The sequence below is a fragment of the Salmo salar genome, chromosome 23, assembly GCF_965601325.2.
Source record: "Salmo salar chromosome 23, fSalSal1, whole genome shotgun sequence".
In the NCBI taxonomy this organism is placed as follows: Eukaryota; Metazoa; Chordata; class Actinopteri; order Salmoniformes; family Salmonidae; genus Salmo; species Salmo salar.
The window spans coordinates 6,403,326-6,475,414 of record NC_138313.1 but is presented as its reverse complement, the minus strand read 5'-3'; the positions used below and the strand labels follow the sequence as shown (position 1 = coordinate 6,475,414).

The 72,089-nt window shown below is 42.9% G+C and overlaps 1 protein-coding gene across 2 annotated transcripts; it reads right to left on the bottom strand.

The window, feature by feature from the left end:
• Nucleotides 1–16,904: 16,904 nt before the first annotated feature.
• Nucleotides 16,905–50,236, bottom strand: LOC106583974 (beta-1,3-galactosyltransferase 2). Of its 2 annotated transcripts, none has more exons than XM_014168700.3 (2): nucleotides 49,449–50,236; nucleotides 16,905–19,215 (listed from the first exon to the last, which is right to left on the bottom strand). In XM_014168700.3, exon 2 carries the CDS (start codon nucleotides 18,799–18,801, stop codon nucleotides 17,500–17,502), a length of 1,302 nt encoding a protein of 433 aa, XP_014024175.3. In that variant the 5' UTR covers nucleotides 18,802–19,215; nucleotides 49,449–50,236; the 3' UTR covers nucleotides 16,905–17,499. The 2 variants fall into 2 exon arrangements, with proteins under 2 accessions (XP_014024175.3, XP_014024176.3); XM_014168701.3 differs by having other exon boundaries at nucleotides 50,037–50,236.
• Between the last annotated feature and the right edge of the window lie 21,853 nt (nucleotides 50,237–72,089).

Here is a 72,089-nt window from a genome sequence, read left to right as displayed (position 1 = left end):
TTCTTCTGAAACTCGTCAATCTACTCTTGTTGTAATAATTGCGTGGCCCTAGTTTAGCCACATCCTCTCAGTGACCTCCACACACCTCTTGGATTGGTTTTGTTTTCGACAAAACGGCTGACATCACATCACCCTTGACGGCTCTTGTGATTTAACAGCCCTCAGTTTGCCCCTACATGGCTGAAGAGGAGCTCAGGGTTGGTGTTGATATGATGGTAAGATTTGTTATCTGAGAGCTGGCAGATGGATGTCCAACCTCTCCTCCTGTATGGGCCATTCAGGATTGTTGTCACCCTCAAATTATGTTTATGAATAGATTTTGGATCGGTGCTATCTGCTCCCCATCATTGAGTCCTTGAGGCTTGGTTGGAATCTACCATCTGTTAGAAGACGTTAATGAGATCTGTGTCTGATGATAAACCACAGCTCACGAAATTGATAACAAAAAAGGATATTGAGGGGGCTCGACAATGACGCTTTATTAATATACCACTGCTGTCTAAATCATTAAAAACAACAAGCATGCTGCTGTTTAAAGCCGTGATTCAGATCTTTTAAATGAAATCAATACAACATAGGCCTATTTGACTGAGATTTAGTTATTGGCGTGCATGATGTAGCACTCACTTCTGTCATGATGAAATGCTTTGAGAGACTAGTCAAGGATCATATCACCTCCACCCAACCTGTCACCCTAGACCCACTTAAATGTTCTTACCGCCCCAATAGGTTAGTACAGGTGCATCAAAGCTGTGACCGAGAGGTAGAAGCTGTTTTTCAATCTCAAGGCCATCAGATTGTTAAACAGCCATCACTAGCACAGAGAGGCGACTGCCTACCTACAGACTCGATATCATTGGCCACTTTAAGAATGTTTACATATCTTGCATTACTTATCTCATATGTATATACTGTATCCTACACTATCTATTGCATCTTAGCCACTCTGTCACTGCCCATCCATATATTTTATATATTCTTATCCCATTCCTTTACTAGATTGTATGTATTAGGATTTGTTGTGGAATTGTTAGATATTAGCTGTTAGATACTGCTGCACTGTCAGATCTAGAAGCATAAGCATTTCACTACACTCGCAATAACAACTGCTAACCTTGTGTATGTGACCAATAAAATTTGATTTGAGTAAAGTCCCCTGTTATATTTTCATGATGTTCTAGAAAATAATGAAACTAGTGTTACATTTTTTTTATCAGAACCTTTTCATTTAAACCTTTTTCTTGTAATGAATGCCATTTACAGTGTTTTCATTATGAACAGAACATACCATGCCAAAGCTTTAAGTTAGAATTCATCTTAGAACATTTAAGCCCATCAGGGAGAGACATTACTCAGGTCTACTACAGCTCTGCCAGGGAAAGGTCAGGATATTTGACTGCAACTCAAGTGTATTTTACTTTTCTGGTTTCTGCGGTAGTGCTGAGCTGCGGTGGTAGAGTCCAGGTTGAGTCATCATTGCCGACATTTCAATCCGTTTCCCCGGTTCACTTATACCACATTTACAGCATCACAGATTTTCAATACTGATCAGTCACAGCCTCTTTCCTTTTCATTCATCACCAGCTCCTTTCTTCTACTTTTATCCTTTCTCCTTCCTCTCTCCAAACCCTTCTGCCCTCCTTCCTCTCGCTTGTTCTGCCTTCCTTTTCTACCCCCTTTTTTCTCATCTCATTCCTCCATCTACCTTCTTGTCTTCCCTCCCCTCTTCTGCCTCCCCCTCTCAACCAGCTTAATGAGGTAGTCACCTGGAATGCGTTTAAATTAACAGGTGTGCCTTGTTAAAAGTTCATTTGTGGAATTTCTTTCCATCTTAATGCGATTGAGACAATCAGTTGTGTTTTGACAAGGTAAGGGTGGTATACAGAAGATAGCCCTATTTGGTAAAAGACCAAGTCCATATTATGGCAAGAACAGCTCAAACAAGCCAAGAGAAACGACAGTACATCATTACTTTAAGACATGAAGGTCAGTCAATATGGAAAAATGTCTAAAAGTGCAGTTGCAAAAACCATCAAGCGCTATGATGAAACTGGGTCTCATGAGGACCGCCACAGGAAAGGAAAACCCAGAGTTACCACTGCTGCAGAGGTTAAGTTCATTAGAGTTACCAGCCTCAGAAATTGCAGCCCAAATAAATGCTTCACAGAGTTCAAGTTAGACACATCAACATCAACTGTTCAGAGGAGACTGCGTGAATCAGGCCTTCATGGTTGAATTGCTGCAAAGAAACCACTACTAAAGGACACCAATAACAAGAAGAGACTGGCTTGGGCCAAGAAACACGAGCAATGGCCATTAGACCGGTGGAAATCTGTCCTTTAGTCTGATGAGTACAAATTTGAGATTTTTGGTTCCAACCGCCGTGTCTTTGTGAGTTGCAGAGAAGCATCCAATAATGCTGCCTAATCATTCCATGCTGATTTGCTTTAAATGCATAATTGTGCCTTAAGTCATTATCTCAGAGAAGTTGCATGATGATCTCTACATGTGTGGTACCCACCGTGAAGCATGGAGGAGGTGGTGTGATAGTGTGGGGGTGCTTTGCTAGTGACTCTGTCTGTGATTTATTTAGAATTCAAGGCACACTTAACCATCATGGCTACTACAGCATTCTGCAGCGAGACGCCATCCCATCTGGTTTGGCTTATTGGGTCTATCATTCATTTTTCAACAGGACAATGACCGAACACACCTCCAAGCTGAGATGGTTTGGGATGAGTTGGACCGCAGAGTGAAGAAGAAACAGCCAACAAGTGCTCAGCATATGTTGGAACTCCTTCAAGATGCTTGGAAAAGCATTCCAGGTGAAGCTGGTTGAGAGAATGCCAAGAGTGTGCAAAGTGATTTGATTTGAGATGTCATCAAGGCAAAGGGTGGCTACTTTGAAGAATCTAAAATATATTTGGATTTGTTTAACAAATGATTCCATAGTTTTGATGTCTTCACTATTATTCTACAATGTAGAAAATAGTCAAAATAAAGAAAAACCCTTGAATGAGTAGGTGTGTCCAAACCTTTGACTGGTACTGCACATACCAGGTGATCAGATGTCTGGTATTAGTATACAGCTAATTAATTCTGGATGCTGAGCCTGCCAAATATGCACAAATATGTTTTTATTATGATCAATGGTGACATTACTTAACTTGAAATAAAATGCATTATTACACACAGTTGGGCCTGAAATTATAATAATCATTCAATATATTAGATACGTTGTATACACAGTGGCTTGCGAAAGTATTCAGCCCGTTGGCATTTTTCCTATTTTATTGTCTTACAACCTGTATCATTTGATTTACACAAACATGCCTACCACTTTGAAGATGCTAAATATTTTTTTTTGTGAAACAAACAAGACAAAAAAAACACAAAACTTTAGCGTGCATAACTACTCACCCGCCCAAAGTCAATACTTTGCAGAGCCATGTTTTGCAGCAATTGCAGCTGCAAGTCTCTTGGGGTATGTCTCTATAAGCTTGGGCACATCTAGCCACTGGGATTTTTGCCCATTCTACAAGGCAAAACTGCTCAAGCTCCTTCAAGTTGGATGGATTCTGCTGGTGTAAAGCAATCTTTAAGTCATACCACAGATTCTCAATTGGTTTGAGGTCTGGGCTTTGACTAGGCCATTCCAATACATATACATTTTTCACCTTAAACCACTCGAGTGTTGCTTTAGTAGTATGCTTAGGGTAATTGTCCTGCTGGAAGGTGAACCTCCGTCCCAGTCTCAAATCTCTGGAAGACTGAAACAGGTTTCCCTCAAGAATTTCTGTGTGTAGCGCCATCCATTTTCCTTAAATTCTGACCAGTTTCCCAGTCCCTGCCGATAAAAAACATCCCACAATGCTTCACTGTGGGGATGGTGTTCTTGGGGTGATGGGAGTTGTTGGGTTTGTGCCAGACATAGCGTTTTCTTTGATGGACAAAAAGCTCAATTGTGGTCTCATCTGACCAGAATACCTTCTTCCACATGTTTTGAGAGTCACCCACATGCCTTTTGACGAACACCAAACGTGTTTGCTTATTTATTTCTTTAAGCAAATACTTTTTCTGGACACTCTTCCATAAAGCCCAGCTATGTGGAGTGTACGGCTTAAAGTTGTCCTATGGACAGATACTCCAGATACTCCAATGTGGAGCTTTGCATCTCTTTCAGGGTTAACTTTGGTCTCTATTTTGCCTCTGATTAATTCCCTCCTTGCCTGGTTCGTGACTTTGGGTGGGTGGTCCCCTCTTGGCAGGTTTGTTGTGGTGCCATATTATTTCCATTTTTTAAATAATGGATTTAACCTGTTAGGGCTAGGGGGCAGTATTGACACGGCCGGATAAAAAACGTACCCGATTTAATCTGGTTACTACTCCTGCCCAGTAACTAGAATATGCATATAATTATTGGCTTTGGATAGAAAACACCCTAAAGTTTCTAAAACTGTTTGAATGGTGTCTGTGAGTATAAAATAACTCATATGGCAGGCAAAAACCTGAGAAGATTCCATGCAGGAAGTGGCCTGTCTGACAAGTTGTTGTTCATCTTGGCTCTTTTTATTGAAGACTGAGGATCTTTGCTATAACGTGACACTTCCTACGGCTCCCATAGGCTCTCAGAGCCCGGGAAAAAGCTGAACGATATCGAGGCAGCCTCTGGCTGAAACACATTATCGCATTTGGCAAGTGGCCGGAATATTATCGCTTTTTTATGAGAAAAATGGCATAAACATTTATTTTAAACAGTGGTTGACATGCTTCGAAGTACGGTAATGGAACATTTAGACTTTTTTTGTCACGAATTGCGCCATGCTCGTCACCCTTATTTACCCTTTCGGATAGTGTCTTGAACGCACGAACAAAACGCCGCTATTTGGATATAACAATGAATTATTTGGGACCAAACCAACATTTGTTATTGAAGTAGAAGTCCTGGGAGTGCATTCTGACGAAGAACAGCAAAGGTAATAACATTTTTCTTATAGTAAATGTGACTTTGGTGAGTGCTAAACTTGCTGGGTGTCTAAATAGCTAGCCCTGTGATGCAGGGCTATCTACTGAGAATATTGCAAAATGTGCTTTCACCGAAAAGCTATTTTAAAATCGGACAAATCGAGTGCATAGAGGAGTTCTGTATCTATAATTCTTAAAAAATTGTTATGCTTTTTGTGAACGTTTATCGTGAATAATTTAGTAAATTCACCGGCAGTGTTCGGTGGGAATGCTAGTCACATGCTAATGTAAAAAGCTGTTTTTTTATATAAATATGAACTTGATTGAACAAAACATGCATGTATTGTATAACATAATGTCCTAGGGTTGTCATCTGATGAAGATCATCAAAGGTTAGTGCTGCATTTAGCTGTGGTTTGGGTTTATGTGACATTATATGCTAGCTTGAAAAATGGGTGTCTGATTATTTCTGGCTGGGTACTCAATCTAATGTTTTGCTTTCGTTGTAAAGCCTTTTTGAAATCGGACAGTGTGGTTAGATTAACGAGAGTCTTGTCTTTAAAATGGTGTAAAATAGTCATATGTTTGAAAAATTGAAGTTTTTGCATTTTTTAGGTATTTGAATAACTCGCCACGGGATTACACTGGCTGTTGAGTAGGTGGGCAAGCGTCCCACCTAGCCCATAGAGGTTAATGGTGCTCCATGGGATGTTCAAAGTTTTGGGTATTTTTTTTTTTAACCTAACCCTTATCTGTACCTCTCCACAACTTTGTCCCTTACCTGTTTGGAGAGCTCCTTGGTCTTCATGGTGCCCCTTGCTTAGTGGTGTTGCAGACTCTGGGGCCTTTCAGAGTGTACAGGTGTATATATACTGAGATCATGTGACACTTAGATTGCACACAGGTGGACTTTATTTAAGAAGTTATTTGACTTCTGAAGGTAATTGGTTGCACCAGATCTTTAGGGGCTTCATAGCAAAGGGGGTGAATACATACTGAATGCACGCACTATTTTTCCGTTTTAAATTATTTTTGTATTTTTCATTTCATTTCACCAACTACATCAAGCTTGTGACTCTACAAAATTGTTGGATGGATTTGCAGATCATACCCAAGACATGCTAACCTCCCCTGTTATTGGTAATGGTGAGAGGTTAGGTTGGGGGTATGATCATTGACCCTCTGTAACTTTTTCCCACATCATTATTCATGATTCATTCATGATTATCCCTAATTATGACAGCATCCACATTAATGTAGAAGTGTTTAGAAATAGATTATATTCCTTTTTTTGTATTATTCACCCCTTTTTTTCTCTCCAATTTCATGGTATCCAATTGGTAGTAGTTACAGTCTTGTCTCATCGCTGCAACTCCCGTACGGACTCAGGAGAGGCGAAGGTCGAGAGCTATGCATCCTCCGAAACACAACCCAACCAAGCTGCACTGCTTCTTGACACAATGCCCATCCAACCAGGGAGCCAGCCACACCAATGTGTCAGAGGAAACTCCTTACACCTGGCTACCGTGTCAGCGTGCACTGCTCCCGGCCCGCCACAGGAGTTGCACTAATTGCACTGTTTGTCTACATAACCTGGTTCAAGTATTCATGACATTATCCTGAAGAAGGCACAGTGATGCCAAAATGTTGGTAAATACCCAATAAATTACTGGGAGTTTATATATAGTCATTATTACTCATCTGTATTTGTCAATCATTTCGGACCACACTGTATATACGTTGCATTGTGAACTTTACATTTTTACACAGCTCAATAAACAAAATTACACAAATGTATGGCTAATTAAAACGAGTAAGACAGAAGTGCAATGAAGTTCGCTGATATAGCGGCTCCAGTTCGCTATGCATAAATTGAATTTGATAACTGTCCTTATTCGGGGCTATTCCGAGTCATCCACCAATTCAACCAGTTATGTATGATCTTTTAGCTGACCCTGAGCAGTGGAGTGTGTAGACATTTAATACATAATACACCCCACTGAACGTCTCAACCATCTGGAGTAAACACTAAACACCCCTTCAAAGTTATGAGAATTTATTTCTAATTAAAATCGAATCAAAGTGTTAATCACTTGGACTTTTTTCATAATTCCCTCCGTGTGAGATAATACAGTATGGTACTCATTTCTTTCTCTCTATCAGTGAGTATGTTTTCACATATCAACATCTGATTCAGATCCTGGAAAGTTTTGACTCACATTTTGCACTATATCTGTCGCCAAACCCACCGGCTCTAGGTCATCTATAAGTCTTTGCTAGGTAAAGCCCCGCCTTATCTCAGCTCACTGGTCACCATAGCAGCACCCACCCGTAGCACTCACTCCAGCAGGTATATTTCACTGGTCACCCCCAAAGCCAACTCCTCGTTTGGCCGTCTTTCCTTCCAGTTCTCTGCTGCCAATGACTGGAACAAATTGCAAAATCACTGAGGCTGGAGACTCATATCTCCCTCACTAGCTTTAACCTGTCTGGGCTAGGGGGCAGTATTTTCACGGCCGGATGAAAAACGTACCCAATTTAAACAGGTTTAAATTTAAACAGGTTTAAACCCGATTTAAACTGGTTACTACTCTTGCCCAGAAACGAGAATATGCATATAATTAGTAGATTTGGATAGAAAACACTCTAAAGTTTCTAAAACTGTTTGAATGTTGTCTGTGAGTATAACAGAACTCATATGGCAGGCCAAAACCTGAGAAGATTCCATACAGGAAGTGCCCTGTCTGAAAATTTGTTGTGCTTCTGTTGCATCTCTATCGAAAATACAGCATCTGTGCTGTAACGTGACACTTTCTAAGGCTCCCATTGGCTCTCTAAAGCCGGCAGAAAGTGGAATGGGGTGTCTGCTGTCTCTGGGCGAAGAACAGCAGCAGGCTTTGTGAGTGGTCAGCCTGTGGGGACAGTGAGACTGAGATGCGCATTCACGAGAATTCTCATTTTTTTTCTTTCAGCCTTTGAATGAATACAACGTTGCCCGGTTGGAATATTATCGCTATTTTACGAGAAAAAATAGTATAAAAATTGATTTTAAACAGCGTTTGACATGCTTCTAAGTACGGTAATGGAATATTTTGATTTTTTTTGTCACGAAATGCGCTCGCGCGTCACCCTTCAGATAGTGACCTGAACGCACGAACAAAACGGAGCTATTTGAATATAACTATGGATTATTTGGAACCAAAACAACATTTGTTGTTGAAGTAGAAGTCCTGGGAGTGCATTCTGACGAAGAACAGCAAAGGTAATCAAATTTTTCTAATAGTAATTCTGAGTTTAGTGAGTCCCAAACTTGGTGGCTGTCAAAATAGCTAGCCGTGATGGCCGAGCTATGTACTCAGAATATTGCAAAATGTGCTTTCGCCGAAAAGCTATTTTAAAATCTGACACCGCGATTGCATAAAGGAGTTCTGTATCTATAATTCTTTAAATAATTGTTATGTATTTTGTGAACATTTATCATGAGTAATTTAGTAAATTCACCGGAAGTTTTTGGTGGGTATGCTAGTTCTGAACATCACATGCTAATGTAAAAAGCTGGTTTTTGATATAAATATGAACTTGATTGAACAAAACATGCATGTATTGTATAACATAATGTCCTAGGGTTGTCATCTGATGAAGATCATCAAAGGTTAGTACTGCATTTAGATGTGGTTTTGGCTTTTGTGACATATATGCATGCTTTGAAAATGGCTGTGTGATTATTTTTGGCAGGGTAGACTCCTGACATAATCTAATGTTTTGCTTTCGCTGTAAAGCCTTTTTGAAATCGGACAATGTGGTTAGATTAACGATAGTCTTGTCTTGAACTTGTTGGGGCTAGGGCAGTATTTTCACGGCTGGATAAAAAAACGTACCCGATTTAATCTGGTTACTAATCCTACCCAGTAACTAGAATATGCATATACTTATTATATATGGATAGAAAACACCCTAAAGTTTCTAGAACTGTTTGAATGGTGTCTGTGAGTATAACAGAACTCATTTGGCAGGCAAAACCCTGAGACAGATTTTGACAGGAAGTGGATACCTGATGTGTTGAATTACCTTTAAGCCTATACCATTGAAACACACAGGATCTTATTAATGTTTTGGCACTTCCTATTGCTTCCACTAGATGTCACCAGCCTTTACAAAGTGTTTTGAGTCTTCTACTGTGAGATCTGACCGAACAAGAGCCTTGGAACGGTGATGGCCGATTAGACTCTGGCGCGCGAGTTCATGTTGGGTACCCTCGTTCCAATACGTTTTAAAAGAGAATGCATTCGTCCACCTTGAATATTATTCATGTTCTGGTTAAAAAAGGCACTAATGATTTATGCTATACAACGTTTGACATGTTTGAACGAACGTAAATATATTTTTTTCCCCTCGTTCATGACGAGAAGTCCGGCTGGCTTAGATCATGTGCTAACAACACGGAGCTTTTTGGACATAAATGATGAGCTTTTTTGAACAAAACTACATTCGTTATGGACCTGGGATTCCTGGAAGTGACATCTGATGAAGAGAATCAAAGGTAATGAATTATTTACATAGTATTTTCGATTTTAGATCTCTCCAACATGGCCGTTTGTCTGTATAGCAAAGCGTATTTTTCTGGGCGCAGTGCTCAGATTATTGCAAAGTGTGATTTCCCAGTAAGGTTATTTTTAAATCTGGCAAGTTGATTGTGTTCAAGAGATGTAAATCTATAATTCTTTAAATGACAATATAATATTTTACCAATGTTTTCTAATTTTAATTATTTAATTTGTGGTGCTGACTTGACTGCCGGTTATTGGAGGGAAACGATTTCCTGAACATCAACGCCATAGTAAACTGCTGTTTTTGGATATAAATATGAACTTGATAGAACTAAAAATGCATGTATTGTCTAACATAATGTCCTAGGAGTGTCATCTGATGGAGATTGTTAACCTGTTAGGGCTAGGGGGCAGCATTGACACGGCTGGATAAAAAACATACCCGATTTAATCTGGTTACCACTCCTACTCAGTAACTAGAATATGCATATACTTATTACATATGGATAGAAAACACCCTAAATTTTCTAAAACTGTTTGAATGGTGTCTGTGAGTATAACAGAACTCAAATGGCAGGTCAAAACCTGAGAGATTCCTTTACAGGAAGTGGCCTGTCTGACCATTTCTGGAACTTCTTTGCCATCTCTATCATTTACTAAGGATCTCTGCTCTAACGTGACACTTCCCACGTCTTCCATAGGCTCTCAGAGCCCGGGAAAAAAGAGAATGTCGTCATTCCAGCCCCAGGCTGAAACACATTATCGCCTTTCTCAAGTGGCCCATCAAGAGACACTAGCTTATGCGCGTGACCCCGACCGCCCCCGCCTTTGGGATTTTTTCCTCTGTTTGCCGAAAAGGAGATTCCCTGTCGGAATATTATCGCTTTTCTACGAGAAAAATGACGTAAAAATTGATTTTAAACAGCGGTTGACATGCTTCGACGTACGGCAATGGAATACTTTGAATTTTATTGTCAGGAATTGCGCCAAGCGCGCGACACTTCTTTACTATTTCGGATAGTGTCTGGAACGCACGAACAAAACGCCGCTATTCGGATATAACGATGGATTATTTTGGACCAAACCAACATTTGTTATTGAAGTAGACGTCCTGGGTGTGCATTCTGACGAAGACAACAAAAGGTAATGACATTTTTATAATAGTAAATATGATTATGGTGAGTGCTAAACTTGCCGGGTGTCTAAATAGCGAGCCCGTGATGCCTGGGCTATGTACTTAGAATATTGCAAAATGTGCTTTCACCAAAAAGCTATTTTAAAATCGGACATATCGAGTGCATAGAGGAGGTCTGTATCTATAATTCTTAAAATAATTGTTATGCTTTTTGTGAACGTTTATCGTGAGTAATTTAGTAAAATGTTAGCGAATTCCCCGTAAGTTTGCGGGGGTATGCTAGTTCTGAACGTCACATGCTAATGTAAAAAGCTGTTTTTTGATATAAATATGAACTTGATTGAACAAAACATGCATGTATTGTATAACATAATGTCCTAGGGTTGTCATCTGATGAAGATCATCAAAGGTGAGTGCTGCATTTAGCTGTCTTCTGGGTTTTGGTGACATTATATGCTGGCTTGAAAAATGGGTGTCTGATTATTTCTGGCTTGGTACTCTGCTGACATAATCTAATGTTTTGCTTTCGTTGTAAAGCCTTTTTGAAATCGGACAGTGTGGTTAGATTAACGAGAGTCTTATCTTTAAATGGCTGTAAAATAGTCATATGTTTGAGAAATTGAAGTAATAGGATTTTGAAGATTTTGAAAATCGCGCCACAGGCTGGCAGTGGCTGTTACGTAGGTGGGACGAATTCGTCCCGCCGGTCCCATAGAGGTTAAAGGTTAGTGCATAATTTTAGCTGGTTTTATGGTTTTGGTGACGCCTGTCTTTGAATTGACAAAACATTACACACAGCTATTGTCAATGTACTCTCCTAACATAATCTAACTTTATGCTTTCGCCGTAAAACCTTTTTGAAATCGGACAACGTGGTTAGATTAAGGAGATGTTTATCTTTCAAAGGGTGTAAGATAGTTGTATGTTTGAAAAATTTGAATTTTGACATTTATTTGGTTTCAAATTTGCGGCTCTTGAAATGCACCTGCTGTTGATAAGGTGCACCACGGGTGGCACGCTAGCGTCCCACATAGCCCCAAGAGGTTAAAATGGTATAAAATAGTCAAATGTTTGAGAAATTGAAGTTATAGCATTTTTGAGGTATTTGTATTTCGCGCCACGCGATTCCACTGGCTATTGACTAGGGTGGGACGCTTGCAAGTTAATTCAACGTGTCTGCGTCTGGATCTAACCATACCTGAGAGTATGAACTGGCCATGAATGACCCAGCACACCCGGGCCAGCTGCGCAACGCCATCTCCTTTCAAGGAGCCTCCATTAATAGGCATGAGGAATTGCTTCGTGGTCTTATGGAAGGGGTCCAAACATTGGCTGAGCGCCATGACCGGGCGTTGGACATTTCGCTGGAGCAATTCCGCGTGTTGTCTGGGGGGCAGCCTGCCATGGTGGTAAACCCACCGCCCCTCAGTAACTCGGCAGTTAGTAGCGCTGCCCCCCAGCCACTCCACCTTCCCAGGAGCCCCGGTTACCTCCCCCGGAACGCTTTAATGGAGATCCGAGCACCTGTCGGGCATTTTTAGCTCAATGTGTCCTCATTTTTCAGCTTCAGCCCTCCTCCTTCCCCTCCGATCGCTCCAAGATAGCCTCCCTCATCACACTGATGTCTGGGAGGGCACTCGCCTGGGCTATCGCCATATGGGATCAACAGCCGGCCATGTGCGTGAGAATGGAGGGGTTCCCGGGAGAGGTGAGGAAGGTTTTTGATGCCTGGTTCTCCGGGAGTGATGCTGCCCGGAAGCTAATCCAGCTCTGGCGGGACGCCCGCCGAGTGGCCGACTATGCAGTGGATTTCCGCACATTGGCAGTGGAGAGTGCGTGGAAGCACTGTTCAACATGTTCCTGCATGCCGTCTCAGAGGAGGTTATTAAGGACGAGCTTGCTGCTCGGGAGTTACCTACGGATCTTGACTCCCTCATCGCTTTGACCATCCGCATCGATGGGCGATTGCGGGAACAACGGATTGAGAGGAAATTCAATTTCGCTCGCACGTCCAGGGATTCCACCTTGCCTCGAGTCATCCCGCAAGTCCCTGACGGTTCCGTTGCCGAGAGCACCCGATGTTTCCCGACCTTCCTCGAGAGTCACCGAAGACGGCCGAGGCACTGTTTCCCAAGCCTATGCAACTAGGCAAAGCTGGGCAGTCACCAGCAGAACGGCAACACTGGATCAACACAAGGAGCTGGGTGTATTGTGGGACTTTTGGTCAGTTTTTGTCCTCTTGCCCGGTGAAAGACCAGGCTCACCGGTAGGAGTGAGTATTTTGGTGGGCCATATGGAGAACTTTTCTGCTTCCCTTACTCGCACTCCTTTTCATATCATTCTGCTGTGAGGAAACTAGTCCAAATCGCTCCGGGTCATCATTGACTCTGGGGCTGATGAGAGCTTTTTGGATGCCACTCTGGCTTCTGAGCTGAACATCCCCACTCAGCCCCTCTCCATTCCCATGGATGTTAGAGCACTGGACGGGCGCTCTATAGGTCGGGTCACCCATAACACCACTCCCATCAATCTACGTGTGTCAGGGAATCACAGCAAGACCATTCAATTCCTGCTCATCAAGTCCCGCCAGATTCCTGTGGTTTTGGGGTTCTCCTGGCTCCATTGACACAATCCCCTCATCAACTGGTCTATGGGTGCTATCATGGGCTGAAGTCCGTTCTGCCAAGCCCATTGTCTGAAGTCGGTGCATCCTGCCCCGGGACGTCTCCTGGGGGCTCGGAAGTTGCTCCGGACCTCTCCTCCATTCCTGCGGAGTACCAGGACCTCCGGGAGGTGTTCAGCACGTCACAGGCCACTTCCCTTCTGCCACACTGCACCGATGACTGCGGGATTGTCCTTCTCCCTAGCACCACGCTGCCCTGGGGAAGTCTGTACTCTCTGTCGAGACCAGAGACCAAGGCTATGGAGAACTACATTGGGGACTCCCTAGCTACATGATTTATCTGTCCCTCTTCCTCTCCCCCTGGCGCAGGGCTCTTCTTCGAGGAGAGGACAAGACCCTGCACCCGTGCATTGACTACCAGGCAATGACATTACTGTGAAGAAGCGTTATCTGCTACCACTCATTTACTTGGCCTTCGAGCTGCTCCAGGGGGCCACGGTTTTCTCCAAGCTGCATCTACAAAAAGCCGACCCCTTGGTGCGGATACGAGAGGGGGACGAGTGGAAGACTGCCTTCAACACAGCCAGCAGCCACTACGAATATCTGGTCATGCCCTTTGGCCTCACCAACGCCCCTGCTGTGTTCCAGGCTCTTGTGAATGATGTTCTCCGCGACATGTTAAACCGGTTTGTCTACATTGATCCTCGTCTTCTACCGCTCCCCCCAAGAACACGTGCTCCACATCTGACAGGTTCTCCAGTACCTTCTGGAGAACCATTTGTTTGTTAAGGCGGAAATATGCGAGTTCCATCGCTCCACCATTCCCTTTCTGGGCTACATCATCTCTGCTGGGAGTGTCCAGATGGATCCCGAGAAGGTGAGAGCGGTGGTGGATTGGCCTCAGCCTACATCCAGGGTGCAGCTGCAATGCTTCCTGGGGTTCACTAACTTTTATCGCCGCTTCATCCAGGGTTACAGCACCCTGGCCTCCACCCTGTCTGCCCTCACCTTTACCAAGGTTCCGTTCATGTGGTCCTCTGCCGCTGACCGGGTGTTCCGGGACCTTAAACACCGCTTCACCACTGCTCTTGGTTCATCCTGACTCTTTCCATCAGTTTGTGGTGGTGGCCGATGCTTCGGATGTCGGAGTGGGGGCGGTCCTGGACTTTAAGATGCATCCCTGCACCTTTTTCTCCCACTGTCTCAACGCCATGGAGAGGAACTACGATGTGGGGAATCGGGAGCTTCTCGCAGTGAAGATGGCATTGGAGGAATGGAGGCACTGGCTAGAAGGGGTGGAACATCCGTTCATTGTGTGGACCGACCACAAAAACCTGGAGTATCTCCGCACCGCCAAGCGCCTCAACTCCAGGCAAGCGAAATGGGCCCTGCTGTTTACCCGGTTCAACTTTTCCATCTCCTACCGGCCGGGGTCCAAGAACATCAAGCTGGATGCCCTGTCTCGCCCTATAACCCCACGGTTACCTCCCCGGAGCCCGAGACCATCCTTCTCACCTCGTTGCCAGGCACGTCACTCAGCTGGTGTATAGGGAAACAGGTCTGGGAGGCGCAGCGGTCCCAGCCGAACCCTGGGGGGGCCCAGATAACGATATTTGTACCTGACGCTGTCCGCTCCGCGGTCCTGGAGTGGGCTCATTCCTCCAGGCTTGCCTGTCACCCAGGCGCTCGTCAGACCCTGGCCTTAGTGCGACAATGCTTTTGGTGGCCTACTATGGTTCCGGATGTTGCCGCTTTTGTCGCCGACTGCACAGTCTGCACACAGAACAAGACGGTAAGTTACGGATGGTCTTCTCCAACCACTGCTTGTCCCTCACCATCCCTGGTCCCATATATCCCTGGATTTTGTCACGGGCCTTCCCCCATCTGAGGGCAACACTGCCATCCTGACGGTTGTCAACCGGTTTTACAAAGCTGCCCACTTCATTCCTCTACCCCAAATTACCCTTGGCCAAGGAGACAGCTCAGCTTATGGGGCATCACGTCTTCTGGATCCACAGACTCCCGGTGGACATGGTCTCCGACCGGGGTCCACAGTTCTTTCCCGGTTCTGGAAGGTGTTCTGCACGCTCATTGGGTCATCGGCCAGCCTGTCCTCTGGATTCCATCCCCAGTCCAAAGGCCAGTTGGAGCGAGCCAACCAGGACTTAGAGCCGACTCTTCACTTCCTAGTCTCCGCCAAACCTACCACCTGGAGTCAGCAACTGGTATGGGTTGAGTACACCCGCCACACCCTTCCTTGCTCTGCCACGGGTCTCTCGCCCTTCGAGCATTCCTTGGGATATCAGCCAGCGCTCTTCCCCGAGAAAGAGGAGGAAGTCAGCAATCCCTCTGACCAGATGTTCATCCGCCACTGTTGCCGTACCTGGAAGAGAGCCCGGACCGCTCTGTTTAAGACCACTTCCATGTATAGGTGACAAGCGGATCGCCACCGGACCCCTGCTCCATGCTATCGGCTCGGGCAGAGGGTATGGCTCTCCCGTAAACTTTCCCCCCGTTTCATCAGCCCGTTCCCCATCTCTAGAGCCATTAGCCCCACTGCTGTTTGTCTTTTGTTACCCTGTACCCTCCATATTCACCCTACTTTCCATGTGTTTAGGATTAAGCCCGTGTCTCACAAACCTTTGTCTTCTGTTTCCAGGCCCACGCCTCTTCCTTGTGTCATTGATGGCCATCCGGTGTACACAGTGACACCACCTGAGTGTTCAACCACGGGGCAGGGGTTTCCAGTACCTGGTGGACTGGGAGGGTTATGGCCTGGAGGAGAGGTGCTGGGTCCCTGCTAGAGACATCCTGGACCCAGCCCTCATCGCCGAGTTCCACCGCCGACTCCCTGGTCAACCAGGTAGGACGCCAGGTGACGCCTCTGGGGGGGGGTACTGTCACACCCTGATCTGTTTCACTTGTCTTTGTGATTGTCTCCACCCCCCTCCAGGTGTCACCCAACTTCTCCATTATCCCCTGTGTATTTATTCCTGTGTTATCTGTTTGTCTGTTGCCAGTTAGTCAAGTCAACCAGAGTTTTTGTTCTCAGCTCCTGTCTCTCTTTTTCTCGCCCTCCTGGTTTTGACCCTTGCCTGTCCTGACTCTGAGCCCACCTGCCTGACCACTCTGCCTGCCCGTGAGCCTGCCTGCCAACCTGTACCTTTGCCCCACCTCTGGATTATTGAACTCTGCCTAACCTGACCCTGAGCCTGCCTGCCGTCTGATACCGTTGCCCCACCTCTGGTTTACTGAGCCCTGCCTGCCTTGACCTGTCTATTGCCTGCCCCTGTTGGATTATTAAACCATTGTTAATTTGACCTGTCTGCATCTGGGTCTTACCTTCATACCTGATAATATATGTAAATGGTTGTTGACTGCAAAATGGCAAAATGAGCTGTTGGTGTATAATGGTGAATGAAAGATAGGCAGCGTCAAGTGAGACGTTTCTCAAAATTATAAACAACAAAAGCAAAAGAAACCTGAGAAATTCAATACATTTAGTTGTTATTCAATTCATTGCACATTTGCTCATGTGCAGACTCATCACACTCAATGTAAAGCTTTAGAAAATACAATCTCAGTAGTTATTCTGAGTGCTTTCACCTTGGCTGTAAATAAAATATATGGCATATTGACAGGTAAACCCTTTTAATTCATATTTTATGATAATTATGTAAAGCAAACATTGAGAATGAGGGCAGCATTAGTGGTCCACATCATAAATATATTCATAATTTCTGTAGGTAGTGATGCATTTCTCTCTTTCCCTTTTCCCATCCCATGTAAATACTCTTAATATTATTAATTGTTTATAGTTCTTTGACAGAATTGTCCCCACAGTTAGTGACCTACCTGTTGTGTAACAAAACCCCATCAACCACTGGCCTTGTCTCTTCTGATCATTGTATTTGCACCTGAAAGTGGCAGAATCCCCACTTTGCAGTTTTTTTATGTTGTGTGCATGCTTTATATTGCACATAAACATGGAACGTCACTAACCTTTTTAAAAAGAGTTTTCAACAGGTTTACAATACATAACATCTCTCTCAAATTAAAAAAATAGTTTTAATTGACTGTACACAATACCAAAAACACTGCTCTTTCCCAGGTAGTGTATAGTGCTGAGCTCTCTTAACATGCCCTTTCCAGATCCAACCATTCTTCTTGTCCACTTCCTTACCATTTTGTCTTCCTGTCCAGACTTCCCACGGTAAGTAGAGTTATCATCACTGATGTCTCTCTGCGTGATACTTCCTGTGTCTATACCTCCCATTCCTTTCCTTGGCCATGTTGATGCATGCATTGTGCTTGTTGGTCTGCAGGTGGTTCCAGTACTTGACCAGTTCGTTGGGCTGGAACTGGTGGGAGGTGATGAGATGGCTGTACTTACAGCTGGAGTAGGACACCCTCCAGTGGTTGAAGAGAAACTCGTTGGGCGGCGGTGTGGGGTCAATGCGGAGCTTGGCTAGGCATATGCCCACGTAAACGTCCTCCAGATGCAGCCTCCGTATGCTCAGAGACGCCTGATAGATCCTCTCTGCCATGTCCCCAGATAACACATACCCGGTTCCCGAGCAGAAGATGGGGTACCTCTCGCTAGGGTACAGCTCTGGAGGCATGTACCACTTGCTGTCCTTGTTGCGGTTGGGTGCGTAGCCCCTCATCAGATAGCCAGTGAAGTAGCTCTGTCTCGGTGGGAGCTCGGGCTTCAGCAGCTTCTGGATGAGATACTCCGTGTTAACAAACATGTCACTGTCTGTCTTCATGACATAGTGCGCCTGCGGGCAATGGGTGGCCACCCAGTTCATGCCCATCAGGGTTTTGATGGTGAGGTTGTAGTATGTGTCCTGATAGTCCTGCTGGATGATGTCATGGTGAACCCAGCTCTCCTCCTCAATGGCGGTCTGGGTGTACCTGTCCGAGCTCCGCCCTAGACCCAGCAGGAAGAGTCGGACGAAACCTAGACCCATGGCCACGCTCTCGTTGCTCCACGTCTGCCGGATAGCGTTCCTGGCGTCTACCTGGCCTGGCTCTGCAGCGATCAGCAGCACCAAGAACGGGGTGCTGTCCCTGCACTTGAAGGGCTCGTTGAGCATGTAGCGGTAGGGCTGGGAATTGAGCCTCCCTCCCACGCCCATCTCCTGCTGTAAACTGTTGTTGGCGCTCATCGAGTTCTCTAGTCCCGTTACGCCCACCATGGCTCCCCCTCCACCGCCACCCTCAGCCTGCTGGGAGCTGAGGTTAAGCTGGGGCTTTGGAGGCACGTAGCCTGTCTCCCTCCACAGGTTCCGCAGACTCAAGCTCTGATTTGCCTCGGCCTTGGCCGTGCGGAAGCCCCTAACGGTGTAGGTCAGGGGGTTGTCACGGGGCCCGGTCCGGCCCGGCAGCCAGTCCTGGTGGCTGAAGAAGAGGAAGAGGGTGAAGAGGAGGGCCAGGGACAGGAGACCCGCCATGTGGGTCCGGAAGAGCGAGCGCTTCATGGTCCAGGTCATCTTCATGGGGCAGCAGTGCCGTCGTCTCCACTGCATGGTGGATCAGCAGGCAGGGGGAGCAGGGGGCTGCAGCTGCTCTGGATGGCGCGGCGGCGGTCACATTCGATCACGTCAAACATGTGTTTGCCAACAGCCAGAGGGTTATCTGAGCTGGCAGATAGGTGGGAGTGAGCCCCTGGCGGACCTAGTAGGGATGTACAAGGCCCCCTGGCAGAGCTAGAAAGGGGTTGCTTGAGGCCCCACACAGAGCTAGGAGGGGGATGGTTGAGCCCCCTCGTCGAGCTATTCTTGTGTCCCCTGGCAGAGCTAGGAGGGTGCTGACTCTGTGGCCATGGAGGCAGGTTCCAGGCTCTTCACTGGCTCTGCAGACACACCAAGGATCATGCTCCAGGTACGGACTCTTTCAGATCAGAGACTGGAGTCGCCTTCTTAGTGGATCACCTCTCTTATCTGGGAAGACAGAACAGAGAAACAGGCTTGGCAAATGTTCAGAAATGTGCCTACTACTGTAGAATTGTATGGCGTTGAGCCATACGTATGTCAACTGTTTAAATTTAATAGATTTTACTATATCCCCATGAGGAGGAACAAAGCTTATTTAAAATGATTCAGCTTTGACTTTGTGTTTTGTTGTTTCTTTGCATTTTATTCTTAGTGGCGGATGATCAAAGTAATTCAGAATGACTCATCTATTCAAATATGAAAACCCTCTGCTGCACTGCATGAGTAATGTATAGTCAAAGAAATAGAATCCAATAGAATGGATTCTATGTGTACAGTATAATGTTACGCATTCACCATGGTAAGTACCTCTTGTAGATTATATTTGCACTTTCCATGAGAGCAGCAAAACCTGACACTCATCTCCACTGGCCTTAAATGTTTGCATAGTAAACGCACCGCCTGTGGTGGATTGTTAATAATGGGGAATTGAGATGGAGTGAAGAGTGGATGATGACGTCTGGATGATGACTGCAATGGGTGATAGGGCGTAGATGCTAGTGGGGAAGGGAGACAGGGGCTTGTGTGTGTGTGCGTACGTATGTGCATTCATATTCACGTGCATGTGTGTGAGTGTTGTAACTATTTGTGGTACTATAGATATGTATTAGGGAGCTGTGAAGGTGATATTGCATACATCCATGAGCATGTCAGTGTGGATAGGGTGTGGATGTATACCAGCAGGGGCCTTCTGAGAATTTTATATCAGTTGTGTTTTGCTTTATAGTCTACTTCCTGGTATGCCCATAGTAGAAATTGCATGCTAAAACAGTAATTACTTAATAATTACACAATGACCAGCTGTTCTCTTTCTTTGTGAGTCATTTAAACAACCAGTGCCATGTTCCATTCGGCATCAATTAGTTCTTTATTATGATGAATTGTTTGAAGAACCAACTACATTATTATTACATAATTTCTCAATAACTAGGTAACCAACAGTTGAGCAGGACTGTGAAACAAAGCGTAGCTGTATGTATAAAACTCCAGAGAGCTAGACTTGCATAAAAACCAGGTCAACATCAACTTCAGTAACCTACCTCTCCTCTCCAGTTCAAGTGCACACAGTATGTGTTGTCTCACTTCAATAGATTAGGCTGCCTACATGGGCGGAGAATCACGTCACAGTTAATTTTCACCATAAAATGCACCTTTATAATAAAAGCATTACATGCATAATCGCATTTGTGGTCACTTTTGAGAATGGTGTTTTCCTGCTAATGGAACATTCCAGCCTTGCTGAAGCCCCCTAGATCATCACCGATCCTCCACCAAATTTCACAGTGGGTGCGAAACCTGGAGAGGCCTACAAGCCACAGTGTCTCGTACCCACCGTGAAATCTATGGACAGTCATGGCCTAAAGTTTTGAGAATGACACAAATATAGATTTTCACAAAGTCTGCTGCCTCAATTTGTATGATGGCAATTTGCATATACTCCAGAATGTTATGAAGAGTGATCAGATGAATTACAAAGTCCCTCTTTGACATGCAAATGACCTGAATCCCCCAAAAACATTTCCACTGCATTTCAGCCCTGCCGCAAAAGGACCAGCTGACATCATGTCAGTGATTCTCTTGTTAACACAGGTGTGATTGTTGACGGGGACAAGGCTGGAGATCACTCTGTCATACTGATTGAGTTCGAATAACATACTGGAAGCTTCGAAAGGAGGGTGGTGCTTGGAATCATTGTTCTTCCTCTGTCAACCATGGTTACCTGCAAGGAAACATTTGCCGTCATCATTGCTTTGCACAAAAAGGGCTTCACAGGCAAGGATATTGCTGCCAGTAAGATTGCACCTAAATCATCCATTTATTGGATCATCAAGAACTTCAAGGAGAGCAGTTCAATTGTTGTGAAGAAGGCTTCAGGGCGCCCAAGAAAGTCCAGCAAGCGCCAGGACCGTCTCCTAAAGTTGACTCAGCTGCGGGATCGGGGCACCACCAGTACAGAGCTTGCTCAGGAATGGCAGCAGGCAGGTGTGAGTGCATCTGCACGCACAGTGAGGTGAAAACTTTTGGAGGATGGCCTGGTGTCAAGAAGGGCAGCAAAGAAGCCACTTCTCTCCAGGAAAAACATCAGGGACAGACTGATATTCTGCAAAAGGTCATTTTCTCTGATGAATCCCCTTTCCGATTGTTTGGGGCATCCGGAAAAAAGCTTGTCCGGAGAAGACAAGGTGAGCGCTACCATCAGTCCTGTGTCATGCCAACAGTAAAGCATCCTGAGACCATTCATGTGTGGGGTTGGTTCTCAGCCAAGGGTGTGGTCTCACTCACAATTTTGCCTAAGAACACAGCCATGAATAAAGAATAGTACCAACACGTCCTCTGAGAGCAACTTCTCCCAACCATCCAGGAACAGTTTGGTGACGAACAATGCCTTTTCCAGCATGATGGAGCACCTTGCCATAAGGCAAAAGTGATAACTAAGTGGCTTGGGGAACAAAACATCGATATTTTGGGTCCATGGCCAGGAAACTCCCCAGACCTTAATCCCATTGAGAACTTGTGGTCAATCCTCAAGAGGCGGGTGGACAAACAAAAACCCACAAATTCTGAGAAACTCCAAGCATTGATTATGCAAGAATGGGCTACCATCAGTCAGGATGTGGCCCAGAAGTTAATTTGAGGTCAGGGCTCTGTGCAGGCCAGTCAGGTTCCTCCACACTGATCTCGGCAAACCATTTCTGTATGGACCTCACTTTGTGCACGGGGGCATTGTCATGCTGAAACAGGGAAGGGCCTTCCCCAAACTGTTCCCACAAAGTTGGAAGCACAGAATTGTCTAGAATGCCAATGTATGCTGTAGCGCTAAGATTCCTCTTAACGCTAAAGGGCCTAGCCAGACAATGAAGAACAGCCCCAGACCATTCCTCCTCCACCAAACTTTACAGTTGGCACTACGCAGTCCCATGTAGCTCAGTTGGTAGAGCATGGTGTTTGCAACGCCAGGGTTGTGGGTTTGATTCCCACGGGGATCAGTATGGAGAAAACATTTATGAAATGTATGCATTCACTACTGTAAGTAGGTAAGTGGGTTTGATTCCCACAGGGGACCAGTATGGATTTTTTTTTTTTTAATAATGAAATGTATGCATTCACTACTGTAAGTCGCTCTGGATAAGAGCGTCTGCTAAATGACAAAAAATGTAAATGTAACATGTATGCATTTGAGCAGGTAGCGCTCTCCTGGTATCTGCCAAACCCAGATTTGTCCGTATGGCTGCCAGATGGTGAAGCGTGATTCATCACTCCAGAGAACATGTTTCCACTGCTCCAATGGCGGTGAGATTTACACCACTCCAGCTGATGCTTGGCATTGCGCATGGTGATCTTAAGCTTGTGTGCGGCTGCTCGGCCATGGAAACCCATTTCCTTATGCTTCACAATGAATAGTTGTTGTGCTGAAGTTGTTTCCAGAGGCAGTTTGAAACTCGGTAGTGAGTGTTACAACCGAGGACAGACGATTTTTAAGCACCACGCACTTCAGCACTAGGCGGTCCCGCTCGGTGAGCTTGTGTGGCCTACTACTTCGCGGCTGAGCTGTTGTTGCTCCTAGACGTTTCCACTTCACAATAACAGCATTCTACTGGCAATGTTTCCCTATGGAGATTGCATGGCTGGGTGCTCGATTTTATACACCTGTCAGCAATGGGTGTGGCTGAAATAGCCGAATCAAATCAAAGTTTATTTGTCACGTGCGCCGAATACAACAGGTGTAGTAGACCTTACAGTGAAATGCTTACTTACAGGCTCTAACCAATAGTGCAAAAAAGGTGTTAGGTGAACAATAGGTAAGTAAAGAAATAAAACAACAGTAAAAAGACAGGCTATATACAGTAGCGAGGCTATAAAAGTAGCGAGGCTACATACAGACATCGGTTAGTCAGGCTGATTGAGGTAGTATGTACATGTAGATATGGTTAACCTCTCTGGGCTAGGCGGGACGAATTCGTCCCACCTACGCAACAGCCAGTTGAATCCCGTGGCGCGATTTTCAAATACCTTAGAAATGCTATTACTTCAATTTCTCAAACATATGACTATTTTACAGCATTTTAACCTGTTAGGGCTAGGGGGCAGTAATGACACGGCTGGATAAAAAACGTACCCGATTTAATATGGTTACTACTCCTGCCCAGTAACTAGAATATGCATATAATTATTGGCTTTGGATAGAAAACACCCTAAAGTTTCTAAAACTGTTTGAATGGTGTCTGTGAGTATAACAGAACTCATATGGCAGGCAAAAACCTGAGAAGATTTCATGCAGGAAGTGGCCTGTCTGACAAGGTGTCGTTCTTCTTGTCTCTGTTTATTGAAGAGTGAGAAACTTAGCTATAACGTGACACTTCCTACGGCTGCCATAGGCTCTCAGAAGGCGGAAAAATGCTGAATCGTGGCTTTGCAGGCTCTGGCTGAAAAAAAGTACCGCGTTTGGGTAGTGGCTGGTTACAGTACTGTGAGACTCAGGCTCGTGCCCGCGTCGACCGAAAGCTTTCTTTTCCTTTGTCTGTTTACCTAAAAGGATATTCCCGGTCGGAATATTATCGCTTTATTACGAGAAAAATGGCATAAAAATGGATTTTAAACAGCGGTTGACATGCTTCGAAGTACGTTAATGGAATATTTAGATTTATTTTGTCACGAATTGCGCCATGCGCACGACCCTTATTTACCATTCGGATAGTGTCTGGAACGCACGAACAAAACGCCGCTATTCGGATATAACGATGGATTATTTTGGACCAAACCAACATTTGTTATTGAAGTAGAAGTCCTGGGAGTGCATTCTGATGAAGACAACAAAAGGTAATCAAACTTTTGTAATAGTAAATCTGATATTGGTGAGTGCTAAACTTGCCGGGTGTCTAAATAGCTTGCCCGTGATGGCTGGGCTATGTACTTAGAATATTGCAAAATGTGCTTTCACCAAAAAGCTATTTTAAAATCGGACATATCGAGTGCATAGAGGAGTTCTGTATCTACAATTCTTAAAATAATTGTTATGCTTTTTGTGAACGTTTATCGTGAGTAATTTAGTAAATTGTTAGTGAATTCGCCGGAAGTTTGCGGGGGGGGTATGCTAGTTCTGAACGTCACATGCTAATGTAAAAAGCTGTTTTTTGATATAAATATGAACTTGATTGAACAAAACATGCATGTATTGTATAACATAATGTCCTAGGTGTGTCATCTGATGAAGATCATCAAAGGTTAGTGCTGCATTTAGGTGTCTTCTGGGTTTTTGTGACATTATATGCTAGCTTGAAAAATGGGTGTCTGATTATTTCTGGCTTGGTACTCTGCTGACATAATCTAATGTTTTGCTTTCGTTGTAAAGCCTTTTTGAAATCGGACAGTGTGGTTAGATTAACGAGAGTCTTGTCTTTAAATAGCTGTAAAATAGTCATATGTTTGAGAAATTGAAGTAATAGGATTTTTAAGGTATTTTAAAATCGCGCCACTGGATTACACTGGCTGTTGCGTAGGTGGGACGAATTCGTCCCGCCTAGCCCAGAGAGGTTAAACAACACAATGTAACTCCAAGTCAATCACACTTCTGTGAAATCAAACTGTCCACTTAGGAAGCAACACTGATTGACAATAAACAAAATATTCCATTACCGTACTTCGAAGCATGTCAACCGCTGTTTAAAATCCATTTTTATGCCATTTTTCTCGTAAAAAAGCGATAATATTCCGACCGGGAATCTCCGTTTAGGTAAACAGAGGAAAGAAAACAAAGCATTCGGTCGACGCGGGCACGAGCCTGAGTCTCACAGTACTGTAACCAGCCACTACCCAAACGCGCTACTTTTTTTCAGCCAGAGCCTGCAAAGCCACAATTCAGCTTTTTGCCGCCTTCTGAGAGACCATGTGAGCCGTAGGAAGTGTCACGAAACAGCAGAGATCCTTTGTAATGGATAGAGATGGCAAAGAAGGCCAAGAAATGGTCAGACAGGGTACTTCCTGTACAGAATCTTCTCAGGTTTTGACCTGCCATTTGAGTTCTGTTATACTCACAGACACCATTCAAACAGTTTTAGAAACTTTGGAGTGTTTTCTACCCAAAGCCAATAATTATATGCATATTCTAGTTACTGAGCAGGAGTAATAACCAGATTAAATCGGGTACGTTTTTTATCCAGCCGTGTCAATACTGCCCCCTAGCCCTAACAGGTTAAAGTGACTATGCATATATGATGAACAGAGAGTAGCAGTAGCGTAAAAGAGGGGTTGGCGGGTGGAATCCAGTACTTAGAAGGGGTTTCCACATACCTTTGTATATATAGTGTATAACAGAACAGTAAAATAAAGCATTTATCTGGTACTAGTATGTATGTAAACTCCTTAGGACTTGTGGGCTGGTGATGATGGAGGTAGAATGGAATGGTAAGGGGGCTTCTTGCATATCATCAGCCGGGATTAATGCCAGGGGCGGAAGTATAAATTGCAGGTTTGCACAACATGACGCTGGCTAACGCTACTCTGCGCCGCTCTGGTGAGCCTGTGCAATCAGCCCCCCACCGCTCCATGCCTCACCAGCCGGGGCGGAGATTCATCTGTCAAAAGGAATTTTCAGGCTCCAGCAAGCAGTATTGCAGGAGCCCCAGCCAGCCACCGGCGATATCAGCCTTCATTCACCTTGCACCTCTAGCTTATCAATACCTTGCCTGCCTGCCTGCCTCTCTGCCTGCGTGGAGAGAAGCCTCCCTGCCAGCTCTTGCTCTCTGAGTACACACACATACACAGGCATATACACACACACACGCACACACACGCACACACACAAACATGCTGCCAGATATTGGCAGGCTGAGGGGCCTACGTTTCTTTCCATATAATTGAGACACAAACAGCTCAGTTCCTGAATTCTTCCTCCATTTCTTTCTGTCTTACTTTCAGTTTGTTTGTTTATTAGCATTGTGTTTGTTCATGTGTTATGATGTGTAATGCTATGAGAGAGTGGGTGAGTGAGTGAGAGAGAGGGAAAGTGTTTACTCATTTGTCACAACAACTGGATGGGAGCATGCTAAACTTTTGAGCAGAATGTGCTTACCCTGTGCATGCAATTACAGCAGAATGAGAATGGCCAAGGCTGGCTTTGCTTTAAAGGTTAACACACTTTACATCAGAGCAAATCGAATGCTCGAAAGGTTTCTGTTGTTGCCTATACATGGAATAATTATCAGGAGTCTAATACAGTATGCACACACGTGTGGGAGCGCACACACATGCACACACACAGAGTTTATCCGCAGGAGAGATGTTGACGTGTTGTTTGTCAAATCAAATAAAATGTTATTGGTCACATATATGTGTTTAGCAGATGTTATTGTGGGTGTAGGGTAATGCTTGTGCTTCTAGTTCCGACAGTGCAAGAATATCTAACAAGTAATATCTAACAATTTCACAACATATACCCAATACACACAAATCTAAGTAAGGAATGGAATAAAGAATATATAAATATATGGAGGAGCAATGTCAGAGCGGCATAGACTAAGATACAGTAGAATAGTATAGAATACAGTATATACATATGAGATGAGTAATGCAAGATATGTAAACATTATTAAAGTGACTTGTGTTTCATTTATTAAAGTGGCCAGTGATTTTAAGTCTATGTATAAGGCAGCAGCCTGTAATGTGCTAGTGATGGATATTTAACAGTCTGATGGCCTTGAGATAGAAGCTGTTTTTCAGTTTCTCAGTCCCAGATTTGATGCACCTGTACTGACCTCGCCTTCTGGATGGAAGTGGGGTGAACAGGCAGTGGCTTGGTGATTGTTGTCCTTGATGATCTTTTTGGCCTTCCGGTGACATCGGGTGCTGTAGGTGTCCTGGAGGGCAGGTAGTTTGCCCCCGTTGATGTGTTGTGCAGACCGCAACACCCTCTGGAGAGCCCTGCGGTTGTGGGCGGTGCAGTTGCCGTACCAGGCGGCGATGCAGCCCGACAGGATGCTCTGAATTGAGCATCTGTAAAAGTTTGTGTGGGTTTTAGGTGTCAAGCCACATTTCTTCAGCCTCCTGAGCTTGAAGAGAAGCTGTTGCACCTTCTTCACCACACTGTCTGTGTGGGTGGACCATTTCAGTTTGTCCGTGATGTGTACGCCGAGGAACTTAAAACTGTCCACCTTCTCCACTGCTGTCCCGTCGATGTGGATGGGGGGGATGCTCCCTCTGCTGTTCCCTGAAGTCCACGATCATCTCCTGTGTTTTGTTGATGTTGAGTGAGAGGTTATTTTCCTGGCACCACACCCCCAGAGCCCTCACCTCCTCCCTGTAGACTGTTTGACGTCGTTGTTGGTAATCAAGCCTACCGCTGTTGTGTGATCTGCAAACTTGATGATTGAGTTGGAGGTGTGCATGGCCATGCAGTCATGCGTGAACAGTGAGTACAGGAGGGGGCTAAGTAAGCACCCTTGTGGGACCCCAGTGTTGAGGATCAGCGCAGCGAAACGTTGTTTCCTACCTTCACCACCTGGGTGCGGATTGTTAGGAATACATAGGTATTCCTCTTGTTGAAATGGGATAGGGCAGTGTGCAGTGTGATTGCGATTGCATTGTCAGTGGACCTATTGGGGCGCTAAGCAAATTGAAGTGGGTCTAGGGTGACAGTGTGACAGATGGAGGTGATATGGTCCTTGACTAGTCTCTCAAAGCACATCATGATGATAGTCATTTAGTTCAGTTACCTTTGCATTCTTGGGTACAGGAACAATGATGGCCATATTGAAGCATGTGGGGACAGCAGACTGGGATAGGGAGAGATTGAATATGTCCGTAAACACACCAGTCAGCTGGTCTGCGCATGCTCTGAGGACGCGGCTAGGAATGCCATCTGGGCCGGCAGCCCTGCAAGGGTTAACCGGTTTAAACGTCTTACTCACGTCGGCCACGGAGAAGGAGAGCCCACAGTCCTTGGTACTGGGCCACATCGTTGTCCCTGTGTTATCCTCAAAGCGGGCAAAGAACCTGTTAAGCTTGTCCGGAAGCAAGATGTCGGTGTCTGCGACGTGGCTGGTTTTCCTTTTGTAGTCTGTGATTGTCTGTAGACCCTGCCACATACGTTTTGTGTCTGAGCCGTTGAATTGCAACTCCAATTTGTCTCGATACTGACGTTTTGCCTGTTTGCCTGTTTGTATTCGGCCATATTCCCAGCCACCTTGCCATTTGTTAAATGCGATGGTTCGTGCTTTCAATTTTGTGTGAATGCTGCCATCAATCCACGGTTTCTGGTTAGGGTAGGTTATAATAGTCACAGTGGGTACAACATCTTCTATACACTTCCTGATTACACAGTTGTCTAATCAAGTGAAATTTCACACGGTCTGATCAGGCAGGCATCCCTTTTGGTAGCGTTTCAGTGATTAGGCTGAACGTGGTGCTTCATTAATATATTTCCTTGCCTCCCATCACTGCCACACCAGCCAATTAGTTACAGTGGTGATAATTGAGGACCCAGCAGTTCCACCTCAGTAAAAAATATCAAAGACTGAATGATAATATTTGAATCCAGCTAATGACTTATGCGTCTCAAATCACACCTAATGATAGACACCATTAAATGGTGAAATCTAATAGAACACCATGGCCTAAAATGTCCAAATGAAGAGTTTCTTTCCAAACCACTATATATCCATTTTCAGAATTGTTGGTAAATAAGCCTTTATTGTTTAAAGAACTTATGAAAGAGATTGCTGTATTTTATCAGTATCTACAGTGCCTTGCAAAAGTATTCATCCCCCATGGTGTTTTTCCAATTTTGTTGCATTACAATCTGTAATTTAATGGGATTTTTATTTGGATTTCATGTAATGTACATACACTACCGGTCAAAAGTTTTAGAACACCTACTCATTCAAGGGTTTTTCTTTATTTTTACTATTTTCTACATTGTAGAATAATAGTGAAGACCTCAAAACTATAAAATAACACATTTATTTTATTTAACTAGGCAAGTCAGTTAAGAATAAATTCTTATTTTCAATGACAGCCTAGGAATAGTGGGTTAACTGCCTTGTTCAGGGGCAGAATGACAGATTTGTACCTTGTCAGCCCAGGGATTCAAACTTGCAACCTTTCAGTTACTAGCCCAACACTCTAACCACTAGGCTACCCTGGAATCATGTAGTAACCAAAAAATTGTTAAACAAATCTAAATATATTTTATATTTGAGATTCTTCAAATAGCCACCCTTTGCCTTGATGACAGCTTTGCACATTCTTGCCATTCCCTCAACCAGCTTAATGAGGTAGTCACCTGGAATGAATTTCAATTAAAAGGTGTGCCTTGTTAACCTGTTAGGGCTAGGGGGCAGCATTTGCACGTCTGGATAAAAAAAATGTACCCGATTTAATCTGGTTACTAATCCTACCCAGTAACTAGAATATGCATATACTTATTATATATGGATAGAAAACACTCTAAAGTTTCTAAAACTGTTTGAATGGTGTCTGTGAGTATAACAGAACTCATTTGGCAGGCAAAACCCTGAGACATTTTCTGACAGGAAGTGGATACCTGATGTGTTGTATTGACTTTAAACCTATCCCATTGAAAAACACAGGGGCTGAGGAATATTTTGGCACTTCCTATTGCTTCCACTAGATGTCACCAGCCTTTACAAAGTGTTTTGAGTCTTCTGGAGGGAGATCTGACCGAACAAGAGCCATGGAACGATGATGTCCCATTAGACACCTGGCGCGCGAGTTCATGTTGGGTACCCTCGTTCCAATACGTTATAAAAGAGTATGCATTCGTCCACCTTGAATATTATTCATGTTCTGGTTAAAAAAGGCCCTAATGATTTATGCTATACAACGTTTGACATGTTTGAACGAACGGAAATATATTTTTTCCCCTCGTTCATGACGAGAAGTCCGGCTGGCTTAGATCATGTGCTAACAAGATGGAGATTTTTGGACATAAATGATGAGCTTTTTTGAACAAAACTACATTCGTTATGGACCTGTGATACCTGGAAGTGACATCTGATGAAGAGAATCAAAGGTAATGGATTATTTACATAGTATTTTCGATTTTAGATCTCCCCAACATGACGTCTAGTCTGTATCGCAACGCGTATTTTTCTGGGTGCAGTGCTCAGATTATTGCAAAGTGTGATTTCCCAGTAAGGTTATTTTTAAATCTGGCAATTTGATTGCGTTCAAGAGATGTAAATCTATAATTCTTTAAATGACAATATAATATTTTACCAATGTTTTCTAATTTTAATTATTTAATTTGTGACGCTCACTTGACTGCCGGTTATTGGAGGGAAACGATTTCCTCAACATCAATGCCATAGTAAAACGCTGTTTTTGGATATAAATATGAACTTGATAGAACTAAAAATGCATGCATTGTCTAACATAATGTCCTAGGAGTGTCATCTGATGGAGATTGTAAAAGGTTAGTGCATCATTTTAGCTGGTTTTATGGTTTTGGTGACCCTGTCTTTGACTTGACAAAACATTACACACAACTCTTGTAAATGTACTGTCCTAACATACTCTAAATTTATGCTTTCGCCGTAAAACCTTTTTGAAATCGTAAAACGTGGTTAGATTAAGGAGATGTTTATCTTTCAAATGGTGTAAAATAGTTGTATTTTTGAAAAATTTGAATTTTGACATTTATTTGGATTCAAATTTGCCGCTCTTGAAATGCACCTGCTGTTGATGGAGTGCACCACGGGTGGCACGCTAGCGTCCCACCTAGCCCATAGAGGTTAAAAGATAATTTGTGGAATTCCTTTCCCTCTTAACCAGCATGGCTACCTCAGCCTTCTGCAGCGATACGCCATCCCATCTGGTTTGGGCTTAGTGGGACTATCATTTGTTTTTCAACAGGACAATGACCCAACACACCTCCAGGCTGTGTAAGGGCTATTTTACCAAGAAGGAGAGTGATGGAGTGCTGCATCAGATGACCTGGCCTCCACAATCCCCTGACCTCAACCAAATTGAGATGGTTTGGAATGAATTGGACCGCAGAGCGAAGGAAAAGCAGCCAACAAGTGCTCAGCATATGTGGGAAGTCTTTCAAGACTGTTGGGAAAGCATTCCAGGTGAAGCTGGTTGAGAGAATGCCAAGAGTGTGCAAAGCTCTCATCAAAGCAAAGGGTGGCTATTTGAAGAATCTCAAATATAAAATATATTTGGATTTGTTTAACACTTTTTTGGTTACTACATGATTCCATATGTGTTACTTAAGAGTTTTGATGTCTTCACTATTATTCTAAAATGTAGAAATAGTAAAAATAAAGAAAAACCCTTAAATGAGTAAGGGAAGACCCCCATGAAATGGACAAAAATGAATGGGAACATATTGGCACCGTACGAAACATATACACAATGTACAATACCACTCATGTGGACGCCGTTTCAATGAAAACATATTGCAAATGTCATGTGGCAAATGCCAAGCGTCACAATGCTAAAATCCAATAGATGGCAAGCGCGCTCCACCGTAACATTTTCTTATTGCAAATGTAACACAAGTCAAGACCCAAGGGTAAAACTTTGAAAAAATTATTTTTTTTTTGAAAACTTTTCACCCCCTTAATAAAAAAAGTGCTTTCTGGACCGTTTTTCTAAATTCTTTCATTTTTTTGGTCAATTTCACATGTATAAGACCTGTATGAACATACGTTTGTCATATTTTATTGACATAATTCTTTGACATTTTTTTTGCTTGTCCATAAGGCACATGTTTTGTCCATTTGCAATATGATTTCATAGGAAGTCAAAAGTCAAAGTCAAATGTCACTTTTTTTTCTTTTTTTTCTCCAAATGCCATAAGAAATGACCAAATGCAATATGAAAGTATTGAATGTGCCAAATCAGGATGTTTGTCCATTTGCCATGTACGATCATAGGAAGTCGGTTTCCAAACCCAAAAGTCAGTGAACCATGTCCAAATGGCATTTATACTGCCCACATTATATATAGTCCTATGTTAAGCCATGAATAAACCTATATGGTCTATTTGTCATGTATGGTGAGGGAGAAGTGGGACTCTGTTGTTTTTTAACGATTTTTTGAAAAACATTCAAAATGACCAAAATGACCCCCCTATTGGATGGGCACAGGTGGGGGGTGCTCCCTACCCAACCGTAGACCCCTTGCTCCCCCTAAAGGCATTGAAAACCATTTTAAAAATGTGCTTCTGATAACCCATTCCAATCATCAGGTGCACGGCTGTCCATTTGCAATATGTTTCAATGGGCATTTACCATCACGAATTTGACATGCTCAAAAATACTGCCGAAATGCGACTGGCCCGATGAACTTGGGATGGCTGGGCAGTGATAGTGGTTCCTCTCCCTCACTCGTTGTGTTGATTTCATCATGTCCATTTGGTGATGTCTTTTCACTGTTGAATCATATTGCAAATGTACTGTCCATTTGCAATATGTTTCAATGGGCATTTACCATCACGAATTTGACATGCTCAAAAAAACTGCAGGAATGTGAAATTGACTGGCCCGATGAACTCGGGATGGCCGGGCAGTGATTCTGGTTCCTCTCCATCGCTCGTTGGTGTTGATTTCAGAATGTCATTTTGGTGATGGTCTAATACTGTTTAAAACCTGTTGGGCTAGGGGGCAGTATTTTCACGGCCGGATGAAAAACGTACCCAATTTGAACAGGTTACTACTCTGGCCCAGAAACTAGAATATGCATATTATTAGTAGATTTGTATAGAAAACACTATGCAGTTTCTAAAACTGTTTGAATGGTGTCTGTAAGTATAACGGAACTCATATGGCAGGCAAAAACCTGAGAAAAATACAATCAGGAAATGAAAATCTTGTGGCTGTAGTATTTTCAAGTCATTGGCAATGGAACACACAGTGACAAAGGATTCACTTCCTAAGGCTTCCACTAGATGTCAACAGTCTTTAGAAAGTTGTTTGAGGCGTCTATGATGAACAGAGACCGAATGAGAAGGCTGGGAAGTTGGTGTCCCAGGGAATGACATCACTTCATTGGCGCACATTCATGTGAGATGGGACCTGTGTTCCAAAAAGTTTTTCAAGACACAGGAATGATCCAGTTGAAATATTACTGAAGTTTCACGTTAAAATGGCCCTAAAGATTGATGCTATACTACGTTTGACATGTTTGAACAAACGTAAATAGATTTTTTTTAACTTTTCGTCTTCACATTTTCCGCACGCTTCCTACATTCGGAGTAGCTGAACTGAATGCGCGAACAACAAGAAGTTATTTGGACATAAATTATGAACTTTATCGAACAAAACAACTTGGACCTGGGATTCCTGGAAGTGCCTTCTGATGAAGATTATTACAGGTAAGTAAATATTTGTAATGCTATTTATGCATTTAGATGACTCCAAAATGGCGGCTATCTGTATTGCGTAGTGTATTTTTCTGAGCACAGTACTCAGATTATTGCAAAGTGTGCTTTCCCAGTAAAGTTATTTTGAAATCTCTCAATGCGGTTGCATTCAGGAGATGTTAATCTATAATTCTTTGAATAACAGTTTAATATTTTATCAACGTTTATAATGAGTATTTTTGTAAATTGTACTACTGATCCACCGGAAGTTTTGGGTGAAATACATTTACTGAACGTCACGCGCAGATGTAAATTGCTGTTTTTGGATAGAAATATGAACTTGATAGAACGGAAAATGCATGTATTGTCTAACAAAATGTCCTAGGAGTGTCATCTGATGAAGATTGTCAAAGGTTAGTGCATCATTTTAGCTGGTTTTCTGCTTTTGGTGACGCCTGTCTTGCATTGAAAATGGCTGTGTAATTTTTTGTCTATGTACTGTCCTAACATAATCTAACTTTATGCTTTCGCCATAAAGCCTTTTTGAAATCGGACAACCTGGTTGGATTAAGGAGATGTTTATCTATAAAATGGTGTAAAATAGTTGTTTGTTTAAGAAATTTGAATTATGACATTTTGTTGTTTTCGAATTTGGCGCTCTGATTTTTCACTGGCTGTTGAATAGTGTGAACCGTGGGTGGGACGCTTGCATCCCACGTAGCCCATAGAAGTTAAACATATTGCAAATGTACAAAAGTCACCCAGCAAGTCAGCGTCCATCAGTCAATTAGATATCATTCTGACACCAAACTGATACCATCTGACACCAAACCCAGTTTTTCCGACTCGTTTAGAAGCCAACTATCACATATTTCAGAGCAGGCCCATAATTCACAGCGCCTTCAGATTAAACCATAATCAAAATGTAAAACATGTAGTTACGTTCTAGCTGAAGGTCCAGCTTTGACTTTATGTGTAGGCCTATGTGAGGCGACCCCGAATCCCGAGTGCCCGAGCAACGACCTTAATTGGTGCTGAAAATCCACTTTTTCCGGGCGTTGCTACGGGTCCTTGAATGAGCTATCGGACAGAAACGTTGGGGTCCGTCTCTACGGGCCGAGGCGGTTTCAATGCACCTAGTCTTGCGACTCTGGGACATTTGTAAATGTCATCATTTTTGTAATGGTCAAAATGAATTGAAGTTATTGCAAATGTATGAGGCTGTTTCTCGGTCTGAGAACCTTCTCGAGCCACATAACTCACCGTGCACTATCAACTTGAGCTCTAGAACAGGTTTCTAATGTTTCAGAGCTCTAGCTCTGACGGTTCTTTGACAGTTCGAACAAAGGTAACTATTGCAGGCTCTGTATGTCTCTAAGCCCCACACTGTGTCACTCCATCCTAGCTGTATGTGTGTGTGAGTTTTTCTTGGAAATCTGATGGGATAAATGACTGATTTACAGTTCATGAGGGTTGCCTAATCACACATATAAAGTTTTGGAAAGATGTGACTTTTTTAACCCTTCGAAACAGCCACTTTGACCACAAATTAAGGCACTTTCGGGTTGGCACAGGAAGCTAAAAGTAAACACATATCCTCATTGGGTTAGGCTTTTACAGAATCCTGAGTTTTAAGTCTTTACGTTAACCTGTTGGGTCTAGGGGGCAGCATTTGCACGTCTGGATAAAAAAAATGTACCCGATTTAATCTGGTTACTAATCCTACCCAGTAACTAGAATATGCATATACTTATTATATATGGATAGAAAACACTCTAAAGTTTCCAAAACTGTTTGAATGGTGTCTGTGAGTATAACAGAACTCATTTGGCAGGCAAAACCCTGAGACATTTTCTGACAGGAAGTGGATACCTGATGTGTTGTATTGACTTTAAACCTCTCCCATTGAAAAACACAGGGGTTTAGGAATATTTTGGCACTTCCTATTGCTTCCACTAGATGTCACCAGCCTTTACAAAGTGTTTTGAGTCTTCTGGAGGGAGATCTGACCGAACAAGAGCCATGGAACGGTGATGTCCCATTAGACACCTGGCGCGCTACTTCATGTTGGGTACCCTCGTTCCAATACGTTATAAAAGGCTATGCATTCGTCCACCTTGAATATTATTCATGTTCTGGTTAAAAAAGGCCCTAATGATTTATGCTATACAACGTTTGACATGTTTGAACGAACGGAAATATATTTTTTCCCCTCGTTCATGACGAGAAGTCCGGCTGGCTTACATCATGTGCTAACGAGACGGAGATTTTTGGACATAAATGATGAGCTTTTTTGAACAAAACTACATTCGTTATGGACCTGTGATACCTGGAAGTGACATCTGATGAAGAGAATCAAAGGTAATGGATTATTTACATAGTATTTTCGATTTTAGATCTCCCCAACATGACGTCTAGTCTGTATCGCAACGCGTATTTTTCTGGGCACAGTGCTCAGATTATTGCAAAGTGTGATTTCCCAGTAAGGTTATTTTTAAATCTGGCAAGTTGATTGCGTTCAAAAGATGTAAATCTATAATTCTTTAAATGACAATATAATATTTTACCAATGTTTTCTAATTTTAATTATTTAATTTGTGACGCTGACTTGACTGCCGGTTATTGGAGGGAAACGATTTCCTCAACATCAATGCCATAGTAAAACGCTGTTTTTGTATATAAATATGAACTTGATAGAACTAAAAATGCATGCATTGTCTAACATAATGTCCTAGGAGTGTCATCTGATGGAGATTGTAAAAGGTTAGTGTATCATTTTAGCTGGTTTTATGGTTTTGGTGACCCTGTCTTTGACTTGACAAAACATTACACACAACTCTTGTAAATGTACTGTCCTAACATACTCTAAATTTATGCTTTCGCCGTAAAACCTTTTTGAAATCGTAAAACGTGGTTAGATTAAGGAGATGTTTATCTTTCAAATGGTGTAACATAGTTGTATTTTTGAAAAATTTGAATTTTGACATTTATTTGGATTCAAATTTGCCGCTCTTGAAATGCACCTGCTGTTGATGGAGTGCACCACAGGTGGCACGCTAGCGTCCCACCTAGCCCCAAGAGGTTAACCTCTATGGGACCGGCGGGACGAATTCGTCCCACCTACGTAACAGCCACTGCCAGCCTGTGGCGCGATTTTCAAAATCTTCAAAATCCTATTACTTCAATTTCTCAAACATATGACTATTTTACAGCCATTTAAAGATAAGACTCTCGTTAATCTAACCACACTGTCCGATTTCAAAAAGGCTTTACAACGAAAGCAAAACATTAGATTATGTCAGCAGAGTACCAAGCCAGAAATAATCAGACACCCATTTTTCAAGCCAGCATATAATGTCACCAAAACCCAGAAGACAGCTAAATGCAGCACTCACCTTTGATGATCTTCATCAGATGACAACCCTAGGACATTATGTTATACAATACATGCATGTTTTGTTCAATCAAGTTCATATTTATATCAAAAACCAGCTTTTTACATTAGCATGTGACGTTCAGAACTAGCATACCCCCCGCAAACTTACGGGGAATTCGCTAACATTTTACTAAATTACTCACGATAAACGTTCACAAAAAGCATAACAATTATTTTAAGAATTATAGATACAGACCTCCTCTATGCACTCGATATGTCCGATTTTAAAATAGCTTTTTGGTGAAAGCACATTTTGCAATATTCTAAGTACATAGCACAGGCATCACGGGCTCGCTATTTAGACACCCGGCAAGTTTAGCACTCACCATAATCATATTTACTATTATAAAAATGTCATTACCTTTTGTTGTCTTCGTCAGAATGCACACCCAGGACGTCTACTTCAATAACAAATGTTGGTTTGGTCCAAAATAATCCATCGTTATATCCGAATAGCGGCGTTTTGTTCGTGCGTTCCAGACACTATCCGAAATAGTAAAGAAGTGTCGCGCGCTTGGCGCAATTCCTGACAATAAAATTCAAAGTATTCCATTGCCGTACGTCGAAGCATGTCAACCGCTGTTTAAAATCAATTTTTACGTCATTTTTCTCGTAGAAAAGCGATAATATTCCGACAGGGAATCTCCTTTTCGGCAAACAGAGGAAAAAATCCCAAAGGCGGGGGCGGTCGGGGTCACGCGCATAAGCTAGTGTCTCTTGATGGGCCACTTGAGAAAGGCGATAATGTGTTTCAGCCTGGGGCTGGAATGACGACATTCTCTTTTTTCCCGGGCTATGAGAGCCTATGGAAGACGTGGGAAGTGTCACGTTAGAGCAGAGATCCTTAGTAAATGATAGAGATGGCAAAGAAGTTCCAGAAATGGTCAGACAGGCCACTTCCTGTAAAGGAATCTCTCAGGTTTTGACCTGCCATTTGAGTTCTGTTATACTCACAGACACCATTCAAACAGTTTTAGAAAATTTAGGGTGTTTTCTATCCATATGTAATAAGTATATGCATATTCTAGTTACTGAGTAGGAGTGGTAACCAGATTAAATTGGGTATGTTTTTTATCCAGCCGTGTCAATGCTGCCCCCTAGCCCTAACAGGTTAAGAATTGACTGATTTACACAGGGTTCAATGCAGTGATTTTCACAATCTGCAGGTTGGTTATATCAAAACACCTTTAGGGTGTTTTTAACCTGTTAGGGCTAGGGGGCAGTATTTACAAGGCCGTATAAAAAACGTACCCGATTTCATCTGGTCATTACTACTGCCCAGAAACTAGAATAAGCATATAATTATTGGCTTTGGATAGAAAACACCCTAAAGTTTCTAAAACTGTTTGAATGGTGTCTGTGAGTATAACAGAACTCATATGGCAGGCAAAAACCTGAGAAGATTCTGTACAGGAAGTACCCTCTCTGACCATTCCTTGGGCTTCTTGGCTCTGTTTATTGAAAATGTAGGATCTTTGCTTTAACGTGACACTTCCTACGGCTCCCATAGGCTCTCAGAACCCGGGAAAAAGCTGAATTATGTAATTCCAGCCGCTGGCTGAAAAACTTTAGCGCCTTGGGTAAGTGGCCGATCAGAGGACCATCAGACTGAGGCTCGTGCACGAGGGGATCCCATGTTTTTATTTTCTCTCTCTGAACGTAAACACGCTTTCCCGGTTGGAATATTATCGCTTTTTTGCGAGAAAAATTGAATAAAAATTGATTTTAACCTCTTACATCTAGACGTTACGCTAGCGGAACACCTGCTCCAATATCCAATGATAGGGGTGGCGCGAATTACAAATTCCTCAAAAATACAAAAACTTCAATTTTTCAAACATATGACTATTTCACAGCATTTTAAAGACAAGACTCTCCTTTATCTAACCACACAGTCCGATTTCAAAAAGGCTTTACAGCGAAAGCAAAACATTAGATTATGTCAGCAGAGTACCAAGCCAGAAATAATCAGACACCCATTTTTCAAGCTAGCATATAATGTCACAAAAACCCAGAAGACAGCTAAATGCAGCACTAACCTTTGATGATCTTCATCAGATGACACACCTAGGACATTATGTTATACAATACATGCATGTTTTGTTCAATCAAGTTCATATTTATATCAAAAAACAGCTTTTTACATTAGCATGTGACGTTCAGAACTAGCATACCCCCGCAAACTTCCGGGGAATTTGCTAACAATTTACTAAATTACTCACGATAAACGTTCACAAAAAGCATAACAATTATTTTAAGAATTATAGATACAGAACTCCTCTATGCACTCGATATGTCCGATTTTAAAATAGCTTTTTGGTGAAAGCACATTTTGCAATATTCTAAGTACATAGCCCAGCCATCACGGGCTAGCTATTTAGACACCCGGCAAGTTTAGCCTTCACCAAAATCACATTTACTATTATAAAAGTTTGATTACCTTTTGTTGTCTTCGTCAGAATGCACTCCCAGGACTGCTACTTCAATAACAAATATTGGTTTGGTCCAAAATAATCCATCGTTATATCTGAATAGCGGCGTTTTGTTCGTGCGTCCCAGACACTATCCGAAATGGTAAATCAGGGTCGCGCACATGGCGCAATTCGTGACAAAAAAATTCTAAATATTCCATTACCGTACTTCGAAGCATGTCAACCGCTGTTTAAAATCAATTTTTATGCAATTTATCTCGTAAAAAAGCGATAATATTCCGACCGGGAATCTCCTTTTCGGCAAACAGAGGAAAAATCACAAAGACGGGGGCGGCCAGGGCACGCGCCTAAGCCCACAGTCCCTTGATCGGCCACTTGACAAAGGCGATAACGTGTTTCAGCCTAGGGCTGGGATGACGACATTCAGGTTTTTCCCGGGCTCTGTGCGCCCATGGAAGACGTAGGAAGTCTCACGTTAGAGCAGAGATCCTTTGTAAAAGATAGAGATGGCAAAGAAGTTCAAGAAATGGTCAGACAGGCCACTTCCTGTAAAGGAATCTCTCAGGTTTTGACCTGCCATTTGAGTTCTGTTATACTCACAGACACCATTCAAACAGTTTTAGAACCTTTGGAGTGTTTTCTATCCAAAGCCAATAATTATATGCATATTCTAGTTACTGGGCAGGAGTAGTAACCAGATTAAATCGGGTACGTTTTTTATCCAGGGTTGAAAATATTGCCCCCTAGCCATAACAGGTTAAACAGCGGTTGACATGCTTCGAAGTACGGTAATGGAATATTTAGATTTTTTTTGTCACGAAATGCGTCGGGCGCGTAACCCTTATTTACCCTTTCGGATAGTGTCTTGAACGCACAAACAAAACGCCGCTATTTGGATATAACTATGGATTATTTGGGACCAAACCAACATTTGTTATTGAAGTAGAAGTCCTGGGAGTGCATTCTGACGAAGAACAGCAAAGGTAATAACATTTTTCTTATAGTAAATCTGACTTTGGTGAGGGCTAAACTTGCTGGGTGTCTAAATAGCTAGCCCTGTTATGCCGGGCTATCTACTTAGAATATTGCAAAATGTGCTTTCACCAAAAAGCTATTTTAAAATCGGACATAGCGAGTGCATAGAGGAGTTCTGTATCTATAATTCTTAAAATAATTGTTATGTTTTTTTGTGAACGTTTATCGTGAGTAATTTAATAAATTCACCGGAAGTTTGCGGGGGGTATGCTAGTTCTGAACGTCACATGCTAACGTAAAAAGCTGGTTTTTGATATAAATATGAACTTGATTGAACAAAACATGCATGTATTGTATAACATAATGTCCTAAGATTGTCATCTGATGAAGATCATCAAAGGTTAGTGCTGCATTTAGCTGTGGTTTGGGTTTATGTGACATTATATGCTAGCTTGAAAAATGGGTGTCTGATTATTTCTGGCTGGGTACTCTGCTGACATAATCTAATGTTTTGCTTTCGTTGTAAAGCCTTTTTGAAATCGGAGTGTGTGGTTAGATTAACGAGAGTCTTGTCTTTAAAATGGTGTAAAATAGTAATATGTTTGAGAAATTGAAGTAATAGCAATTCTAAGGTATTTGAATAACGCGCCACAGGATTCCACTGGCTGTTACGTAGGTCGTCCCACTGGCCCTTGAGAAGTTAACCTGTTAGGGCTAGGGGGCAGCATTTGCACGTCTGGATAAAAAAATGTACCCGATTTAATCTGGTTACTAATCCTACCCAGTAACTAGAATATGCATATACTTATTATATATGGATAGAAAACACTCTAAAGTTTCTAAAACTGTTTGAATGGTGTCTGTGAGTATAACAGAACTCATTTGGCAGGCAAAACCCTGAGACATTTTCTGACAGGAAGTGGATACCTGATGTGTTGTATTACCTTTAAACCTATCCCATTGAAAAACACAGGGGCTGAGGAATATTTTGGCACTTCCTATTGCTTCCACTAGATGTCACCAGCCTTTACAAAGTGTTTTGAGTCTTCTGGAGGGAGATCTGACCGAACAAGAGCCATGGAACGATGATGTCCCATTAGACACCTGGCGCGCGAGTTCATGTTGGGTACCCTCGTTCCAATACGTTATAAAAGAGTATGCATTCGTCCACCTTGAATATTATTCATGTTCTGGTTAAAAAAGGCCCTAATGATTTATGCTATACAACGTTTGACATGTTTGAACGAACGGAAATATATTTTTTCCCCTCGTTCATGACGAGAAGTCCGGCTGGCTTAGATCATGTGCTAACAAGACGGAGATTTTTGGACATAAATGATGAGCTTTTTTGAACAAAACTACATTCGTTATGGACCTGTGATACCTGGAAGTGACATCTGATGAAGAGAATCAAAGGTAATGGATTATTTACATAGTATTTTCGATTTTAGATCTCCCCAACATGATGTCTAGTCTGTATCGCAACGCGTATTTTTCTGGGCGCAGTGCTCAGATTATTGCAAAGTGTGATTTCCCAGTAAGGTTATTTTTAAATCTGGCAAGTTGATTGCGTTCAAGAGATGTAAATCTATAATTCTTTAAATGACAATATAATATTTTACCAATGTTTTCTAATTTTAATTATTTAATTTGTGACGCTGACTTGACTGCCGGTTATTGGAGGGAAACGATTTCCTCAACATCAATGCCATAGTAAAACGCTGTTTTTGGATATAAATATGAACTTGATAGAACTAAAAATGCATGCATTGTCTAACATAATGTCCTAGGAGTGTCATCTGATGGAGATTGTAAAAGGTTAGTGCATCATTTTAGCTGGTTTTATGGTTTTGGTGACCCGGTCTTTGAATTGACAAAACATTACACACAACTCTTGTAAATGTACTGTCCTAACATACTCTAAATTTATGCTTTCGCCGTAAAACCTTTTTGAAATCGTAAAACGTGGTTAGATTAAGGAGATGTTTATCTTTCAAAGGGTGTAAAATAGTTGTATGTTTGAAAAATTTGAATTTTGACATTTATTTGGATTCAAATTTGCCGCTCTTGAAATGCACCTGCTGTTGATGGAGTGCACCACGGGTGGCACGCTAGCGTCCCACCTAGCCCATAGAGGTTAACAACTTCCGGTTGCTCCAGGAAGCTTAGAATCGACACAGGTAGACCTCATAGTGGCCTGATGGATTGTCATCGAAGGCAGGTTCATAAGGCATTCATAACCCACATAGGCTTCAGGTTGAATTTAGGGGAATAGGAAATGTATTCCTATGGGGAGAGAAGTCATTGCAAACTGTTTGATGTAAACACCTTCTTTTCACTGTTAAGGGTTAATGCCACACAGTCAAGGTTAGGCTTGCACAGATCGGGAGGACCTCAGGAATGTTCCCGAGGTCGAATTGTGCTTCTAACTCTAATGGTTCCGCCGCTGTCCCCCAAAAGCACCTGAAATTTAGGGCCAGGCTTCATTTTGGGCCTACTTTTTTTCATGGTTGCTGCGCTCAGAGCGAGCTACGGTCAAGCGGGGTGTCTCATTGAACTCGGCACAGCCTAGAGATAATGATAATGCCATTGCAGGCTCTGTGTGTCTTTAAGCACCGCACTGTGACACTCCATCCTTGCTGTGTGTGTGTGTGTGTGTGTGTGTGTGTGTGTGTTTGTGTGAGAGAGATTTTCTTTGACATCTGATGGGATAAATGACTGATTTACAGTTCATGAGGGTTGCCAAGTCACAAATATGAAGTTTTGAAATGATCTGACCTTTTTAACCATTCAAAACAGCCCCTACGACCCCAATTTAAGGCACTTCCGGTTGACACAGGAAGCTTAAAGTAAACACATATTCTCATTGTGGTAGGCTTTGTGGTGGCTAATTTCTGCATTACCAAATGAGGAGAGTTACAAACACACCAGTCCGAGTTAACTACATCTTTAGTAATTAAGATACTTTTGCAAAAACACTTGACCTTCAATAATGCACTCTCTTGAATGAACCATTGAATAAGGTGATTACACAATGGCTACAGAGATATTTTATAGCAAAGATACACCCCCTTCGACGTATATTGACGAACCACAAATCTTAGTAACAGTTCACAAAGGTTAAGTTTTGTATGACAGATATCCATAAAACACAGCAGACAGTAACTGCTATATCAACAGGGTTCATTGTATAGCCCAGTATCTGGTCCCCCTAGAACCGTCCCTCCCTGGTACGGTATTGAACAGAACTATTATCTCATGTCCTCTGAAATGCTTTTTAGGCGTTCTTATCAAAATACACCATAAATCTCCTTTGTCAGTGCTATCTCATAGTGGCACATCCTCAGTAAAACACCTCTTGTTCCCACTCCTGGACAAGTTCACTGAGGGGAGTGACCTGCGCACAGACATTGTGGAGACAAATAATTGGTTCCCCATTAATCACGCCATCCTTTTACATGGTTTAAGAATAGGTAAAGACACATTCACATGAAGACAAGTCTGACCTCTCCCTTCTCTGTATTCCTATGGGGAGAGATGTCATTGTAATCTGTGAGATGAAAAAACCCTGTTTTTACTCTTAAGGGTTAATGGCACACGGTCAAGGTTAGGCTTGCACAGATCGGGAGGACCTTAGGAACATTCCTGTGGTTGAATTGTCCTTCTAACACTAACTGTTCTCCTGCTGTCACCCAAAAGCACCTGCAATTTAGGGCCAGGCTTCATTTTGGGCCTACTTTTTTTCATGGTTGCTGCGCTCAGAGCGAGCTACGGTCAAGCGGGGTGTCTCATTGAACTCGGCACAGCCTAGAGATAATGATAATGCCATTGCAGGCTCTGTGTGTCTTTAAGCACCGCACTGTGACACTCCATCCTTGCTGTGTGTGTGTGTGTGTGTGTGTGTGTGTGTGTGTGTGTGTGTGTGTGTGTGTGTGTGTGTGTGTGTGTGTGTGTGTGTGTGTGTGTGTGTGTGTGTGTGTGTGTGTGTGTGTGTGTGTGTGTGTGTGTGTGTGAGAGAGAGAGCTTTTCTTTGACATCTGTTTGGAGAAATGACTGATATACAGTTCATGAGGGTTGCCTAATCACACAAATGAAGTTTTGAAAATACGTTCTGACCCACCCCCCTGGTCTGCCACAATATATATAAAATACACACCTAAAATACACTAATAAAAAAAGATCTGAGAACAGTGATATTTCACACAAACATGAAGATATCCATAAGCAATCATTTCTGGTGAAAATGTATAATAACTGGTGCATATAGCATTTTGGAATTAAACTCTTCAAATTGTTTTTTGTTTTTGTGACAGTCAAACCAAGTTTAAAGATTAACATTGTACGTTTTTCATCCGATCAAAGTCCATGGTCTAATATGTTGACGGTCAGTTATTATAAATGCGCGCCTTGTCAGAGTATCGATCGTTCTCTTTTTCATAGTTGTCATTGGCACTCTGTCAAATGCCGTCTGATATTCAATACTGAGCTGTGTGTGATGCTATATGTTTGTTTATTGAGGCCAAAACAAAGACCTTGTCAAAACAAAGGTCTCTGGATAGTAATTTTTGGGGGGACTGGATTATTTGATGAAACAAATGACCTTATGTATACCAGACAGATGCTGCTGAAATCTGACCAGCTGACAACTAACTGCATGTTTGGCTGAATGAGTCTAGAGAGGACATTGTGGTGCACACAATAAATGTGATTGAATAAACCATTCAAGGTAGACTACTACCATAACTGTGATATTTGTTTTGATAAAGCAATCTCACAAGTCTTCAATATGTGTACAGGTTATGACTGTAATACAATGCTATGGCTGTATTCCCCTATTGTTACAGCCAGATTCCGTCAGGGTCAGTCTGAGGCCAAAGCATTAAGCAGTTATCACTCAACCCACCCCTTAGTCGGAACATGCCATTTTTTCTAAGAATAGCCTTTATGCTCTTTCCATCCAGTGCTGATGTCTCTTTGTGTGCGTGCTGCTGCTCCAGAACGGGTCTAAATGAATTGCTTAGTGTTCTGAAATCTCACACTGTACCCTCTGACCCCATCGCTCTCACATCTAAAGGCATTTTCATCTGATGTTATGATTATAAATAACTTAGCGGCTTGTGTTGTTATTACCATCATCCTGAACAACATTTACAGCGATGTTCAAGTAAGCCTAGTGGAGACGTGAATATGAGTCTGATTGAATCTACTCAGCACTTTACTTTGTATTCTTACATTCTGTCCTCTGTGGGTTGACGTCTCAGTTTTCTGGGTTTTTTGAAACATGGGGAATGTCCTGGGAATTGCATGCTATTGTGCTTCATTCAGAGCGAGTGTATTTGTATATTGGTTTCTGGTAAATGTACACCTTCACTCCTCTTTCTTTCTTTGTCTCTTTCTCTTTCTCACTCTCTCTGTTCAATCGTGGCTTCTTTGTTCTGTGCCTATCTGGATAATCTTGAGTACAAGCAGGAAAGGCAGGCCCTGAGAAAATGTCTGTGTGTGTGGGCTAATGTTACTGGATTGACGGGGTGTTTCTATACTTCAGCGCCTAGGCGCTGGTCAAATTTAGGCCAGGCCACCGGAGCCCCCCTGTAAACAAATCCATATCTGATGTACACACAGCCATATCTGATGCCTGCGAATCACATTCAGCCGTAGCAACTCAGAGGCATTTTCTGATACTGTAGTAGTATTTGTGAGATATACTGCAAACCCTCAGAATGGGTGCAGCTTAGTAAGAATAGTTTAATTAAATGAGAATAGGTGATCTTTGTTAACAATGCAGCTGCTGTTGGGTTGTGTGTGTGTGTATCATAGATTTAATAACTGTATTAACCTCTTGGGGCTAGGTGGGACGCTAGCGTGCCACCCGTGGTGCACTCCATCAACAGCAGGTGCATTTCAAGAGCGGCAAATTTGAATCCAAATAAATGTCAAAATTCAAATTTTTCAAAAATACAACTATTTTACACCATTTGAAAGATAAACATCTCCTTAATCTAACCACGTTTTACGATTTCAAAAAGGTTTTACGGCGAAAGCATAAATTTAGAGTATGTTAGGACAGTACATTTACAAGAGTTGTATGTAATGTTTTGTCAAGTCAAAGACAGGGTCACCAAAACCATAAAACCAGCTAAAATGATGCACTAACCTTTTACAATCTCCATCAGATGACACTCCTAGGACATTATGTTAGACAATGCATGCATTTTTAGTTCTATCAAGTTCATATTTATATCCAAAAACAGCGTTTTACTATGGCATTGATGTTGAGGAAATCGTTTCCCTCCAATAACCGGCAGTCAAGTCAACACCACAAATTAAATAATTAAAATTAGAAAACATTGGTAAAATATTATATTGTCATTTAAAGAATTATAGATTTACATCTCTTGAACGCAATCAACTTGCCAGATTTAAAAATAACCTTACTGGGAAATCACACTTTGCAATAATCTGAGCACTGCGCCCAGAAAAATACGCGTTGCGATACAGACTAGACGTCATGTTGGGGAGATCTAAAATCGAAAATACTATGTAAATAATCCATTACCTTTGATTCTCTTCATCAGATGTCACTTCCAGGTATCACAGGTCCATAACGAATGTAGTTTTGTTCAAAAAAGCTCATCATTTATGTCCAAAAATCTCCGTCTCGTTAGCACATGATGTAAGCCAGCCGGACTTCTCGTCATGAACGAGGGGAAAAAATATATTTCCGTTCGTTCAAACATGTCAAACGTTGTATAGCATAAATCATTAGGGCCTTTTTTAACCAGAACATGAATAATATTCAAGGTGGACGAATGCATACTCTTTTATAACGTATTGGAACGAGGGTACCCAACATGAACTCGCGCGCCAGGTGTCTAATGGGACATCATCGTTCCATGGCTCTTGTTCGGTCAGATCTCCCTCCAGAAGACTCAAAACACTTTGTAAAGGCTGGTGACATCTAGTGGAAGCAATAGGAAGTGCCAAAATATTCCTAAGCCCCTGTGTTTTTCAATGGGATAGGTTTAAAGTCAATACAACACATCAGGTATCCACTTCCTGTCAGAAAATGTCTCAGGGTTTTGCCTGCCAAATGAGTTCTGTTATACTCACAGACACCATTCAAACAGTTTTGGAAACTTTAGAGTGTTTTCTATCCATATATAATAAGTATATGCATATTCTAGTTACTGGGTAGGATTAGTAACCAGATTAAATCGGGTACATTTTTTTTATCCAGACGTGCAAATGCTGCCCCCTAGACCCAACAGGTTAAGTTGTGTGTGTGTGTGTGTCACAGGTGAATTCACTATGTTGGTTTGTGTGTGTATCTTGTGCGTTAAGTCATTTTGCTGGGTTGTTTGTGTCTCATCTGTTAAACTGCTGTGTTGGGTTTTGCGTGTGTGTGTTCGCAGGTTAATCTGCTGCAATAAATGATGACGTGCTTTGAAAATTAGATCCTATTTAAGTTTCTTAGTAGAGGGGGAAGCCTGTGACCAAGATGAAGAGCCAAACCCCATGCATTTTAAAGGGACATCTCAGCAATTAGCTGTCCCTAAGCATCTTGGCCAGTGTGCCATTTTCCCCAGTCAGTGGGATGGACATGATGCATGGGATAGAGCCAGTGTTAATTGAATTGGATCAATGTGATCTGCCCGGCGTGCCAGCATGAATCACTAGATCAGGCAGGTAATGGTTTTGAAAGGTCTGAGAGGGCTGTAAACGACAGAGCTGTGAGCCTAGCTATGCTGTGGGAAGAGGATATATTGATGGATGGATGCATAGATGGATAGCACATTTGCTATTAGGATTTTAACACCCACAGTTTTCAATTTAACACTTTCATAGAAATTATATGTGACCATCTCAAATAGAGTTCAACTAAAACTTTTTAAAGTGTTGACAAATTAACACCCCAAGAGTGTTGGGTGTTGCAAATTCCGACTGAAATGAACACTTTATTAGAGCTAATGCTGTTACACTTCCTCAGTGTTAGGGAATTAACACCTATGGTGTTACAGTAACACATTTGGGGTTTTGTTTTAACACTGTAGAGTGTAAAGCCTTATTTGCATATTTATTTCCCAGGTTGCCTTTCAAGGGAATTTTAGAGGTTCCTGTACCACCCATGACTGTGTTTGCTAGTGACAGAGAAGTGTGTTGCATTTGACGGCTTTCAGTCTTATAGCCTTCACCAACTAAAGTTACAGTATTTATGACAATACAAAACTTTTTGGGGACAGTACATACTTTGACAGCCTAGTTCTACCCTACCACAGTGGCCTGAAACTCATGGTTTGCAGGCCACATTGGCAAGTCACATTATGCTGGCTTGCAAAGTGTTATACCATTCTTATAGGATGTCTAACAATTGGAACTTTAAATCACCTGAAATCTGTTGTTAGAATGACTGCCAAGGTAGGGAAGAATGATAAATGAGACTACCTAAACCATCTAATGTGGAGAAACCATCTCAATAATTAGTGAAATAAGTTCAATAACTTACAGATTGAATTTGTTTAGAAACATCTATGTGATTTAGTGTATTGTTACTTTATGTAGTATAAGATCAATTATTCAATCAATGTCCACAAGAAACATATATGTACATAAAAAAAATTACGATTCTAAAAAACAACCTGCAGCAAAGCATGCTGGGAAATATAATAAGGCCTCTCCCATGTCTTTTTCACTCTGAGAGAGTTAATGATAATTAACTCAACGCAGTATAGTATTCTCAACGCAGTATAGTATAGTTCAAATAACACTTCATTTATTCACCGCAGGTGGCGTCAATTTCAATGTCACTGATGTAAGCACCACTAGAATCAACACTCAGATATAACACTCACAAAACTTTTTACCTCAAAACTGAGATTTTAACACCCACAAATGTTCTGTGAAGCGAGGATGGGAGAGAGAGTTGAGAATGACGGAAAGAGGAGAATGGAGGGGGGTAAATTAATAATGAGGATTGGGGGAGTGAGTGCCAGAGCTGATGAGACATATAGTACTGTACCTCCTCCTGTGACTGGCAGACGGACTGTGTGATCACTAGTGCCGTCTGTCGACACACTCGGCACGCCAACACTGCTCCTCTCCTCCGAAATCTGGGGTAATGTCCACTTCCACCCTGTCTGCCTAATCACGCAACACACATCCCCTTCGCCCGGGTCTGGATGTATTATTGTTGGTGTAACACTCATCCATTTGTCACAGTGCGTTCCACAGCCTGTGTCTTCTCCTCTCCTCCTCTGCCTCACCAAGACTACAGGTTTAAGGTTCTTTCTCCCCTCTTTTCAACCCTTGTCTCAGCACTACACCTTTCCTATCTCTCCAATGGTCTCACCGGTCTCTCTCTTTCTCCTCCTGTCCCCACTTCCCTTATTTAATGTGCCCTAAAATAAAACAGAAGCCTTCACTGTGCCATTTGTTTCCTCTTCACTGCTCTTTTATGCATCTGTTATCCTCAGCCTGCTCTGCTGAAGGAAAGGAAAGCAGTGCTGAGGGACGACAGAGCCGAGCTGTGGTGATAGTGCTGCGGCTAGTCCCTCATGTTGCTAGGCAGTCTGACAGAGAGAGAGAGAAAGGAAAAGAGAAAACAAACCTCCACTCAGGGTTTCTGAGGATGGCTGCAGTAGAACATGATCCTGAATCTCGAGGAAAAAGCTCTCGTCCCTATTTTTCTTTCTCTCTCTCCCTCTCTCTGTCCAGCCTCTCTCCTCTCGGCTGGGCTTCGTTGTTCTGTAGTGGGAGGAGAAGCAGCAGCTGTAGCGTGGAAGCAGAGGCAGAGGCAGGCTGACAGGCACCGCTACACTGACTGAGCTCTCAAACGTCACTGCATACTTAGCAGAGGGGGTCACACGTGATCCACGTGACCCGTTTTAGATTCACTCCGTTCCTCTACCCTCCTCCCCTCACCTAAAGGGATTTAATTCTGTGTGGGCTTGATGGATGGACACATTTTTTTCCTCACACACACACACATTACAAATTGACAAGTTTATGAAACCCCCGTGTCTGATTCTTCATGAACAGTAACTCTGTGGTTCAGTAAAGTAGCATAATAGCCGATGAGAGCTATATGATGCAGATGGGACGAACACTGTAAATATTGTAAGGTATCTCAGTGGCACGGGTGAGGGACTACATAATTAATAGGAGACCTCTGGTTGACAGAACTGCTTTTGAGGCCATTAGCTCTGCTACTAGGCCAGGGAGAGAGTATATGTCAGTAGAAAGTAACGCTTAGTCTGTGATTGATTCACCCACAGCTGCCAGGTTACAGGCAGTGCCTCGGCACATTAATATCATGTGGCATTTATTAGATAGGTGACTTCCTAGACTCGTCTGGCCTGGCTGAACAAGGGAACAGCTAGCGTATCAAAATTAAAATTGTCATCATTAATTGTCAGCGTGGGGAGGAATACTCTCACACAGGTTCTATCTCTTGCTCATTTTATTTATCGCTCGTGTCTTTCACATAAACCCTCACATATTGCAGGTTAGAAGACATGCCAACTCTGCAGAGGCTATGGACACACACCAGCCTGCTGATCATTCACATGCTGGTAATTTATTTGATTGAATGATTGATCTTATTTGTTCATATAAAAAACATATGAAGCTGCTTCAGTTACAATCAACATTAGCCTACATATTTAAATGTGCATTGTGCAGTATCTACAATTAGCAAGAGTTCTACAGTTAATGTAGATTGAAAAAATGTTTTCATGTAGTTGAATTCTGAACTTATGCACTTCTGAGGGATTGTATGGAGAACCATAGATACAATAGCTTTTAGTAGTATTAGCTTCTTTTTTGTGTGTTATCTTCATGTGGAGCTCTGTTTAAGCCTTGTGCCTTGCTGTGTAGAAGCAGCAATATAGTGTTTAGTAACAGAAGATTAAAGGAGGTGTGCTTTGGCTCAGTACAGACAATAAGGCCGCACAATGTCAATAAAAATATGTAGTGCCAGCCAGGGACCAAATGTTATAACTAGTTCAAACATATCACAATATAGCTAGTTCACAAATAGACATCTGTTTTTTAAAGATTTTTTTCAGTCACAGCCATTCCATTTCTGCGCAAAGCAATAAGTTCAAATACAAATAGCCCACACATTAGCATAGCAATCTGAAAGCACCTTACCATTTGAATAATGTCTAATTTCTATGCTTTCTGTCATAGCCCATTCTCCATATTTGTGAAGGCTGAAAAGAACTGTCCAGTGACACAGCGAATAATTACTTTTTTCTAGCTACATATTTTTATTATACAGTACATTGACATTTTGCCCAATTTTATTTTACAATTGTCGTCTGTTTTAATTCTCTTCTTTCATCTCCATGCTAGGGCTTTTAGGAGGTGCAGTTGCAGATGAACTGGGAGTTATCCCCTGAATGCAGAAGCAATATCCTGTAGCAAAGCCTCAAGTATGGTGATGTCTCAGAATCTCTATGTCCTCAGATTTATGCCTTACTGTAGATTCTTAACCAGAGACCCTACTTGAGCATTGCCACGCAAGAGAAAACGTTTAAACATTCTCTTGCAAAGTGAAAAAGTAAATTGTATTAATTTAGCCGAATCAATAAACCAATGTTTGTTTTGTGAAATAATACAGTGACTCTACAGGGATAAAGTCTATTACAGGTCATTTTGTCTTGTTGTAATGTGTACACTGGGAGTCAGGAAGCAAGTACAGGGAGTGAATAATTTAATAAAGAAATAGAACATGGTACAAAACAAGAAACACGAAAAGCGTACAGACATGAAACCCAAACAGAGTCAGTAATGTGTGCACTGAGAGTTGGGAGGAAGTACAGGGAGTGACAAATTGAACAAACAAACAAACAAACAAACAAACAAACAAACATACATACATACATACATACATACATACATACATACATACATACATACATACATACATACATACATACATACATACATACATACATACATACATACATACATACATACATAGACCAAAACAAGACACACATGTAGTGTACAGACAGGAACGAAAACAATAACGCCTAGGGAAAGAACCAAAGGGAGTGACAGATATAGGGAAGGTAATCAGGAAAGTGATGGAGTCCAGGTGAGTGTCATGAGGCGCAGGTGCGCGATGGTGGCAGATGTGCGTAATGATTAGACAACTGGTGGCAACGAGCGCCAGAGAGGAGGAGCGGGAGAAGACGTGACAATTGTTTTTGTTTCTGGGGTTGCTATGTAAATTCTTAGAAAATATCCACATTTGAGTTTTTATTTAACAGAAACACCTTTTTCAAGCAATATCACACACTAACTGCCTGTGGTTTCAAGGTTTACAGGTGTGTTTTGTAGCCTGTGTGGATTCTGTACCTGGGTTCGATGGTGAAAATTAATTGATGTATGTTATCGTAGCAAATGCACAAAAATGTATAAGTCTGGTTTCAGAAGCTATCAAACTGCTACTGTTGTCTGGATTTTGATTTCAAATACACTATTGTTCAAAAGTTTGGGGGTCACTTAGAAATGTCCTTGTTTTTGAAAGAAAAGCATAATTTCTGTCCATTAAAATAACATCAAATTGATCAGAAATACAGTGTAGACATTGTCAATGTTGTAAATGACTATTGTAGCTGGAAACGGCAGATCTTTTTATGGAATATCTACAGTTGAAGTCGGAAGTTTACATACACCTTACACCAAACGCTTTTCAGTTCTGCCCACAAATTTTCTATGGGATTGAGGTCAGGGCTTTGTGATGGCCACTCCAATACCTTGACTTTGTTGTCCTTAAGCCATTTTGCCACAGCTTTGGAAGTATGCTTGGGGTCATTGTCCATTTGGAAGACCCATTTGCGACCAAGCTTTAACTTCCTGACTGATGTCTTGAGATGTTGCTTCAATATATCCACATACATTTCCGTCCTCATGATGCCATCTATTTTGTGAAGTGCACCAGTTCCTCCTGCAGCAAAGCACCCCCACAACATGATGCTGCCACCCCCGTGCTTCACGGTTGGGATGGTGTTCTTCGGCTTGCAAGCCTCCCCCTTTTTCCTCCAAACATAATGATGGTCATTATGGCCAAACAGTTCTATTTTTGTTTCATCAGACCAGAGGACATTTCTCCAAAAAGTACAATCTTTGTCCCCATGTGCAGTTGCAAACCATAGACTGGCTTTTTTATGGCGGTTTGGGAGCAGTGGCTTCTTCCTTGCTGAGTGGCCTTTCAGGTTATGTTGATATAGGACTCGTTTTACTGTGGATATAGATACTTTTGTACCTGTTTCCTCTGGCATCTTCACAAGGTCCTTTGCTGTTGTTCTGGGATTGATTTGCACTTTTCGCACCAAAGTACGTTCATCTCTAGGAGACAGAACGCTTCTCCTTCCTGAACGGTATGACGGCTGCATGGTCCCATGGTGATTATACTTGCGTACTATTGTTTTTACAGATGAACGTGGCACCTTCAGGCATTTGGAAATTGCTCCCAAGGATGAACCAGACTTGTGGAGGTCTACAATTTTATTTCTGTGGTCTTGGCTGATTTCTTTTGATTTCCCCATGATGTCAACTAAAGAGGCACTTGGTTTGAAGGTAGGCCTTGAAATACATCCACAGGTACACCTCCAATTGACTCAAATTATGTCAATTAGCCTATCAGAAGCTTCTAAAGCCATGACATAATTTTCTGGATATTTCCAAGCTGTTTAAAGGCACAGTCAACTTAGTGTATGTAAACTTCTGGCCCGCTGGAATTGTGATACAGTGAATTAATCTGTCTGTAAACAATTGTTGGGAAAATTACTTGTGTGATGCACAAAGTAGATGTCCTAACCGACTTGCCAAAACTATAGTTTGTTAACAAGAAATTTGTGGAGTGGTTGAAAAACGAGTTTTTATGACTCCAACCTAAGTGTATGTAAACTTCCGACTTCAACTGTACATAGGCGTACAGAGGTCCATTATCAGCAACCATCACTCCTGTGTTCCAATGGCACGTTGTGTTAGCTAATCCAAGTTTATCATTTTAAAAGGCTAATTGATCATTAGAAAACCCTTTTGCAATTATGGTAGCACAGCTGAAAACTGTTGTCCTGATTGAAGAAGCAATAAAACTGGCCTTCTTTAGACTAGATGTGTATCTGGAGCATCAGCAGTTGTGGATTCGATTACAGGCTCAAAATGACTAGAAACAAAGAGCTTTCTTCTGAAACTCATCAGTCTATTCTTGTTCTGAGAAATTAAGGCTATCCCATGCGAGAAATTGCCAAGAAACTGAAGATCACATACAACGCTGTGTACTACTCCCTTCACAGAACAGTGCCTATTATTTGATCTAGTTTTGTTGGTGGAGTTTAAACACTTGATCAATGGATATATCATAGAAGAGGGTAATTGTCTTTAGGACAGTTGTTTTTAGTCAAGACTTTTGTGTTTTTAACATAATATGTAATTAATGTACTGTATGTGTGTTTTTATAGTTTTGTTTAATGTTGTGTTAGTGTATGTAAGTTGTTTTGTCTGAAATGTTGTTCCCTCTGCTGCTATTGGACCAGGTCTCTCTTGGAAAAGAGATGTTATCTCAATGAGAAAAACCTTTATAAATACAGGTCAAATAAAACATGTTTAATGTAGATATTCCATTAAAAATCAGCCGTTTCCCGCTACAATAGTCATTTACAACATTAACAATGTCTACAGTGTATTTCTGAACAATTTGATGTTATTTTAATGGACAAAAAATGTGGACATTTCGAAGTGACCCCAAACCTTTGAACGGTAGTGTATATATGGTACTAAAGGATGTGTATATCAATAGCAAGTGTGGAAAAACATATTGGATCAGTATTTGTAGCCAGCTGATGTCAATTCTATAGACTACATTATTTTATTCCCCTCTTCTACCTTCCTCTCAGTCTCTGTCACATGGGGCTTTATTAACATCAACACAAGAGATGAAAGAAGACGGATAGACTTTATTTTGCAAATAGAAACACTTGCAGATGCAGGACAGAGCACAGCACAGCACCCCATCTCGTAGTGTTAGCAGGCTGATACAATAACAAGCCCACAACACTATTGTATGGTGGCATCAATGTGACAAATCCTTATCTACCTTTTCTCAGTTTTTTTTATATATCCCGGAGGTAGTGTATGATATGATTAAATTAATGGGCTTTTTTTATTATAGACTTTTCCCTAGTCATAATGTAGAATCCATATTTTCTTATTTCAAATCAAACAAATCCCTAAATATCTGTCAGCACTGGGATTTATGTTTTCTTTAAGTGCTTTTTCTTCCTTCTTGCTCAACCATTTCTCCATTTCCTTTTAGAGGAATCGTAGACTCAAGTTTCCTGTTACCGCAGTCCCCATCACTCATTATATATTTCTGAAAAACAATATCTTGGGAAAGGTACACTGTGTTAGAAGATACACTTGTCATAACACTTGCAATGGCCTCACAGGTTATATTTTCAGTTTCTCATTTTTACCATTATACCGCACTCTCCAACCCAGTCGATCTCTTTCTTTCCCATTTATTTGTGAGACGATGAATGAAATCCATTTTATTGGTAATTGACTTGAGGGGTGGGGGGGGGGGGGGGGGTAGATAACAGAGCTGTGTTCTGGGTGTCTGACTAACCGAGCCCTCTCCTTAGGTGTGGTTGTTGTGTGATGGGTAGAACGCGGAGGTCAGCTATCACTTTGAAACATGCTGGTCCTTATCTCTGTCATGGACCTTAATAGAGTAATGAATCAACATAAAACCTGCTTAGGTCTCTCCTGAACAGACCGCTGCTACTCTGTGAAATCTATACTGTTATAGTACCTCCACACTTACTGCGTTAGTAAGTATTTTACTTTCCTCCCTATTGTCTGGGTGGGTTTGGGCGTTTTGTGTCTTTGGGTTGTGTCTGGCTGGAGTAGGATAGATAGACGTGGTCTTACCCAACATTTATGAAACAGACCCAACTAAGACAGTCAGTGCCGGGCAGGAGGGCACTTTTGTGCCTTGAAAGAAAAATACTTTATTTAAATGTTCTCTCAGAAGGCAAGAGAAACTAAACACATAAAAATAAAGTTTATGGCTGCTTAGTTTTGATCAGCGCTAATTCATAAATTGTCATGAATCAATAATAATGATTATCAAAGAGTTTTTGTTGAGTCATAATGATGGAAATATGCTAAGAGCATTGATAGCATGCAGAAAACTCACCAAATGGGTCTCTTAGGTACCCGCGAATGACAAATTAAGAATTAGTCTGATCGATGTATTCAAGTGTAGACAGCATTGTGCTGGGCTTATTGGGTTTTTAAAGCTTCCAATAGAAGCTATTTGGCCTTCAGTGGTTAGAATGATTAATTTTTTTGTCATGCTGTATTAGTTACTTTGTCTCACAATGCCAGTTATTCACCCAACTATAAGGATCATCCTTTGCTAAATGTACTATAGGTCAACTTTACTCAACGTGAAAATATACAATGGCCTACTATTTTAATCTTAACAAATTTGCTTCTTCATTCGTCTTTTTTTCAATGTTAGCTATTTCTTTTTCCAATGATATTCCTTCTTTTTTTTGCCCTGGGGAGCAAAATATCTCATTGTCTATTCAGAAATGTACCTGTACTTTTCCACTTTTTCCACACTAAATTGCCTTGTCAATATTGTACAAATTCAACACAAGTGTTTTGACATTATTCGAAGTGATAATGAATATGCATGATAACACAAATCAGTCTTACACCCAACAGAAATGGTTAATTCATAGGAGAACATTTACATACGCCCTGAAATGGTTCTAAACATGCCATACTTTAGAGGTCCTCACTTGCGATATCATTATGCTGACTGGAGTGTGTCTGTCTCCACATGCAGCTCCGTACTTCATGTTCAGGAATTATCCAAGCTTTCCATATCCATCCATCCCATTCAATCTGCATGAATTGGTGACTGGGCCCTTTACAGTACCGTAGCTAGCTAGGCTTGTGTCTAAAAGTAGATATTGGTGCAAATAGCCCTTGATAAATACTAGCCTTCAAAGAGAATACATTAATCAGTTTCCAATGGCTTTGAAATTCAGGTTCTGTGTGAATTCTGCGGGAGCTAGGGAGGGAGGGAGACGATGGACTGATTTTTTCAATATTAAAGGGATGGATCCCCTGGCTGTTCCATGTATCTGGTTCTCGTCTCTGGAAGGTAAAACGGTTGTACTGTAGTGAGCAAACACACAGCACAGTCTCCTGATCCCTTCTCAGGCTATCAGCATCCACTACTGAGCTAGCCGGCTAGTGTTTCACAGGATCCCATCTGGACACTGTTTTTGTTATGAAAAAGAAACTCACTAACACACTGGCATTTTTGTATTCTTCACAAATGTTTTTTTTTTTAAAGGATCTTAAACCCAACATTTTGGTCAATAGACCATAAGGGTTTACATAGAGGTGATACTGCTCTCCTCAAAGGAAAAAACATACAGGTGCACCCAATTACCACCAAAGTGTCTCAGAGATGTAGCACCTGTCTGGCTTGTTTCTGTCACGCCCTGACAATAGAGATCCTTATTATTCTCTATGTTTGGTTAGGTCAGGGTGGGACTCGGGTGGGAAAATCTATGTTTTCTGTTTCTTTGTTTTTGGGCCGAGTGTGGTTCCCAATCATACTTAGGCAGCCTGTTTTCTTCCTGTGTTTGTGGGAGGTTGTTTTCTGTTTAGCTTCTGAGCCTGACGGAACTGTTCGTTTTCGTTTTGTTGTTTTTTTGGTTATTCTTGTTTGAGTGCTTCTTGTAATAAATTATCATGAACACACACCACGCTGAGCTTTGGTCCACTTCTAAAAACGACGAGCGTTACAAAACCTCCCACCAAAAACGGACCAAGCAGCGTGGCCAGGATAGTTGGACATGGGAGGAGATCCTGGACGACAAAGGGCCCTGGACACAGATTGGGGATTGCTGTCCAAGGGAGGAGATAGAGGCAGCAAAGGAGGAACGGCAACGCTACGAGGAGTTAGCATGGCAACAACGGAAGCCCGAGAGGCAGCTCCCCAAAGAGTTTTTGGGGGGGCACACGGGGAGATTGGAGCAGTCAGGGTTTAGACCTGAGCCAACTCCCTGTGCTTACTGTGGTGAGCGTGTGACCAGTCAGGCACCATGTTATGCGGTGATGCGCACTGTATCTCCAGTGCGCATTCATAGCCCAGTGCGCTCTGTGCCTGCGCCCCACATTTGCCGTGCTAGAGTGGGCATTCAGCCAGGACGGATTGTGCCGGCTCAGTGCTCCTGGTCTCCAGTACGCCTCCTCGGTCCAGGATATCCTGTGCCAGCTCTACGCACTGTGTCGCCAGTGCGCCTTCACAGCCCAGGTCGTCCTGTGCCAGCGCCTCGCACTTGCCGGGCTAAAGTGAGCATCCAGCCAGGACGGGTTGTGCCAGGCCTACGCTCCAGACCTCCAGTGCACCTCCACGGCCCAGTATATCCTGTGCCAGCTCCACGCACCCGGTCTCCAGTGCGTCTCTCCAGCCTGGTATGCCCTGTGCCTGCTCTGCGCACCCGGCCACCAGTGCATCTCCCCAGTCCGGTGAGACCGGTTCCGGCTCCACGTACGAAGCCTCCAGTGATGATCCATGGCACGCAGCCTCCAGTGATGATCCATGGTACGCAGCCTCCAGCGCCGATCCATGGCCTGGAGCCTGCAGCGACGATCCATGGCCCGGAGCCTGCAGCGACGATCCATGGCGCGGAGCCTGCAGCGACGATCCATGGCGCGGAGCCTGCAGCGACGATCCATGGCGCGGAGCCTGCAGCGATGTTCCCCCGTTCGGAGCCTCTGGCGACGGTCGGCAGTCCGGAGCCTCCTGCGATGATCTATGGTACGGTTCCTCTGGCAACAATCCAGGGTCCGGAGCCTCCAGCGACAATCCACGGTCCGGTTCCATGAAAGTGGGGGGAGCCCCAAGCGGAGGGGGATCTGTGTCCCGCACTGGAGCCTCCACCAAGAGGAGATGCCCACCCGGACCCTCCCCTATAGGTTCAGGTTTGCAGCCGGATTCTGCACCTTTGGTAGGGGGGGGGTTACTGTCACGCCCTGACCAAAGAGATCCTTTGGTCAGGGTGTGACTCGGGTGGGAAAATCTATGTTTTCTGTTTCTGGGCCGAGTGTGGTTCCCAATCAGAGGCAGCTGTCTATCGTTGTCTCTGATTGGGAGTCATACTTAGGCAGCCTGTTTTCTTCCTGTGTTTGTGGGAGGTTGTTTTCTGTTTAGCTTCTGAGCCTGACGGAACTGTTCATTTTTGTTTTGTTGTTTTTTTGGTTATTCTTGTTTGAGCGTTACAGTTTCAGTCTCTCAACATCGAAATCCAATAGACAGCTACTGTAGGTTAACATGTTTTTATTGATATGGTCAAGCTCAAATGAACTGATAAAATCGGATACGTTTCGGCATTGACCGTCATCAGGGAGTGAAAAGGGACAGAGACCTGGTTCCTAGACCTGAACAGAGCTGCAGATTAGTATGTTTTGGATATGTATTTTACCTGACAGAATTATAGTGTCAGCAATATGTGATCCTCTCAGATCTACCAGGATTGTCTAGGAGTAACGGGCTAAGAGGTTAAATTTCAAAAGCGACAGGCCATACTACTCTATATGACCCCAAAATGGAGCCTCTAATACTACTAAAAAAGACTGAGGGTATTACAGTTCCTTTTCCAGTTTAGAGTGTGCATGAAAAATATAGCACAGTAGGTGTAACACTACAGTGATATTTAAATGTCTCCCAGTCTTTTGGCTGCTGCGGCTGTGTGTGAGAAGGGTTACAGTACGATTCCCTTCACATGAGGCTGCTTATGGCTGTGGCACTTAGGTATTATCAGACTTTGCATGCCTCTGAGAGATTAACATAACGGTTCCCATTTGATTGTTTTGCTTCCGTGTCTGATGAGAGAGCGAGAAAGAGAGAGAGAGACTTACGGCTTGGCATGCTGAAGCATTGGCTTCCCTCCGTGGAACAGACGTCTAAATCCTTTTACACGCAAACCTCCCTGCCCAACTCCCCAACAGGGAGGCTTTGCATTCGAAATGTACAATTAGTTATTCCTGTTTGCTTTGAATGAAACATTTTCAGCTGCCTCACTCTTACAATATAACATCAGACCTCTGAGCAAAGTGTTGTTGAAAAGGGGTGGCGCCCCTTACGTTTCCTCTCATCTCCTCTTGATGTTATTCATTTTCTCCTCACTCTCCTCCACTCCTGAGATGAGATGAGATGCACGAGAGAGATGACATGCTAGCATCTTTCACCACCTCTGAGTTGAGGTTCAGGTTCTTTCCTGGTCATGTTTTATTGCGTCAGCCGAGTGTTTGTCTGGCACATAAACACGCTCTGTGAATGGCAGTCAGAGTTGAGGAAGTCGAAGCTGCAAAAGGGCACTTTATTTAATCACCAGGGCCAGTGGCGCGCTGTAGAGCCAGCTGTTTGGCAGGGCTGGGGATCTGGGCTGCAGGGCACAGGCAGTAAGCTGCTTGTACTAGCCTGCTTCCGGCACTGACCCCTGCAGTCCCCCTCGCTGGGTGTAATCTACAAATACATTAATACAGGCAGAGCAGCCCCGCAACAAGGCTGCTAGGAAGGCTTTTCATCTCGCTAAGTGTTCCACTGGCAAATGGAACGCTTTTCCCACCTCCCCTGTTAAGGACTACATTTAACTCACCATATTAAAGAGGCTGAAACGAAATGCATTTTTGCCTTGAATTTGGGGTTTATTGATTTAGCAAATACCTTTCCCTGCATCAACTCAAATCCACAGGGATTAGAGTTAATAATAGTGTTGCCAAGGTGATTAACTAGTGAAGATGTATTTATTTATTTTACCTTTATTTAACCAGGTAGGCAAGTTGAGAACAAGTTCTCATTTACAATTGCGACCTGGCCAAGATAAAGCAAAGCAGTTTGACACATACAACAACACAGAGTTACACATGGAGTAAAACAAACCTACAGTCAATAATATAGTAGAAAAATAAGTCTATATACAAAGTGAGCAAATGAGGTGAGATAAGGGAGGTAAAGGCAAAAAAGACCATGGTGGCGAAGTAAATACAATATAGCGAGTAAAACACTGGAATGGTAGATTTGCAGTGGAAGAAGGTGCAAAGCAGCAAAATAAATAAATACAGTAGGGGAAGAGGTAGTTGTTTGGGCTAAATTATAGATGGGCTATGTACAGGTGCAGTAATCTGTGAGCTGCTCTGACAGCTGGTGCTTAAAGCTAGTGAGGGAGATAAGTGTTTCCAGTTTTAGAGATTTTTGTAGTTCGTTCCAGTCATTGGCAGCAGAGAACTGGAAGGAGAGGTGGCCGAAGGAGGAATTGGCTTTGGGGGTGACCAGAGAGATATACCTGCTGGAGCGCGTGCTACAGGTGGGTGCTGCTATGGTGACCAGCGAGCTGAGATAAGGGGGAACTTTACCTAGCAGGGTCTTGTAGATGACCTGGAGCCAGTGGGTTTGGCGACGAGTATGAAGCGAGGGCCAGCCAACGAGAGCATACAGGTCGCAGTGGTGGGTAGTATATGGGGCTTTGGTGACAAAACGGATGGCACTGTGACCGCATCCAATTTATTGAGTAGGGTATTGGAGGCTATTTTGTAAATGACGTCGCCGAGATAAGATAACAAGGCCTAGATCTGATCAACATCACCACTCTTTCCTCTCAACATTACATCATCATCATCTTCATCACCATCATAAGTATAATTTACAATGAAGATTCTACATAATCACCACCATAACCAGCATCATCATTACTGTATCTGTGCAATGCAATGTATTACATGTAGAGTGTAACTGTGTATAAAGAAGACACTCAATACAGTCACAAAACTGTTGCATTAAAAAAAACCTTACAAGAAAAATTCCACAGAGAGTAGGATACTTGAAGGCTGAAAGGATATGGTACATTATGACGATGGAAGCTCTTTTTCATACTGGCAAAATGTCACACTGAATGTTTTCTACACATCGTGCTGCATGTACTGTAAATGTAGTGTGACCCTCCATGAAAAGTATACATATTTCCCCTTTTCAATTCACTGTTGGAACTGCTCAACAGTCCTTTTTATTTCTCCCTTTCATTTCTCCCCACGGGTTTGACTCCATGACGTGTGCACACATTTTATTCAAGAGAATGACTCACAGATTTGTATATGGCCTCTTATCGAAACACATAGAGAAAGAAATGGAGCTGTTCAAGTGAAAAAGCCAGAGATGAGTTAATATTCGGTTTGTTATCAATATGACAGACTCAACTAGCACCTACTGTCACACCCTGATCTGTTTCACCTGTCTTTGTGTTTTTCTCAACCACCCTCCAGGTGTTGCCCATCTGCCTCATTATCCCCTGTGTATTTACACCTGTGTTCTCTGTTTGTCTGTTCGTCTTGTTGCCAGTTCGTCTTTCCCGCACTCCTGTTTTCTCTCTAGTCCTTCCCTGTAGCTCAGTTGGTAGAGCATGGTGTTTGCAACACCAGGGTTGTGGGTTCGATTCCCACGGGGGGCCAGCACAGAAAAAAAAAAAAAAAGAAGTATGAAATGTATGCATTCACTACTGTAAGTCGCTCTGGATAAGAGTGTCTGCTAAATGACTAAAATGTAAAATGTAGTCCCTGTTTTCTAGTTTTCCAGGTTTTGACCATTCTGTGTGCCCTAACCCTGAGCGTGCCTGCCATTCTGTACCTTGTGACACTGCCCTGAATTACTGACCTTTGCCTGCCCTGACCCTGCCTGCCATTCTGTACCTTTCGGACTCTGCTCTGGATTACTGACCTCTGCCTGCCCTTGACCTGTCATTTGCCTGCCCCCTGTTTTTGTAATAAACTTTTGCTACTTCGAATTGTCTGCATCTGGGTCTTATCCTGAGGTCTGATAGTACGTACTGGCCCTGACTGACCCATGAGACACAGACCAGCTCCGCATTGGGAGACACGTGGAGTTACTTCGAGGTCTTCTGGACGGATTCCAGACCATGGCAGAATGCCATGACTGTGCCTTGAATACATTGCTTGAGCAATTCCACAAATTATCTATGAGGTAGCCGGCCACGACAGTTGCCTCCCAGCCCCCCAGTAACACCGCTGTCAGTAGTGCGTCTCTCCAGGCCACCCCGGCTTTCCGAGAACCCTGCTTACCTCCTGCGGAATGCTTCGCTGGAGGGTCATGAACCTGTTGTGCATTTCTCTCCCTGTGATCCCTCATCTTTGAGCTGCAGCCCTCATCCTTCCCCTCGGACTGCTCAAAGATAACGTATCTCATAACGCTAATGTTCAGGAGGGCTCTCGCCTGGGCTACGGCGGTATGGGAACAACAATCTGCCGGGTGTTTTAGCCTGGAGGAGTTCGTGGCTGTGGTGAAAAAGGTTTTCGATTCTCTATTGGCTGGGAGAGAGGCTGCCCAGAAGTTACTGCAGCTTCGCCAAGACTCCCGCAGTGTGGCGGACTATGAGGTTGATTTCGGCACGTTAGCTGCCCGAGAGTGCCTGGAACCCGGAATCCCTGTTCGACACATTCCTTCATGAATTATCGGAGGAGGTTAACCTGTTAGGGCTAGAGGGCAGTATTGACACGGCCGGATAAAAAACGTACCCGATTTAATCTGGTTACTACTCCTGCCCAGTAACTAGAATATGCATATAATTATTGGCTTTGGATAGAAAACACCCTAAAGTTTCTAAAACTGTTTGAATGGTGTCTGTGAGTATAACAGAACTCATATGGCAGGCAAAAACCTGAGAAGATTCCAAACAGGAAGCGCCCTCTCTGACAAGTTGTTGTTCATCTTGGCTCTTTTTATTGAAGACTGAGGATCTTTGCCGTAACGTGACATTTCCTACGGCTCCCATAGGCTCTCAGAACCCGGGAAAAAGCTGAACGATTTTGAGGCAGACTCTGGCTGAAACACATTATCGCGTTTGGATAGTGGCTGGTCAGAGTACTCTGAGACTCACGCTCGTGCATGAGGGCACGAGATGTATTTATTTTCTCTCTCTTTGTACGTATACAGGCTTTCCCGGTCGGAATAGTATCGCTTTTTTACGAGAAAAATGGCATAAAAATTGATTTTAACCTCTATGGGCTAGGTGGGACGCTAGCGTGCCACCCGTGGTGCACTCCATCAACAGCAGGTGCATTTCAAGAGCGGCAAATTTGAATCCAAATAAATGTCAAAATTCAAATTTTTCAAAAATACAACTATTTTACACCATTTGAAAGATAAACATCTCCTTAATCTAACCACGTTTTACGATTTCAAAAAGGTTTTACGGCGAAAGCATAAATTTAGAGTATGTTAGGACAGTACATTTACAAGAGTTGTGTGTAATGTTTTGTCAATTCAAAGACAGGGTCACCAAAACCATAAAACCAGCTAAAATGATGCACTAACCTTTTACAATCTCCATCAGATGACACTCCTAGGACATTATGTTAGACAATGCATGCATTTTTAGTTCTATCAAGTTCATATTTATATCCAAAAACAGCGTTTTACTATGGCATTGATGTTGAGGAAATCGTTTCCCTCCAATAACCGGCAGTCAAGTCAGCGTCACAAATTAAATAATGAAAATTAGAAAACATTGGTAAAATATTATATTGTCATTTAAAGAATTATAGATTTACATCTCTTGAACGCAATCAACTTGCCAGATTTAAAAATAACCTTACTGGGAAATCACACTTTGCAATAATCTGAGCACTGCGCCCAGAAAAATACGCGTTGCGATACAGACTAGACGTCATGTTGGGGAGATCTAAAATCGAAAATACTATGTAAATAATCCATTACCTTTGATTCTCTTCATCAGATGTCACTTCCAGGTATCACAGGTCCATAACGAATGTAGTTTTGTTCAAAAAAGCTCATCATTTATGTCCAAAAATCTCCGTCTTGTTAGCACATGATCTAAGCCCGCCGGACTTCTCGTCATGAACGAGGGGAAAAAATATATTTACGTTCGTTCAAACATGTCAAACGTTGTATAGCATAAATCATTAGGGCCTTTTTTAACCAGAACATGAATAATATTCAAGGTGGACGAATGCATTCTCTTTTATAACGTATTGGAACGAGGGTACCCAACATGAACTCGCACGCCAGGTGTCTAATGGGCCATCATCGTTCCATGGCTCTTGTTCGGTCAGATCTCCCTCCAGAAGACTCAAAACACTTTGTAAAGGCTGGTGACATCTAGTGGAAGCAATAGGAAGTGCCAAAATATTCCTCAGCCCCTGTGTTTTTCAATGGCATAGGTTTAAAGGTAATACAACACATCAGGTATCCACTTCCTGTCAGAAAATGTCTCAGGGTTTTGCCTGCCAAATGAGTTCTGTTATACTCACAGACACCATTCAAACAGTTTTAGAAAATTTAGGGTGTTTTCTATCCATATATAATAAGTATATGCATATTCTAGTTACTGGGTAGGATTAGTAACCAGATTAAATCGGGTACATTTTTTTATCCAGACGTGCAAATACTGCCCCCTAGCCCCAACAGGTTAACCTCTTGGGGCTAGGTGGGACGCTAGCGTGCCACCCGTGGTGCACTCCATCAACAGCAGGTGCATTTCAAGAGCGGCAAATTTGAATCCAAATAAATGTCAAAATTCAAATTTTTCAAAAATACAACTATTTTACACCATTTCAAAGATAAACATCTCCTTAATCTAACCACGTTTTACGATTTCAAAAAGGTTTTACGGCGAAAGCATAAATTTAGAGTATGTTAGGACAGTACATTTACAAGAGTTGTGTGTAATGTTTTGTCAAGTCAAAGACAGGGTCACCAAAACCATAAAACCAGCTAAAATGATGCACTAACCTTTTACAATCTCCATCAGATGACACTCCTAGGACATTATGTTAGACAATGCATGCATTTTTAGTTCTATCAAGTTCATATTTATATCCAAAAACAGCGTTTTACTATGGCATTGATGTTGAGGAAATCGTTTCCCTCCAATAACCGGCAGTCAAGTCAGCGTCACAAATTAAATAATTAAAATTAGAAAACATTGGTAAAATATTATATTGTCATTTAAAGAATTATAGATTTACATCTCTTGAACTCAATCAACTTGCCAGATTTAAAAATAACCTTACTGGGAAATCACACTTTGCAATAATCTGAGCACTGCGCCCAGAAAAATACGCGTTGCGATACAGACTAGACGTCATGTTGGGGAGATCTAAAATCGAAAATACTATGTAAATAATCCATTACCTTTGATTCTCTTCATCAGATGTCACTTCCAGGTATCACAGGTCCATAACGAATGTAGTTTTGTTCAAAAAAGCTCATCATTTATGTCCAAAAATCTCCGTCTCGTTAGCACATGATGTAAGCCAGCCGGACTTCTCGTCATGAACGAGGGGAAAAAATATATTTCCGTTCGTTCAAACATGTCAAACGTTGTATAGCATAAATCATTAGGGCCTTTTTTAACCAGAACATGAATAATATTCAAGGTGGACGAATGCATACTCTTTTATAACGTATTGGAACGAGGGTACCCAACATGAACTCGCGCGCCAGGTGTCTAATGGGACATCATCGTTCCACGGCTCTTGTTCGGTCAGATCTCCCTCCAGAAGACTCAAAACACTTTGTAAAGGCTGGTGACATCTAGTGGAAGCAATAGGAAGTGCCAAAATATTCCTAAGCCCCTGTGTTTTTCAATGGGATAGGTTTAAAGTCAATACAACACATCAGGTATCCACTTCCTGTCAGAAAATGTCTCAGGGTTTTGCCTGCCAAATGAGTTCTGTTATACTCACAGACACCATTCAAACAGTTTTAGAAACTTTAGAGTGTTTTCTATCCATATATAATAAGTATATGCATATTCTAGTTACTGGGTAGGATTAGTAACCAGATTAAATCGGGTACATTTTTTTTATCCAGACGTGCAAATGCTGCCCCCTAGACCCAACAGGTTAACTAGCTAACGTTAGCTGGCTGGCTCATTAGCTAATTTTACTTGACGTGTGTGATCTTAAACGTTGTTTACCTATGTAAATCACAGGATTTCTTCCGGTGCCGACAGAGATGGCCACCTCGCTTCGCGTTCCTAGGAAACTATGCAGTATTTTTTTTTAATGTATTATATCTTACATTGTTACCCCAGGTAATCTTAGGTTTTATTACATACATTCGGGAGGAACTATTGGATATAAGAGTAATGTCAACTCACCACCATTACGACGAGGAATACGACTTTCCCGGAGCGGATCCTCTGTTTTGCCCACCACCCAGGACAATGGATCAGATCCCAGCTGGCGACCCAAAACAACGACGCCATAGAAGGGGCAGACAGAGCGGTCTTCTGATCAGGCAACGTAGACGGGCACATCGCGCACCGCTCCCGAGCATACTACTCGCCAATGTCCCGTCTCTTGACAAGGTAGACGAAATCCGTGCAAGGGTAGCCTTCCAGAGAGACACCAGAGACTGTAACGTTCTTTGTTTCACGGAAACATGACTCACTCGAGACACGCTATCGGAGTCGGTACAGCCAGCTGGTTTCTTCAAGGATCGCGCCGACATAAACAAACATCTTTCTGGTAAGAAGAAGGGCGGGGGTGTATGCCTTATGATTAACGAGACGTGGTGTGATCATAACAACATATAGGAACTCAAGTCCTTCTGTTCACCTGACTTAGAATTCCTCACAATCAAATGCCGACCGCATTATCTACCTAGAAAATTCTCTTCGATTATAATCACAGCCGCATATATCCCCCCCCAAGCAGACACATCGATGGCCCTGAACGAACTACATTTGACTCTATGTAAACCACATATCCTGAGGCTGCATTTATTGTAGCTGGGGATTTTAACAAGGCTAATCTGAAAACAAGGCTCCCTAAATTCTATTAGCATATCGATTGTGCTACCAGGGCTGGCAACACCCTAGATCATTGTTATTCTAACTTCTGCGACGCATATAAGGTCCTCCCCCGCCCTCCTTTCGGAAAAGCTGACCACGACTCCATTTTGTTGCTTCCAGCCTATAGACAGAAACTAAAATGGGAAGCTCATGCGCTCAGGTCAGTTCAACGCTGGTCCGACCAATCAGATTCCACGCTTCAAGATTGCTTCAATCACGTGGACTGGGATATGTTCCGCATTGCAGCAAACAACAACATTGATGAATACGCTGATTCGGTGAGCGTGTTTATGAGCAAGTGCATCGGCGATGTCGTACCCACAGCGTCTATTAAAACATTCCAAAACCAGAAACCATGGATTGATGGCAGCATTTGCGCAAAACTGAAAGCGCAAACAACTGCTTTTAATCAGGGCAAGGTGACCGGAAACATGACCGAATACAAACAGTGTAGCTATTCCCTCCGCAAGGCAATCAAACAAGCTAAGCGTCAGTATAAAGACAAAGAAGAGTCACAATTCAATGGCTCAGACACGAGAGGTATGTGGCAGGGTCTACAGTCAATCACAGACTATAAAAGGAAAACCAGCCCCGTTGCAGACCAGGATGTCTTGCTCCCAGACAGACTAAACCACTTATTTGCTTGCTTTGAGAACAATACAGTGCCACTGACACGGCCCGCTACCGAAACCTGCGGGCTCTCCTTCACTGCAGCCGACGTGAGCAAAACATTTAAACATGTCAACCCTCGCAAGGCTGCAGGCCCAGACAGAATCCCCAGCCACGTCCTCAGAGCATGCGCAGACCAGCTGGCTGGTGTGTTTATGGACATATTCAATCAACCTTATCCCAGTCTGCTGTCCCCACATGCTTCCAGAGGGCCACCATTGTTCCTGTTCCCAAGAAAGCTAAGGTAACTGAGCTAAATGACTACCGCCCCATAGCACTCACTTCCGTCATCATGAAGTGCTTTGAGAGACTAGTCAAGGACCATATCACCTCCACCCTACCTGACATCCTAGATCCACTCCAATTTACTTACCGTCCCAATAGGTCCACAGACGACGCAATCGCAGTCACATTGCCCTAACCCATCTGGACAAGAGGAATACCTATGTCAGAATGCTGTTCATCGACTACAGCTCAGCATTTAACACCATAGTACCCTCCAAACTCGTCATCAAGCTTGAGACCCTAGGTCTCGACCCCGCCCTGTGCAACTGGGTCCTGAACTTCCTGATGGGCCGCCCCCAGGTGGTGAGGGTAGGTAACAACATCTCCACCCCGCTGATCCTCAACACTGTGGCCCCACAAGGGTGCATTCTCAGCCCTCTCCTGTACTCCCTGTTCACCCATGACTGCTTGGCCATGCACGCCTCCAACTCAATCATCAAGTTTGCAGATGACACTACAGTGGTAGGCTTGATTACCAACAGCGACGAGACGGCCTACAGGGAGGAGGTGAAGGCCTTCGGGGTGTGGTGTCAGGAAAATAACCTCACACTCAACATCAACAAAACAAAGGAAATGATCGTGGACATCAGGAAACAGCAGAGGGAGCACCCCCCTATCCACATCGATGGGACAGTAGTGGAGAGGGTAGAATGTTTTAAGTTCCTCGGCGTACACATCACGGACAAACTGAAATGGTCCAACCACACAGACAGCATGGTGAAGAAGGCGCAGCAGCGCCTCTTCAACCTCAGGAGGCTGAAGAAATTTCACTTGTCACCAAAAACACTCACAAACTTTTACAGATGCACAATCGAGAGCATCCTGTCGGGCTGTATCACCTGGTACGGCAAATGCACCGCCCATAACCGTAAGGCTCTCCAGAGGGTAGTGAGGTCTGCACAACGCATCACCGGGGGCAAACTACCTGCCCTCCAGGACACCTACACCACTCGATGTCACAGGAAGGCCAAAATGATCATCAAGGACAACAACCACCCGCGCCACTGCCTGTTCACCCCGCTATCATCCAGAAGGCGAGGTCAGTACAGGTGCAACAAAGCAGGGACCCAGAGACTGAAAAACAGCTTCTATCTCAAGGCCATCAGACTGTTAACCTCTCTGATCTAATACATAATATAGTACACTTATGATAATTTGGTTTTAATCCAGAGAGGTTAGAAAAAGTATCTAGATCCTCTGAGGCTGTGGAGGGATTCTAATTGTGGATTTAATAGAAAACATGAATCATCAGCATACAATGACACCTTTGTTTTTAAGCCAAGGATTTCTAATCTCTTACTATTATTTTTTGATCTAATTTTAACAGCTAACATTTCGAAGGCAATAATAAATAGATATGTCAATAGTGAACAACCTTGTTTTACTCCTCTTGACAGTTTAAAACTTTCTGAGATGTAGCCATTATTTACTATTTTACACCTAGGGTTACTATACATAACTTTAACACATTTTATAAGAGATTCTCCAAAATTGAAATATTCCAGGCATTTATACATAAACTCCAGTCGTATTTTTTCAAAAGCCTTTTCAAAGTCAGCTTTGAAAACCAGGCCTGGTTTCCCAGATATTTCATAGTGTTCTATTGTTTCCAGTACTTGTCTTATATTATCTCCAATGTATCTTCCATGTAAAAAACCTGTCTGATTAGGATGAATAAAAACTGAAACCTTTTTAATTCTATGCACTAAGCATTTAGCAATAATTTTTGCATCACAACACTGAAGTGTAAGAGGCATGCTCCTGATGAGGTGGCGGATGGTCTCCTGAGGGATCTCCTCCCAGACCTGGACTAAAGCATCCGCCAACTCCTGGACAGTCTGTGGTGCAACGTGTCGTTGGTGGATGGAGCGAGACATGATGTCCCAGATGTGCTCAATTGGATACAGGTCTGGGGAATGGGCGGGCCAGTCCATAGCATCAATGCCTTCCTCTTGCAGGAACTGCTGACACACTCCAGCCACATGAGGTCTAGCATTGTCTTGCATTAGGAGGAACCCAGGGCCAACCGCACCAGCATATGGTCTCACAAGGGGTCTGAGGATCTCATCTCGGTACCTAATGGCAGTCAGGCTACCTCTGGCGAGCACATGGAGGGCTGTGCGGCCCCCCAAAGAAATGCCACCCCACACCATGACTGACCCACCGCCAAACCGGTCATGCTGGAGGGTGTTGCAGGCAGCAGAACGTTCTCCACGGCGTCTCCAGACTCTCTCACGTCTGTCACGTGCTCAGTGTGAACCTGCTTTCATCTGTGAAGAGCACAGGGCGCCAGTGGCGAATTTGCCAATCTTGGTGTTCTCTGGCAAATGCCAAACGTCCTGCACGGTGTTGGGCTGTAAGCACAACCCCCACCTGTGGACGTCAGGCCCTCATACCACCCTAATGGAGTCTGTTTCTGACCGTTTGAGCAGACACATGCACATTTGTGGCCTGCTGGAGGTCATTTTGCAGGGCTCTGGCAGTGCTCCTCCTGCTCCTCCTTGCACAAAGGCGGAGGTAGCGGTCCTGCTGCTGGGTTGATGCACTCCTACGGCCTCCTCCACGTCTCCTGATGTGCTGGCCTGTCTCCTGGTAGCGCCTCCATGCTCTGGACTCTACGCTGACAGACACTGCAAACCTTCTTGCTTTCAGCTCGCATTGATGTGCCATCCTGGATGAGCTGCACTACCTGAGCCACTTGTGTGGGTTGTAGACTCCGTGTCATGCTACCACTAGAGTGAAAGCACCGCCAGCATTCAAAAGTGACC

What these genes read in the sequence shown, in the direction of transcription:
- LOC106583974 (XM_014168700.3), bottom strand. Translation starts at nt 18,801, where the DNA reads ATGCAGTGGAGACGACGGCACTGCTGCCCCATGAAGATGACCTGGACC.